Source organism: Lissotriton helveticus, chromosome 2_1, assembly GCF_964261635.1.
Source record: "Lissotriton helveticus chromosome 2_1, aLisHel1.1, whole genome shotgun sequence".
NCBI classification, from domain to species: Eukaryota; Metazoa; Chordata; class Amphibia; order Caudata; family Salamandridae; genus Lissotriton; species Lissotriton helveticus.
Window position 1 is genome coordinate 1945521869 of NC_136059.1, and position 72089 is coordinate 1945593957.

The 72089-nt window shown below is 44.4% G+C and overlaps 1 protein-coding gene across 1 annotated transcript; it reads right to left on the reverse strand.

The window, feature by feature from the left end:
* Positions 1 to 20968: 20968 nt before the first annotated feature.
* On the reverse strand, positions 20969 to 54536 carry LOC144820348 (uncharacterized). Its single transcript, XM_078677913.1, has 3 exons — positions 54338 to 54536; positions 22186 to 22434; positions 20969 to 21897 (listed from the first exon to the last, which is right to left on the reverse strand). The coding sequence occupies exons 1-3, from the start codon at positions 54534 to 54536 to the stop codon at positions 20969 to 20971; spliced, it is 1377 nt and encodes a 458-aa protein (XP_078534039.1).
* Positions 54537 to 72089: the final 17553 nt, after the last annotated feature.

Sequence of the window (72089 nt, forward strand, 5' to 3'; positions counted from 1 at the left end):
TTCTGAGATACTATCAAAAGCCGAGGTAACTAAAACACAATCATTATTTTCTGAGAGGCAAGTCATAAAATCCTTGTACTTATTTTTTAATAAGTTTTTAAAGAAGGCAGTGGGCTCTACTTTATTCCATTTTATGGAGTAACCATTCAATTTTGCTAATGTTATCCTGGGACTATATAGGTTGTCAATTACATCGTTGTTCTTCCTGCTTCGTACAGTAAAAATTAAGGAAAAACTATTGGGGAAGTGGTCACTTATTGCAATGTCACATGTTTTAAAATTAAGAACGTTGCAAGAGTGACTGTTCGAGACCAAAGCAAAATCTATCAATGAGTTGCATCCCCTACCATTAAATGTAGGTACAAAACCAGCCTGTGGGCTACAAAGTTCATTTACAAATCCCAGATCCAGCTGGAATAATAAGTTATTAAAAGAGTTCCCAATAGTAGTGTGTGCAAAATGAGTACAAGGGTCCCCTTTAAGGTTATCCAACCCACAAGCGCTTGTGTGACTATTTGGGCATAGATAGCAATTGAAGTCCCCCAGCCATACAACACATTTCCCCACAGAACAATTTTCATCAGGATTCTGCATACTTTGTGAGAGTTCCTCAAGGGCATTGGTTAATTCTGCCTTTGGGATATTATTGTAAAAATTGATCAAGTTAACAACTTGGGGCCAGATGTAGGTAGAATTGATTTACCGATTCTTAATTACCGAATTTTACCGATTCGGTAATTAAGAATCGGTAAATCTGAGGGGTGGGTATGTAGGTATTCCAGATGTGCTGGAATACCGAATCGGAGAAAATCTGTATTTACCGATTCGGTAAATACCGATCGGTAATGCCCATTCATTCCTATGGGCTTTGAAGCCCATAGGAATGAATGGGCATTACCGATTTGGTATTTACCGAATCGGTAAATACCGAATTTCACAAGGGTGCAGGGGGTGTCACTTTGACACCCTCTGGCCCCCCCAAAACAGGCTCGGGTGCCATGTGGCAGGCATACATGCCCCAAGTGCAGGTCTGCCTGTCATATGGCAGAGGTGTGCATGCACACATGTGCATGCACACCGGAATCGGTATTTTACCATCAAATTGGATTTGGTGGTAAAATACCGATTCGGTAAGGCTTGTGGGACTCAGAAGAGTCCCACCTACATCTCGAATTTACTGAATCGGTAAAAATACCGATTCGGTATTTTACAGAATCGGTAAATTTACCGATCGGTAAATTTACCGATTCTGTAAAATTAAGGGCCCTACATCTCAAAATCCAATTACCGGTCGGTAACGGCCGAATTCGGCCGTTACCGACCGGTAATTGGCCACCTACATCTGGCCCTTGATTTCCTCCCACTTCAAGTACTAGAGACTGATAGTAGTTTGATCTCATGTTAGGTTTTTTGACCGTAACATTTACAGTGTTTGATATATAGGTACAGAGACCCCCTGCATTTCTGCCCCTTATTGACAACTTAGCAGGAGTGTGAAAGGTACGGTAACCATTAATATGGATATCTTCCCGCTCCCAACACTCCTAAAGACAAATAATGGAAAATGTTGTATTAAGGGTAAGAACGCTGGGTCCTTAAGCTTATTAGATAGAACCGCTACGTTCCAAGAAAGGAATGTAATAATATCTCCCTTATCTGAGATCTTACTTGGGGCCTTATCCACCTTGGAATCGACTAGGCTATTGCCATAAAACGTGGGGTCTAAACGGTCTCCTATGTCCTGTTGGTGGTCTAATAGGACAACGGTTTACAAGGGATACCTACGTTGTGCTCATGGATGTTAAGGTCACTCCTCGATCCCCCTTTGCCTATTACAATGTATATATTTTGAGGGCCCTTACCTATGTTACCCGAACTAGTTTCAATGTGATAGTCCACTAAGTCGCTTTTCTTTGTTATGCTGTGCGTCTTAAAAGGATTTTGATTTTGGTTTCCTCCCCCCTGTTCATTACTTGGTATGTTTTCCTTGGCCAACTGTAGTCAGGCCACCATTTCTGGACAGCTAAACCTGTTTTAGATGGGAATGTCTATCTGGCCATTTAATGGACCATGCCATCCATTTTCCACCCTGCCCTGTGTGTGGTGCGTAACCCGTATCCAATCGCCTCCACAGTCAGGTGAGTTAGTTAATGGATAAAAGTATGAGAGTGGTCGAGGTTCTATGGATGGCCTTGCATTATGATTTCTCCAAGTGCAGATATAATCCACCGTACGTGGATCCCTAAAGTTTACCAGCACGCAGTCACCTAAAATGGTTTTTGGACTGTTTCCCACCCATGCGGTTCTACGTACCATCAGTATTTCACTCATAATATGTGGGGGTAAGGGTCGATTTATATTAAGCCATTGTGTCACTTTATTCTTTAAGGACATAACGGATTCCTGGCTGGGGTTACTTAGTTCTGGGTCTCCAGTCAGTACTACCAGGTATGGGCTAGTTTCTGGTGGTAAATTAATTCTACGAACCGCATCAGGTACCCCTACAGACAAGACCCCTCCAGACTCTTTATGGTTAATTTTAGAGGATAAAGGTCCTCTTCCAGATAGGTGGGTGAGTCTAGATGATTCTAGCGAGTGTTTTATTGTTGGTAGATTGGGGATATTTAAATTGGGTTGCTGAACAGAGGGCGGGGATTTGTAAGTTACTTGTGCATCGGATACAGTGCTTAACTGGGCAGTGCCCGAGTATGGCATCTTTGCCTTCGTAATGTCCGTCAAACCCCTGTGGCTAATTCTAACAAGGATAGCTGTTGCTCAATACATAGAAGTCTAGTTTCCAGTGGTTGAAGGGAAGATCTCAACAATGCCCCCAGTTTTTGCAACAAGGGATCATCGTCCATCTCAGTTCTGCCCGAGCTGCTTGCACCACTTCCGGAAACTAAGTCTTGACTCAGTACATCCGGAGGCGAAAGGGCATGCCTAATCGGGGTGTTCCAGGCATTATCCCCCTTGTGCTTAAATGATATATCACTTTTACCTATGCCTTTAGCTACTTTGGGTTTTCTACCTCCAGGAACAGTCGTATTAGCCCGCTTCCTCTTCGGTATTGCTCCCTCGCGTCTCTCCCGTAGTTGCCTTGTGTTCATTATCTCTGGCGGACTAACCCTTATTTTTGCTGAGGCGGCTTCTGTGGCTGCTGATAATTGGAGGTTAGTTGCAGGCAAGATGTAAGACTGTTCCTGGGAGCTGGGCGGGCTATATATAAGTACTTGGGCTTTGGTGGTATTAGTTCTTGTAGCGGGCTCAGGTGTACAAGCTGTCTCAAAATGGCCCATGGAAGATCTTTTAGCTATGGCCAAATCTTGCGACACCCTACTTTCCTTTAAGGTTATCCCTTGATCTATTACAGAGTTAGCTCTCGTTATGAAGCTATCCAATGTACTTGTTAAGAGAGTCCCTGCAGTTGTGACCTTACTCCTACTCTTGCGTACCGACATATTATTGTATAGGTCTCCGGACGAACTTACTACTAGGCCAAGATATACGCAATTTACCTAAAGCGAGCGAAAGGGGAATGGCCCGGCCCGCTCTTTCTCGGTCTAGAACGGGCTAAAACGGGCCCGCCCTTGGCCCAGGCTTAGACCGGCGCACACCCGCGCGCGTCCCGCGTTACGCGGAAATGGGTGTGGCTAAATAGAGACAAGGAGTTTGCGGGAAGAGTCCCCAGTTCCGGCCGGTGTAGATTCGCTACGGCTGCTGGTCCTCGCAGTCCCGCACCGTGGCTCTAAAGAGCGGCAGTAGTCCCAAAAAACAGGCAAAGACGAGCAAATAAAGTGCAGTGCAGAATCCACAGGGCAGAGTCAAACCCCACAGCAAACTGCTACGAGCGGCTCCCGCGAAGCGGGGGCCGCGAGCAGTGATGTGGGGACAGGCAGGGAGTGGGCAGGAAGAGTCCCCAGCTGCGGCCGGTGTTGTTTCGTTACGGCTGCTGGTCCTCGCAGTCCCGCACCGTGGCTCTAAAGAGCAGCAGTAGTCCCAAAAAACAGGCAAAGACGAGCAAATAAAGTGCAGTGCAGAATCCACGGGGCAGAGTCAAACCCTACAGCAAACTGCTACGAGCGACACAAATTGGTTTACTTAAAACTTGCCTCATCTATTATGCATGAGGATTCTTAGAAAAGTCCCCTGCACATGACGTACATAACAGGATTAACATACTCTGTATAAAAGTCATGGTCATCTTCATCCTAGGGTGACATAACTACTGGGCATAATTGCAGGTATTGATTTAGGCTCATTTACATAATCATACTCACAGCATAGCTATTGTGGTAGGAACCCAGAGGCTATCTTTATGGTATAAAAGAACCATACCTTCACTAGATAAGTAGAGGAGATGCTTCCAGGCTGACACAAGATGCTGAGGTCCCGGCCTGCTAAAGCTTCACCCTGCAGGGTGGTCAACTCGTCACAACGACAGCTCCTTCATTCTCTCCCATCGGTAATGAGGTTGGCCGTTTCCTAGGGAATGCTTTGCTTTACACCCATATACATGCTAGGTACACTTAGGTAGGGTCTGCATCATAGAAGTACGCTTGATTACTGTCATACCTGCATATATCCACTGTTTTAGCACCATGGTAGAATTCTACCTTCTATTTACTCTGTTGGTGCTTGTAATCTTTTACATTTGCTTCTTTCTAATGATTATCGCAGCAAACATGTTTTATACTAGAATCCAGCTGGTTCAATTAATGCTTATTGAAAATGTCCCCAAAGTTTATTCTGTGTATCTCTCTGAGACTAAGGGGTCTATTACCATGGCGGGAGAACAAAGACCGATCGCCACATTAACGGCAAAAGGGACCGCCCGCCATATGTGAGACAGTCCTGTGATGCAGATTAGGATGCACCCGCCACACTGGTGGGTGAATCCCGCATTTTTTACATTGCGCGGGCGATGCTTTCAGCAGCACCCGCCGCAATGTAAAAAAGGGAAAACAGAAAAAGTTGGCTGGACAGGAAGAATTCACAAAGAAATTCTACAGCCACGCAGTCTATACGTACCACGTGACCACTGGATTAGTATTCCAAACACATTTATTTTATCGTTTTTTTTAAGGTTTCTTAAAGTTCCAACAAAACAAGCATTGTACAAGTATTGTACATTTGTAAAATTGTATTTTTGTAGATACTGTGTACATGAACCCACTGTTCTGATGGACACTCCCACCCTGTGGCAATCTCAAAGGGTGCCGCTAGGATACAACTAATCTCAGTATTCCGGACCCTAGCAGTGTAACCCTCTATAAATACTTGACCACAGGCTTTGGTAGACAGGCAGGCACCCATTTCCATCTCAATCCCGCCTGTCCCTTGGTTTTATAGTTCTAAGGACTGGTTCTCCTCTCTGTTTCATGCATCATTATTGCACTGTATATAACTGCAATTTAATTGAATCATTATATGCTTTATTGTTTTGGTGTGTTATCATTTGTTTCGTTTGACTCGATTGTTGTAAGTATTGTACATTTGTAAAATTGTATTTTTTTAGATACTGTGTACATGAACCCACTGTTCTGATGGTCATTTTGTTTGTGCTTGTTTTGTTGGAACTTTAAGAAACCTTAAAAAAAACGATAAAATAAATGTGTTTGGAATACTAATCCAGTGGTCACGTGGTAGTTATAGACTGCGTGGCTGTAGAATTTCTTTGTGAATTCTTCCTGTCCAGCCAACTTTTTCTGTTTTCCCTGTTGTTGAGATCCGGGCTGGGTAGATGTAGGATCCAAAACCTTCATTGTTTCACTGCAATGTAAAAAAGGCATGTTGTGCATTTGCATTCACAACATGGTAGACACCGCGCGGTGCCTGCCACGTTGTGCATGCAAATGCAGTGGGGCACCTATGGTACCCCATGTGTACCCACCAGCCCCCCAACACTCCGGGGGCCTGCAACGGGCCCCCACATGCCGACACCACATGCCTTTCCATGGCGGTAACGCCGCCATGGAAGTCACATCTCCGCCTGTATATTAATATGGATGACGGTGTCTTGCGGACACCGCCACCATATTCAGCCTCTTTTCCACCCGGTCGACTCGCCGACGGGCAGAAAACCGACGGACGGTCTTTCCATCCGCTGGGTTCCCCCCGCCATCGTAATATGGCGGGGGATATGAGAGGCGGGCGGTGGGTAATGGTGGGAGGATTGCCACCACCCTGCAGACGTTGGCGATCTTCCCGTTGTACTAATAGACCCCTAAGTGAGCTCATTTGACTGAGCGAAATGTACTGTACTGTTTCCACGATCCCTTAAGGGTCAAGGATTGTCAAGTTCAATGGTTAGTACAAAATCAAAAAGAGGGGAGAGAATGGGCCGCTTGTCCTGTGTACCAGGGTCAAAATCTTGATTGTTCCATCTAAAAAACTCTCATTCACGTACAAAGGATTAGGGCAGTATATCTTGATTCTCCACCTTTCAGTAACGTGACAGCATCATCATAGGGTTTATTCTGAGAATATGCTGACCTCCAACTGGAGGAAGACCAAGTGGTATTACAGTAGTGTCCAGAGATCAAAAGTGAAGTGCCCTTGTGAAGTGAGTTAAAATTCTCTACATCACCATAATGGTAAGTACTTTAATAAATGTAATACATTTAACTCATTTCATGATGATGTTAAAGCCTCTTTTTGATTTTGTACGAACATTTGGAAGCCGAATGGACCACAGCTACTCCTTCCCCCTACCTTGATTAAACCATGGTCAATGGTTTCCAGAAACTATTCATTTCTTGGTAAGGTTAGGGGGCTTATTGTTAGACTGTGAGCTAGCTGGTCTATAGGCTGATATATCCTTTGGGGGGGTGACCGGATTCAGCCTAGACACCAATCCCTTAGTTTATGTTACCTAGAAATGTGCAGATCCTATGTATTTTTAGGAACTACATGACAGCATCCACCTGCTCTGCTTTTGTGTAAGTGTGGGGTGTGTGCTAGTGATAGACTGACAGAGCAGAGATGCCTGGAAGGTTGGTGTAAGTGGATGTGGCTGTTCTAGTTCTAGTAGACAGTCCTGGGTTTCTGGAGAGCTTTGTAGGTGTGGGTGAGAAGTTTAAAGCATGCATGTTTGTGTATCGGATCCAGGGGAGTCCCCCAGGGTATGGTGTGATGGGGGCTCGCGTGGGAGGTTGAAGACCAGCCGCGGCCTGTGGAGGGAGTTGCGGTGGGGCAGAGAGGCGGGGTGGAGGAGGAGTAGGGTAGGGGGTGCTAAAAACTGGCATATGGATAATTGGAGGTAAGTAAACAATTTAATTAATAAAACGAATTTCGTAGCGTGCCCTGCATCGCAAAATGCGATGCAGCGCGCGCTACAAAATTCGTTTTATTAATGAGATTGTTTACTTACCTCCAATTATCCATATGCCGGTTTTTAGCACCCCCCCCCACCCTGCCCTTACCCCGCCTCGCCTCTCTGCCCCACGCAACTCCCTCCACGGGTTGCGGCTGTTGAGGACTAGTCTGGCAGCTGCGTTTTGGATGGTTTGCAGGCTTCTTTTGAGCTGGTTGGTAACACCTGTGTAAGATCTGGGGGTCTCTAGTTGGCAATGATATTCACCTTTGTCCAAATAGGGACCCTTACTTCTAAGTCAGGATAAGGGGATTACACTCCTTAATAACCCCTGCTCACCCCCTTGGTAACTTGGTACGAGCAGACAGGCTTATCTCAGAGGCAGTGTGGTAAGCATTTGTGAATATACACAGTAGTACAGTTAAAACACTACAGATGGACACAACACAGGTTTTATAAAAAAATAAGTATTCTTTATATAGACTTAAACACAAGACCACAAACGACAAAAATCCACAATACTACACTTAAGATTGCTTAAAAGATGATTAACCCCTTCAGTGCTAATGACAAGGGTAACTCGTCATGGAGTTTCCATTGATTTCAATGGAAAGTCAATGGAAGTGCATCATGTGCCTTAGCAGCCAAGTGGTTAAAGTTGCTTAGTTCAAGTTGTTGGTAAATGCGACAAAGTTCTCAACAAAGTACCTGGATGCGTAACGCAAAGTAAACAAAAGGCTTGCAAAAGGGGAGATGCGTTGGTTCCATGATCCGGGGGAGATGATGCGTCGTGCATCAATGCTTGCGCAGAGTAGGGGATGCGTCGTGATCCTTACCGGTGCGGAGGGGATGCGTAGATTCTCAGCCTGCGGGCCCGTTGCGGTGTGCAAGATGGCACCTTGATGCAATGATCCGGTTGCGATGTGAGAAGATGGCACCCTTGATGCGGCGATGCGATGACGCCCTGGCAGCCTTGCGATGACTCTGTACTTTGGAGCCGCAACAGGCCCTGCAACACGCTTCTCCAGTAATGTGATGGCGACCCTCACGATGGCGTCACGCTTCTCCGGTGATGAGACAGCAGGCAGCTTTGATGAACACACGCGTCCAGGGAGATGCAGCGAAGGCTCGCTTCTCCGGTGATGCGACGATTTCAGCTGCGGCGGCGACACTCTTCTTCTCGATGCGTCGCGCTTCCAGCGCCCGGCGGCAAACAAGTGTCTGGAGTCAGAATTCCAAGCAAGGAAATTAGGTAGGGAGTGGCAGGTGAAGTATTTTGTCCCTGAGACTTCAGCAGGAGGCAAGCACAGCTCTGTAGATGAAATCCTTACAAAGTTCCTTCTCCTTTCCCTTGGCAATGAAGCAACCACTGCAGGCCAACCCAGCAAACAGCACACTGGCAGAGGGGCAGTACAAACTCCTGCAGCTTCCTTGGTTCTTCTCCTTGGCAGAAAGGTTTCTTGTTCCAGAAGTGATCTAATCTCTTGGGATCAGGGTCCCAATATTTATACCCCAAATCCTTTGTTCTCTGAAGGCAAGAGAGGCCTCTGCCTAGTCCAAACCAGTTCCTGAGCACTTTATTTCCATGACTCTCTTCTTCCTTTCACTGTGCAGGGCAGGGACATCAGCCGCCCCACTGGAGGTGGAGCCAGCACAGGGGAGGGCAGATACAGCTCTGGAGCACTCTGTTGACATGATTCCTCCTCTTCTTTCACAGTGCAAGGCAGAGACATCAGACATGCCACAGGGGGTGGAGCCAGCATTGTAGAGGGAAGGCTCAGTCCTAAATGAGGTCCCAGGTGCAACTCTTCCCTCCGATCTAGATGCCGATCTCTCTATTCACCACCAAGCTGCCCCAGCCTGTCTCCTGGAATTCCCCAGCCCTGTCACTCACAAACCCAGACAAGGAATACACAACCTAGCAGAGGCAGGCCTGGGTAGTTAGGCAAGAAAATACCTACTTTCTAAAAGTGGTATTTGCAAACACAGAATATTAAAACCAACTTGACTAAAAGATTTATTTTATTATTCTGAGTTCAGGCATACTAAATTCGAACTTCTACCATGTTCCCTGGGTCAGTTAGCATTATAAGAATGTAATATTCTAACTGCCCATTCTGGCTTATGGTGAACAGGTAGCCTTCAATAGTGAAAAACGAAAATGGCTGTAATTCACTACTAGAACATGCTAGACACATCAGAGCATGTCCAACCTTATACTTACAATGCACCCTGCCCGTTGGTCTACCATAGGGGTGTCTAATATGAAGCAAAGGGAAGGTTTGGGACTGGCAAGTGGGTGCACTTGGCCAAGTCAACATGTCAGTGCTAGACTGCACATAGGCCTTGCAATGACAGACCTGATACACACTTTACAAGCTGCTTCGGTGGGTGGCACAACCAGTGCTGCAAGCCCACCAGCAGCATTTGATTTACAAGCCGTGGGTACACATGGTGCACTGTACTAGGGGCTGACAGATAAATCAAATAACCCAATCATGGAATAACCTATTAGTACATACATTTAACATAGGGAGCACTTGCACTGTGGCACTGATTAGCAGTGGCACAGAGCCCAAAGCATAAAACCAGCAAAAACATATTAAAACAGAGGAGGCAATCCGTCAAAAATGGAAGGGAGACTCTCACCAATGATGCCAGGTCTAACACGTGTCCCCTCCAGCTGAAATGTGGGGAGAAATACCCTTAACCTTGGGATTTCTCTTCACTAAGGCGGAAAAATCTGGACAGACCATCAGTGTTGGTGTGTTCTGTACCAGGGCGGTGTCCCACCATAAAGTTCATACCCTGTAGGGAAATGGACCACCTCAACAACTTTGGTTCTCACCCCTCATCTGCATCAGCCATCTGAGGGGCCTGTGGTCGGTCTGAACCCGGAAATGAGTCCCAAACAAGTATGGTCTCGGTAAACATCACTTACAACGAAACTTTTACAACGCACTACCATTACAACGCGGTCATTACAACGCAAACTATTACAACGCATTTCGCTGGGGGGCGCTCTAGGATAGGGAATACGTTTAATTTACTATCCAACACCTTCCCTAGTGTCCACGGGGACTGGAGTTGGAATAGTAAATTAAACTATTCACTATCCAGCACCCAAAAGCGCTATGCGTTGTTATGGTATGCGATGTAAAAACCGCGTTGTAATAGCAGGCGTTGTAATAGCCTGCGTTGTAACGTCATCCATCCATGGTCTCAACTTCTTCAGTGCCCAGACCACAGCAAATGCCTCACACTTAATTGCACTCCACCTCTTTTCCTGTGGAAGTAACCTCCTACTGATGAAGGCTACAGGTTGGTCTAGGCCCTCTTCATTAATCTGTGATAGAAGAGCCCCCACACCATGCTCTGAAGCCTCTGTCTGTACAATGAATTCCTTTGAGAAGTTGGGTGCCTGAAGCACGGGTGCTGTGCACATGGCAGTCTTCAGGGCGTCAAAAGCCTTCTGACAGGTGTCAGTCCAGTTCACTTTCTTGGGCTGCTTCCTGGAAGTCAGCTCAGTCAAGGGTGCAACAATGTTGCCATACCCCTTGACAAACCTCCTGTAGTACCCCATGAGTCCCAAAAAGGCTGTCACCTGTGACTGAGTCTTCCGGGGTTCTCATGGCAGGATGGTATCAATCTTGGGTTGTAGGGGCGCCACCTGGCCGCTTCCTTCCTGGTGACCCAAGTACACCACGGAATCCTGCCCGATCTGGCACTTACTCGCCTTGATCGTGAGGGCTGCCTTGCGCAGTGCCATCAACACTTCCCAGAGGTGCTGCAGGTGTTCTTCCCAAGTGCAGCTGTACACTGCAATGTCATCCAGGTAGGCGGCACTGAAATCCTCCAACCCCACCAACACCTGGTTGACCAACCTCTGAAAGGTGGCAGGTGCATCCTTCATCCCAAAGGGCATAACCCGGAATTGGTAGTGCCCATCTGGTGTGGATTATGCTGACCTCTCCTTAGCTCCATCAGTCAAGGTGATCTGCCAGTACCCAGACGTTAAATCAAACGTGCTGAGGTACCGTGCAGCCCCTATCCGATCAATCAGCTCATCAGCACTGGGGATGGGGTGTGCATCAGTCCTGGTGACTAAATTGAGTCCTCTGTAGTCCACACAGAAACGGAGTTCAGGTGTGGCACCTGGCGAGGCAGCCTTTGCGACCAACACCACTGGGCTGGCCCAAGGACTGTTTGAGGACTCAATGGCCCCTAAAGCAACCATCTTAGAGATTTCCTCCTTAATGTAGGCCCTAACCTTGTCAGTCACTCTGTAAGCCTTGTGCTTCACAGGAGGACTGTCTCCAGTGTCCACATCATGGACGCACCACTCTGTGATACCGGGAACCAAGGAAAATAGATCAGAGAATGGCCCCAACAGCTGGCGACAATCTTGCTGCTGATCAGGGGTCAATGTGGCAGAGAGGCTGATACCATCCACTGACCCATCTTGCTCTGTTGCAGACAGGAGGTTAGGAAGAGGCTCGGTCTCTTCCTCCATTCCATCATCTGTCGCTAGGAGCATGCACACTTTGGACCTTTCTAAGTGGGGCTACAGGCGGTTAACATGCAGGAGACGCAAGGGGTTCCTGGGAGACCGCAAGTTCACCAGGTAAGTGACATCACTCTTGCGCTCCACCACCTCATATGGACCGGACGACCTGTCCTGGAGCGCACAAGGCTCCACAAGGGCCATGACCCAAACTTTCTGCCCAGACTGAAGCTCAATCAGAGTGGCATTCTGATTGCACCACCGCTTCATTTCCTTCTGGCTGGCTTCCAGATTTGCCTGAACAAGATCTCTGAAATTCCGAGTCTGGTTCCTGAAGGCCAGCATGTAGCTATATACATCCTGGGGAGGTTTCCTGGGAGATTGCTCCCTGCCTTCCTTGACCAAACTCGAAGGTCCTCTTACGGGGTGACCATACAAAAGCTCAAAGGGGCTGAACCCTAGAGACTTTTGTGGCACCTCACGGTAGGCAACAGTAGGCATGTCAAGAGGACATCCCACTTATGCCTCATTGGCTCCTCAAGACCCATGATCATGCCTTTGAGGGTCCGGTTGAATCTTTCAACCAGCCCATTAACTTGTGGGTGTTAACGAGTGGTGAACTTGTAGGCAACACCACACTCCTTCCACAGAGACTTCAAATAATTAGAAATGAAGTGTGTACCATGGTCAGACACCACCTCTCTGGGAACCCCACATGGGAGAAGATCCCCATCAGTGCACGTCCCACCACGGGGGCCGTCACTGTCCTGAGCGAAATGGCTACCGGGCAGCATGGTCCACCAAGACCAGGATAAACCTGTTGCCCATGGCTGTCTTGGGGTCCAGTGGCCCCACAATGTCAATCCCCACCCGTTCAAAGGGGGTACTGACTACAGGGAAAGGTTGGAGAGTGGCCTTGTGCCTCCTTCCACTTTTCCCACTTGCCTGGCAAGTTTGACAGGTCCTACTATGAGTATCTGAACTCTTCCGTATCTGGGGCCAATTAAAGTGAGAGACAAGCCTTTCTTAAAGGTCTTGTTCTGCCCCAGATGACCAGCTAAAGGAACATCATGAGACAAACCCAGTAGGAAGGCTCTGAAGGGCTGGGGTACCACCAGCACACGGGCTGACCGAGGCTCAGCAACCTTAGGCTCGCTATACAGGAGACCATTCTCCCAGTAGGTCCAATGTGATCCAGACTCATCACCTGCTTTCTGGTGTGTGGCCTGTTGCCTCAAACTCACAAGAGAAAGGCACTTCTGCTGCTCTTCACAAAATTCCTCCCTGGAGGGACCCCCTTCTTGCTGCCAATGGGTCAGCTCAGGTAGGTTCCCCAGTTCAGAAACTTGATCCCCTGTAGGTTCCAGGGCATCCCCCTCAAGGTCTGCCTCCTCCTGGACTGTGGGAACATTGGGGGCTGGTTTCCCGATCCCCCTACCTCTTCTCTTTAAGACAGGTCCCTGGGCCACACTTTCAGGCTCCAGGGTCTCTTGAACACCCTTAGCTGCCATAGACCGAGTGGTCACACATGCCCACTCAGGCAGACCCAACATCTCTAAAAGTGCCTTCCTCTCTATCTTAACCCAAGGGGAGCTTTCTAAATCATTGCCTAACAGACAATCAACAGGCATGGATGGCCTCACAGCTACTTGAGGAGTACCATAGACCCCCCCCACTCAAAGGGAACTTGAGCCACCTTGCAATGGCTCTCTGTGTTGTCAGCGGCAACAACTGGGAAGAATGCATGAGGGACTACCTGCTCTTTAGACACCAAGTGTCACTTTGCAGCTGTCACACTTGCTGCTGTGTCTCTCAGAACCTTCACTCTATGGCCATTGATGTTCACCCACTGCCTGTATTTTTTAGTGTTATCAGGCAGCTGAGTTCTAGGGACCATCTCAAAGTCTCATAATGAGACAAGGGACATTTCTGCGGGACCCCACCCACCTGGGGCACCCATCTCCTCCCCACCCAGGGCTACACTGGCCATCTGACGGGGTGGTGCACCGGGTGGCACATACTGACCCTTTTGGGGACACTGGGGATCATACCAACGGTGTCCCACCTGCTTACACTGAAAGCAGGTAACAGGTTCCCTATGAACAGGTTTACCTGTCGGGGTTCTGACTTCTTCTCAGGGGGGGCTGGGAACCCTTACCTTGGTTCCCTTGGGAATTACTTTGGGGACCATTTTATTGGAACTCCCTCTGTTTATCCTTGTCCCCCCACTCTTCTGCTGGGGTCCCTGCCCACCTTTGGCGAGGTCTCCCACAAGACCCTTGTGGACCCTGGTGCTGACCCAGCGGTCCGCCTCTTCAGCAAGCTTTCTAGGGTTAGTCAACTTGCTATCAATAAGGTGCTGGCGTAGTTCTGGAAAACAATTAGCAGACAAGTGCTCCCTAGCAATCAAATCATAGAGCGCTTGAAAATGATCAACAATGCTACCACTCACCCAACCATCCATAGCTCTGCAAAAGAAAGACACATATTCTACCCAAGTGATTCCCTCCAGTTTCTTACAATTTCAGAACCTCTGTCTATAGAGCTCTGGAGTAAACCCATACCTTGTCATCAGTGCTCCTTTCATGTGGGTGTAAGACATCCTATGAGTACTGGGCAAGTCTAACAAAGTATCCCTACCTTTGGTTAAAAAGTGGCCCCACAACCCCACTCCCCAATCCTTCTCAGGGACCCGGTGGGCCAACATTGCTATCTCATAGGCTGCAAACCACTGCCTAATATCTTCACCTTTGTGGAAATCCTTGATGACATCCTTGGGAATATGTACCATGCCTTGTGAAGGCACAGGTGTTGCGCTGCCACCAGAGGGATTGATTTCTAAGCCCTTGGCCTTGATCTCTAACTTCCTCAGCATCCTCTCATGCTCCGTTCACATTCTCTCTCCTTCCAAAGACAACCTGTTATTCTCTGTTTCCCTCTGACTCTCCATCTTAGGCTCAGCCAACTCCAGCTTGAGTGCCCTATTTCTCTCCCTGTCTTCCAACTCTCTGGGGGAGAGGTCTTTGGAAGATATACTGCTGTCAGGTGAGGACGGTACCCCTCCCCTCGCTGGAAACACTGGCCTATCAATTTGCCCATCTGTATCCCCAACTGGCTCCACCACAAGGTCAGGGACATTTCCAGGTCCTCAGCGCCTTTCGGTAGTCTTCCTTTTTAGAAATGCCCTGGTGTAGCAACTTTCAGTTTCCTGCAGAGATACTTTAGCTGTTTCACAGTGTAGGTTTCCATCCTCTCTTCCTCAAAATCAAGCTCCATAGATGCATCAGTTGCTGGTTTACTCATGGTAGTTAAAATTGGCAGTTTTCAGGAAAAACTAACATTCCAAGGAAAAAGATCCAAAAAAAAAGTATGTGGTCGCATTTGGTCTGCACTCACTAGTAGTGTACACCAATCACTGTATATGAAACACAAATGCAAAGTCCAAATCCCACCGCTGCCACCAATGTTAGATCTGTTGGCAATGGTATTCACCTTTGTCCAAATAGAGACCCTTACTTCTAAATCAGGATAAGGGGATTTACTGTCCTTAATAACACTTGCTCACCCCCTTGGTAGCTTGGTACGAGCAGACAGGCTTATCTCAGAGGCAGTGTGTTAAGCATTTGTGAATATACACAGTAATCCAGTGAAAACACTACAGATGGACACAACACAGGTTTTTAAAAAATAAGTATTCTTTATATAGACTTAAACACAAGACCACAAACGACAAAAATCCACAATACTACACTTAAGATTGCTTAAAAGATGATTAAAGTTGCTTAGTTCAAGTTGTTGGTAAATGCGACAAAGTTCTCAACAAAGTACCTGGATGCGTAATGCAAAGTAAACAAAAGGCTCGCAAAAGGGGAGATGCGTCGGTTCCGTGATACAGGGGAGATAATGCGTCGTGCCTCAATGCTTGCGCAGAGTAGGGGATGCGTCGTGATCCTTACCGGTGCGGAGGGGATGCGTAGATTCTCGGCCTGCGGGCCCGTTGCGGTACGCAAGATGGCACCTTGATGCGATGCGATGATCCGATTGCGATGCCAGAAGATGGCGCCCTTAATGCGGCGAGGCGATGACGATGCGATGACGACCTGGCAGCCTTGCCACGACTCTGTACTTTGGAGCAGGGACAGGCCCTGCAACACGCTTCTCCGGTGATGCGATGGCGACTCTCACGATGGCGTCACGCTTCTCCGGTGATGCAACAGCAGGCTGCTTCCATGAACACACGCTTCCAGGGAGATGCGGCGAAGGCGCGCTTCTCCAGCGATGCGACGATTCCAGCTGTGGCAGGGACACGCTTCTTTTCGATGCATCGCGCTTTCCAGCTCCCAGCAGCACGCAAGTGTCTGGCGTCAGAATTCCCAGCAAGGAAATTCAGTGGGGAGCTGGAGGTGAAGTCTTTTGTCCCTGAGACTTCAGCAGGAGGCAAGCACAGTTCAAGCCCTTGGAGAATATTCTGTAGATGAAAGTCCTTACAAAGTTCCTTCTCCTTTCCCTTGGCAATGAAGCAACCATGGCAGGCCAACCCAGCAAACAGCACACTTGCAGAGAGGCATTACAACTCCTGCAGCTTCCTTGGTTCTTCTCTTGGGATCAGGGTCCCAATATTTATACCCCAAAATCCTTTGTTCTCTGAAGGCAGAGAGGCCTCTGCCTAGTCCAAACCAGTTCCTGAGCACTTTGTTTATATGACTCTCTTCTTCCTTTCACTGTGTAGGGCAGGGACATCAACCGCCCCACAGGAGGCGGAGCCAGCACAGGGGAGGGAAGATACAGCTCTGGAGCACTCTGTTGACATGATTCCTCCTCTTCTTTCACAGTGCAGGGCAGAGACATCAGACAAGCCACTGGGGGTGGAGCCAGCTTTGTAGAGGGAAGGCCCAGCCCTATTCAGGTCCCAGATGCAACTCCTCCCTCCCATCTAGATGCAGATCTCTCTATTCACCAATGGGCTACCCCAGCCTGTCTCCTGGAATTCCCCAGCCCTGTCACTCACAAACCCAGACAAGGAATACACAACCTAGCAGGGGCAGGTCTGTAAAGTTAGGCAAGAAAATACATACTTTCTAAAAGTGGTATTTTCAAACACAGAATATTAAAACCAACTTTACTAAAAGATGTATTTTATTATTCTGAGTTCAGGCATACTAAATTCGTATTTCTACCATGTTCCCTGAGTCAGTTAGGATTATAAGAATGTAATAATCTAACTGCCCATTCTGGCCTATGGAGAAAAGGTAGCCTTCAATAGTGAAAAACGAAAATGGTCGTAATTCACTACTAGAACATGCTACACACATCAGAGCATGTCCTACCTTATACTTACAATGCACCCTGCCCTTGGGCCTACCATAGGGGTGTCCAATATGAAGCAAAGGGAAGGTTTAGGGACTGGCAAGTGGGTGCACTTGGCCAAATCAACATGGCAGTGCTAGACTGCACATAGGCCTTGCAATGGCAGACCTGCAACACACTTTAAAAGCTGCATCTGTGGGCGGCACAACCAGTGCTGCAAGCCCACCAGCAGCATTTGATTTACAAGTCCTGGGCACACATGGTATACTGTACTAGGGGCTGATAGATAAATCAAATAACCCAGTCATGGACTAACCAATTAGTACATAAATTTAACATAGGGAGCACTTGCACTGTGACGCTGATTAGCAATGGCACAGTGCCCAAAGCATAAAACCAGCAAAAACATATTAAAACAGAGGAGGCAATCCATCAAAAATGGAAGGGAGACTCGCGCCAATGATGCCAGGTCTAACAACCTGCATAGAGGGTGTTTCCATTGTCTAGTCTGCTGGTGATGAGGGCTTGGGTGATTGTTTGCCTGGTGTTGTCTGGTTGCTACTTGAAGATTTTCTTCTGTATCCTTAATGTGTTGAAACAGGCCAGGACCACTGCATTGAATTGGGCGATCATGTCTAGTTTGTTGTCTATGATGATTCTGAGGTTTCTTGCATGTGAGCAGGGCATGATGGCAGGTCCAAGGTCTCTGGGCCACCAGATGGAGTCCCATGGCGAGGCATTCTTCTCATAGTTTATAACCTCGGTCCTATCCGAGTTCTATTTGAGGCATTGTATTTCATCCAGGTGGCTACTTCTGTGTTGCATGAGGTGAACTTTTTCTTGGTGGTGTTTGTTTTGTACAAGAGGGACAATATCAGTTGCATGTCGTCCTCGTAAGTGTGAATGTTTTTGTTGTGAGCTAGTATGATATCATCCAGTGGGGTCATATAGATGCTGAAGAGCACTGGGCTGAGAAAAGAGTCTTCGGGTCTCTGCAAATAAAATCTTGTGCTTCAGTAAGGGGGATGTTGATGGTTTGGGTTCTTTCGGTGAGGAAGGAGCATATCCATTAGAGGGTAAGTCCTTGGATGCCTGGTTCATGGAGTCGTAGGATAAGGATGCAATGGCAAACAGTGTTGATGTATGCTGATAGGTCTTGAAGGATGAGTGCTAAGGTGTCCTCCTGTCGAGGATTGTCCGGATGTCATCTGTTGATGGTATAAGGGTGGTTTCCAAGCTGTGGTTGGGTCTGAAACCTGATTGTGTGGTGTAAAGTAGCTGGTGTTTGGTTAGGTGGTTGGAGAGGTGCTTGTTAATGGCTTTTCCCAGGACTTTGGCTGGGTAGAGAAGGAGGGATATCAATCAGTAATAGGTGAGTTTGGTTGGGTCAGCCATTGATTTCTTGAGGAGGGCATTGACGGCTGTGAGTTTTCCTGGTTCCGGGAAGGTTGTTATCCTGATGGAGGTGTTGAGGATAGGGGTGAGGGCCTCTATGATAGAGATTGCTCCTTTGACAAAGGCATAGTGGGTACAGGGGTCCGCTGGTCCCTCTGAATAAATGGTCATCATGATTGTTAAGGTTTGCTCTGTGCTAATGGTGCCCCATGTTGTGATTGTGTTGACTTCCTTCTTCCCCGGGAGACTTCTGGAGTGGATCAGGGGGTCCGGTTATGTGGGGAAGTTCCTGTATATGGTTGTGATTTTGCTATAGAAGAATTTTGAGAGGTGTTGCACAGATCTTGTGATGGGTTGATGTTTCTGGTGACAGCTGTGGGCATGCCAACAAATTGCCTGTATATAGGCTTTGGCCATGAGCGGTGCTCTTTGGGCATAAGGCCTGCTCTACAGTCTGCCTTGTACCAGTTCCCTTGGCTTCTAGCCCAGAGTGCACAGGCTATGGAGGTGTGCTATGGGCACTGGGTACGGGACCAGGGGCCAGATGTAGGTAGCCAAATACCGGTCGGAAACGGCCGAATTCGGCCGTTACCGACCGGTATTTGGAGATCGGCATGTAGGTGACAGAAAATAGGCCGAATCGGTAAATTTCCCGAATCGGTAAAGTTACCGATCGGTAAAGTTCCCGATCGGTAAAGTTACCGATCGGTAAAGTTACCGATCGGTAAAGTTACCGATCGGCAAAGTTACCGATCGGTAACTTTACCGATCGGTAAAATACCGATTCGGTAATTAAGAATAGGTAAAATTGAAGTTTGAGATGTAGGGAGGCTCTGAAATACCGATTTTGGGCCCAAATCGGTATTTAAGAGTCGGTATTTACCATGGATTCAAATCAGGTGTTAACCAGGTACAGCCTATAAAAAAGGACCCAAAATGCAATTCTGTTTGCAAAATGGCGGCATTCTATGTAATTGCAAGACGGCTACGGCTACAGGAGGAAGGAGAGAGGGAATGGCTGAGACAGGAGCAGGTCTACAGGCAGAGGGTGAACCTGTTCATGCTCACAGAGGAAGAGATTGTGCAAAGGTACAGGTTGGCTCCAGACACCATCATGGAGCTCATCAGGGACCTCAAACCTCTGTTGGAGCACCCCACCCCAAGGGCACATGCAATACCAGCACATGTACAGGTGCTGTGCAGCATCCACCTGCTGGCGTCAGGGAGCTACCAGAGCGTGGTTGCTGCGGTGGGAGGGGTGACCCAGAGCAGCCTCTCAAGGTTTTTTCACAGATTCCTTGACGCCATGTTGCACAGGATGGACCATTACATTTCTTTTCCATCCACCCATGCTGAACTGGTTCAAACCAAATCGGACTTCTACCAGATGGCAGGATTTCCCCATATCATCGGATGCATTGATGGCACACACATCCCCATTTGTCCCCCTGCTGCCACAGAATACATTTACCGCAATAGGAAATCAACCCACACCATCAACGTGCAGGTGATTTGCAATGCTAAGCACTACATCACAGACCTTGTAGCAAAATTCCCGGGAAGTACCCATGATTCATATATATTTCAGAACAGTGGCATCTATGAACGGCTGACTGCAGGGGAATTTGGTGAAGGCTACCTCCTAGGTAAGACACAGTGTGCAACACCTATTAGACCTATTGCAATTAGCAGTACATGTATGCATGTGAGTAAATTATTCCCTTTTCTTTCCAGGAGACAGTGCATATGCCCTTCGCTCATTCATACTAACCCCCTACCTCAACCCCTCAACACCCAGCCAAAGGAGGTACAACCGGGCACACAAGCGCACACGCAATGTTGTTGAGAGAACATTTGGAATTTGGAAGAGCAGGTTTAGATGCCTGCACAAGAGTGGAGGTGCAAGGCAGTATACCCCCATCACATGCTGTAAGATCATTGCTGCCTGTGCCATGTTGCACAATCTGGCTGTTAAGAAGGGGACTGAGGTGGAGTTAAGTGACTATGAGGATCACGACGACGACAATGCTGTGCCTGAAAGACATCCTGCAGGAGTGTCAACACCAAGTGATGGCAGATACAGACGTGAGGAGATTACACGCAACTATTTCTGAGTAAGTGAAGACACTGAGCTATAGTCAAAGCACAAGCTTCTGTTTATTTAGGTTTCATACACAGATGGTAAAGAAAAAAAGAGCAACAGTAAGCATTTGACATCAATGCTCACAGTGAGCAAACACACTCAGACAGGTCTTGAAGCCACCCACCATAGTTGCATATTGTCACTAGGCTTGTTTAAATGGCACAAATGTGCAAATGTAACTTTAACAACTAAATAAACAAATGTCCACAGGCAGTAGGCCATAGTAAAAAATGTTCATTTTCGGCCACGCTTTGCACTGCCAGGTGTTTGTGGCTCAGCCTGTACACTGGGCGTTTGGCCTGTAGCCTCACCCTGTCGCCCTCCTTGGCTCAACACCATGTGGGCTAGCTGTGCTGCTCCTACTGGTGCTAGGTTCACTGTCCGGCACGTCAAGAGCAGAACTTCGTGCACTTTGTGCATTGAGTAGGGCCTCCAGCGCACCAGTCATTCCAGCTATGCCCCTTGTTAACTGGTTGGTATTATTAGTCAGGACTTCCTGGCTATTGATGCTACGCCTGCATAGCAGGGATGTGGCTGTTGCCAGGCGGTGTAAGGATTTCTCTGCTCTCTGTGCTCGCTGCTTGTCCCTGCGCCTTGCAGCAATTTCAGAGTCAAGTTTAGTGCACAGTTGCTGTATGCCTGTTGCCATGCACTTGTTCACCTCCACAAGCTCTTGTATGCCCTTGCCAATGTCCTGAATGTTAATGTTCATGTTTCTCATTTGTCTCTGACAGGCCATGATGCCCTTGCCCTGCATCCTCTGTATCCTGACCATCGATCCCTCCAGGCCTTGGAAGACACTGGACCCCTCCCCACGTGCACCTGCACCCCTTCCTTGGACTGTGCGCCTTCTAGTGGTAGGTGGTACAGGCTCTGTGCCGGGCTGCAGTGTGGCAGTGATGTCAGCCTCAGACAAGTCATGTGACTCTACACCCACCATTTCCTCAGCACCTATCTCCATTTGCAGCAGTGGGGAAACAACATGCCTCCTGCTAGGGTGTGCAACAGGTGTTACCAATTCAAGGGATGCAGGCATTTCTGGTGATGACACCAATAGTGGTGACTGTGAGGGAATTGGGGATCCATGCATTTCCTCACTGATGTCTGTTGCTTGGGAGGGTGGCTGCCCACTCGGAACCCCTGTGTCCTGGGATGCACTGGGCCCTGGATCCTGACTGTCATCCCTCTGGGGTGCCGTGCCTTCTGCCTCCTCGGACTGCCTTCTGGATGTGTGACCTGTGGACATATGGGCACATATCAGCTAGGTGCTAATGTGTCACAGCCACTACAATTAAACATATCAATTTGCACTTTGAACATGCTGCCTGCCCTTCATTTTGTCTGCAAACATTTAAATTACTTGTTGGTTACAGTGCTATGTCACATGTTCTGTCAAAGACTGACTACATGTACCATAATGCATTGCTACAGTTTTGCACACACACCATGGGACTGGGGTAACTGAGCTGCAAGGGGTGAGGGATGGATGGGGGTGGGAGGGGGATTGCTGTGCATGCATCTTACCTTTTGTTTTTGCAGATTTAGCCGAGCTGTCCACTTCTCCCAGTCCATGGACACTTTCAGACTCCAGGGTTGTGGCTACCAGCTCCTCAAGCTCGGTGAGTGGGGGTGCTGTGTTCTTTCCTCCACCTGTTTTCTGTGACTGTTTGTGGCGATCAGCCAATTTTTTCTTTGTGAGGCTCCTTAGGTCATAGAACCTCTTCTTTAAGTCTTCTGTCACTCTGGTGGTCACTCCCACAGCATTCACTTTATCTAGGATGTCCAGCCATATTTTCCTTTTTGTGGATTCTGCCACAGTGAGGGACAGTATTCCAAAAAGTCTGTGGTGTACCTTGACCACCTCCTCAACAAGCACCTGTAATTCAGTACTACTGAACTTAAGTTTCCTTTTCCTTTCTGCCTGCTCACTTTCCCTGCTGCTTTCCATTTTAAGGTGTTCTCAATTCACAAGCTCTGCCTGCTGCTGCTGCTGCTCCCAGTCTCTCTGCTCCAACTGCCTTTCCAGAACCTTCTAATTAGTTGCAGCTGCCTGTGTGCACACTTCCTGCCAGGAAGGGGGAGGGTGGTTGCACCTGATTGGCTGTTGTGTTGAGTTTCACTTTTGGTTGCTGGCCGACGCGGGAAATACCGATCGGTATTTACCGATCGGTAATTACAGATTCAAAATTTACCGATTCTTACCGAATCGGTAATTGGAACATCTGGATGTTCCTACATACCCCCCCTTCTTATTTACCGATTCTTATTTACCGAATCGGTAAAATTCGGTAATTAAGGATCAGTAAATATTTTTTACCTACATCTGGCCCCAGGTCTGCAGCAAGACCCTTCACCAATCCTGTGACTCCAAGACGACTGTGGTAGTCCTTTGGCTGTGTGCAGCTGGCTCTGACTGCAGGGACATATATCCCCCTCATTATTGACAGGTGACTTCTTTTTATAGGCCTTTGTTTTTGTTCCTATTGGTTTGAGTAGTCTCCCTTGGTGAGTAATATGAGTTATCTGCAGAGCAGGATGTTGGAGTAATGACATGTTTGCACCCAGAAGATGGACCAATAAAACACTGATTGGCCAACACATGGTTAAATTCACATTTAAAACAGCTAAAAAAACTACTTAGGAATGTCTACATAGGCAAGAGGCAATCCATGACCCCATTCTGAAAATGTAACTCACCAAAATTAGGCTGGACCATTATAAGCTAATCAGTATGGCCGGCATCAACTATCTTCAACTTTAACTGACAAAAGCATGGCTTCCAGTGATGTATTTAGTTTTCGGCGACAGCTGAACCATTGCTTGTTAACCTTCAGAGGAGAGTGGATTAGTTTTGTGACAACATATTTTATTCATCATAATGCAGTTGGTAACAAAGCAAATAATGAGATAATCCCTTTCTATTAAAGTGTCTACAGACTCCTCAGTAAAATGTCTCTTTGTTATAATACAAGGTACAGGAAAATCCAACTATTCTATTGTTCAATAAGAGGGGTCCAGACTTGTATGCCCCTTTTCTTCGATTTGCTACGATATCGATTGCTTGTTTCTGGCTTACTGTATTTTATGCTTTCCTGAGAAGAAATTAAAAAAAAAGAAAATTCTCTTTGTTGATGTCTCAATTGAAGAAATTGCTATGTTGAACAATATATTATGTTATGTTATGAGTATTTGTAACGTGCACTATTACCTGCAAGAATATCTTGACGCTGAGCAGGTGTGAATGCCCAGCCTTTCCTAGGAAAGTTTGGTTAATTGAAGAGAGAGGACTTTAGCTTCTTTGCAGAGTTCAAGAAGAGACAAAGAGCCTCTGACGTGTATTCCAAATTAAAATTACCCATGAATGTGTAAAGTTAAGTTTTTAGGAGCAAAACTGATCTAACTCCAACCCTAGCTAATTGCCTTTTTGGTGGTTAGTTTACCTGCTTATTGCTTGAGGCATGTCAAGTGAATTTTTATGTTCGTGGCTACGTAACATTTCTTTGTGGTGGCCTCTATCAGCGTATGGACCAGTATGAATTAATCAAATGCATTATGTGTGGGTTTGCTCATCCGTTCCGACTGATGCTGAATCAGGCTGTTCTTATTGCTTGTGTTCATGTCTGCAGGGGTCTGGCTTGACTGTTTCTCCTGGAACAGCACCAACTCTCAATTGCATACGGCATATATCTGTCTAGAGAGACATAGCGAGCAAAACTGTGATGGCAGAGATTATTTTAGACATTCTACCCATCACATTTAGTGTTTGGTTTCCATATATTAGCATGCGAACCTGGAAAGAGACCAGGCATGATTTGGGTGCCACAGAAACTAAATTATCTTTCTGTCAGAGTACGGATTTGGATCAAAATACTTACCTTGGCCCATATAGCTGTACATTGTAAATGTCTAATCTTCATAGGAAAAATGGTTGACTTACAAACCTTTCCACAAATTTGTGTTGGCAAGAAGCCGCACTTTAATTGCGCCTAACTTCATTTGTTTGAAACCTAGAAGTACTTGATCACAGCGACAAGTTAGAATAAACTCCTAGTGAAACTATGCAAAAGTAAAATGATTGTTTAAAACTCTTTTCTCACAAATTCTCTGAAATTCTCAGTTGCCGCCAGTGGCTGGAGTTCTTTATAAATCTTAATTGAATGCACACAGTGTGATATGTGTCAGGGGGTGACATACTAACCTGTATGATGCCATCTCCGGTCTTGCAGGCATGACTTAGATCCATCACTTTTTCACTCACTTGCAAATACCACCACAAAGTACCACAAGTGAGCAGGAGGTAAAAGGAATGAGAGGGACGGAAAGCAAAAATGCCTCTTATGCTGCTCGGTCCAAATCGGTCTTGTTGATGTTATGAGTTTACAGTTTGGTCACATACTGTGTACTGGATATGATGCTTAGGTTGTAAGATAGCTACATAGTGTAAGGCAACATGTGATTCAGCAATCATTACCTCACTGAAGATCGTTCTACATTTATACAATTTACCTTGGAATTCCCTCTCTGGTATACCTGCTAAAAAAGCAACTTCAGTCTTCTCTGTAAAGCACAGTCCTCAGTACAAGTTGTCTATGAACATTTGATTGCTCTGTAAACATAATACAAGCAAGGTTAACACAGGTCTGGTAAAACTACTACTGAAATAATATGAATAAAACGTTACACAGATACATTGACCTATACTTGTACACACGGAGGTAGGTTTTGGCATTTCCTTTTCATCTATATGCATTATACAACACACAGAGGCAAAAAACTCAATGCTGGAGTTCTGAAGCGCTTCTTGGTGCAATGCAATAACGTTGGTAGTGCTGGAATCTTCACTAAACATAAGATCAAAGTCTAAAAATAATATGATTTAAAACAAGTGTCTACAGCAGTTTTAAATGCTGCAACAAAAGACTTAGGGGTATATTATCAAGGGGCTTTATCTCCGCTCTTTTGGCTTTAAAAGCCAAGAAAGCGGAGATAAAATTATCTCCCTATTACAAAGCTGTCGCTAACACCCGTTAGCGACAGCTAATAGGAGATAGCGACCATCTTGGGCCCCGCTTTGCATGTCAGTGATATTTATCACTAATGACATGCAAAGTGGGCGTGCCAAGATGTTAGCGACTGGAAACAGTCGCTAACATCGCTATCTCCTATTACCAACTTTTGGAGATATTCGCGCTAAGCGCGAATATCTCCAAAAGCTAACACCTGCCCTGAGCAGTTCTTAGCCATGTTAACCAATGGGAGGTGGATAACATGGCTAAGAGCATTTGCTCGATGATGCATGAATATCGCTGACTTTTCAGCGAAATTCATGCATTGCGGCCGTTTTTTATCGCATTTGCGATAAACCTTGCTAATTGCAAGGTTTATCTGCGATAAAAATCGCCGATGTGCGGCGATAAATTTTGTCTCTAAACAAGTTAGAGACAAAAATTATCTCTATTGGTTGGTAATATGCCCCTTAGATCTTAGCGTTGTAACACTTCATAAAAGTTGGTGCACTGCACTCAAATGTAGTCTTTAGGTGTGTGAAAGTAAATGCCTCTTTTCACGTGATCACACCCAAAGGTTAGGACTGATGCTGCTGTTTTTTTTACTCTCAGAGTGCACTGAGGCCTGCCAACCACACATCAGTGACAGTGCTCTTATTCTCATGTTTGATTGGGTTATATACAATTAGTATATGGGTACCCATTGCCTGTAAGTTAAAGTGTCCCACCAAGACGGCAGCACCTATTGTGCCACCCTGGATGTGACAACGTGAAAACATGTCTCCCAGCCTGCTATTGCAGACTGGTAAAGCAGTTTTAACTCCTAACCCAACTTTTCTGTTTAATGGCAAAGGCCAAACCGCCCTTTGTAATATTTATAAGTCACCCATTCAGCAAGCCTATCGAGTCCTAAGGCACGGCGCTGTATATTAAAAGTCCAACATGTATTTTGATTGTGAAAAGTCCACTAAGTTTGGTAAAAAGGGGTTGGGAGCTCAAGCAAGATATTGTGGATTGTGTAATAGAGGGGCATATTATCAAGAAGGGCATTAAAATTATCGCCGCTTTAGCGGCAGGAAACTGCTGCTAAAGCGGCAATAATGGGCTTGATAATATGCCCTTGAGAATTCCCGTAGAAGCCCATGTTCACACCAGTACATGAGCTTCTATGGGAATTCACAAGGGCATATTATCAAGCCCATTATTGCCGCTTTAGCAGCAGTTTCCTGCCGCTAAAGCGGCGAGAATTTTAACGCCGTTTCTTGATAATATGCCTTTGAGAATTCCCATAGAAGCCCATGTTCACACCAGAACATGAGCTTCTATGGGAATTCACAAGGGCATATTATCAAGCCCATTATCGCCGCTTTAGCAGCAGTTTCCTAAAGCGGCGATCATTTTAATGCTGTTTCTTGATGATATGCCCCAGAGTTCTTTCAAGCTTTGAAGGTTTCAGTTCAGCATATCTAGATGATCTTGCTGTATTTAGTTCCACCTGGAAGGGTCACCTGGTCCACCTCAAGGAAGTGCTTCAAGGTATGTAGGTGCCAGATAGAGCATGGTTAGTTGTGTACTTCGGCCACCAAGTAGGTGGAGGCCATATACAACCTCTCCAACCCAAAATTCAGACAATTCTGGCTTGGAGGGCTCCTAAGATCCAAACCCAAGTCAGAGACTTTCTTGGCCTGACTGGTTACTATGAACAGTTTGTCAAAGGCTGTGCTACCATAGTGCCATCACTTACAGAACTTAAAGCAACCCAGAAAAGTTATCTGGACTGACCAGTGTCAAAAAGTCTTTGACACCCTCAATGGTCCAGGAGAGTTATCGAAGTGCAGTTTGGTCACCTGAGATACATATTAACCTTCCCCAAAGGGAAACACTGGTTGTGTGTCCCTTTGGGGAAGGTTAATATGTATCTCAGGTGACCAAACTGCACTATATATGTATTTTGCTGGACCCATGAAGACTTCGAGGGACAGCACCCCTTAGGCCAAAGTCGACCCACCAAGACTCTGAACCAAGATGTAGCCCCAAGAAGTCCCTCCCCCCCCCGTCGACCAGACAGCACTCACAGCATCTTATGCATCTTCAGCATCCTGCATCTCTTTCATCAGGATCACTCCATTGAAGACTATGGCGGTTCGCCCATAGAGCCTGAAACTGGACTTGATATTGCTTTTGGTGACAAAGTAACTGTATTACAAATCCTTACTAGCCCCCTTGACCTCCTCCCTGCTGGATTTGGCCTCTAAAAACAGCTTTATAAAAGTTTTACAAAGTTACCAAAGTTTCCACTAACTGTGGCAATTACCGATGCTTGTTTGCATTTGGGAGTGGAAAGCTATGATTTACATTTTACTTAAAAATCTATATCTCTGAAGCTGTCCAGTCGATTTTGTACATTTAGATGTCTGAAAATTCGTAAAAATAAGATCTATTTGTGTAAATAGGTGTTAGATTCTTTTTGTTTAGTGTGACTTTCTTATTTAATTGGTTTGGTAATCCTAAAAGCTTTTCACTTTTTTTTTGTTTAAGCCTGCCTGTTCGAAGCCACAGCTACCCAGGATTGAGATAAGGCTTCGCAAACGAGCTTGATTGGACTCAAGATGGTGTCATAAGTGTATTATACGGCAAGGTCTCACAAGCACATCATGTAACACACTCATTTCCTTACAGTGTGACACTGCAAAATCTTTGAGAAGCATGCAGACTGAATCCATAACTAACTAATCTGATTTGGATCTTGATCTTCCACCAGATACTGCAGAAAGAATTGTAAGGTAAGTCCAGGAACTGGAGCACTAGATCCGATGGTCCCTATTGCCTTATCACTGGAGACCCCGAAGGAGTACTAGGAAAATATAGATGAAGCACTGAGATCTGTGGCCTGGAGCAGGGGTCCCCAATAGGTACCTTGGGAATTACTAATGCCTATAGGTAGCTTTTTGATATGGAGCATAGCCTAACACATAATTTAGTGAAACTGAAACATGCCTTGCTGCTGTCTGTTAGGTGCAGGAGTCAGCCGCTCTAAGATGTAGACCTAGAAGTGGCAGCCAGTCTAATCAAACCCAAAGTACTATGCTCAAGCACACTCACAATGGGGCTGATTCACAGAACCAATCTGAGCTAAAATCCCAAACTTACTACTTTTGCTATTTACACAGAAGGCATTTAGTAGTATTAAAGTTAGGACTCCTAACTTTACTACTACTAAACTGAGACAAAATCCTAACTTTACGACTTTCGGTATTCACAAAAGGCATTTAGTAGTAGTAAAGTTAGGAGTCCTAACTTTACTACTACTAAATGCCTTCTGTGAAAACCAAAAGTAGTAAGTTTAGGATTTTATCTCAGATTAGTTCTGTGAATTGGCCCCTATGTGATCAACAGAATGAAGCTTGCATCTTAACTAGTGCTCCCAGTTTTATGATACCTATTTGTTTTACATTTACATCTGTATTTATCAATTTCTACATTTTGCCAATTGTACTGGTATTTTTCCATCTTTTATTTTTGGTTTTGTGAAAAAATTAAAGCTGAAACCAGCATTTTACCATATTTATTTATCTAATAAATGTACACACTTTCTTGCATTCCAGACAGATTTCAATGATGTGAACACCCACAGCTTATACATGAATACACTCACACGAAAATATTGAAATATTAGTATCAACCTTGAGCGCATCTAATGCTTTTTAAGGCTCATTCCTAAAATGTATTTCTTTTTTTAACATCCTTACATGTCAATCCGCACAGCTATTAGCCTGGCAGTCGGGGTAGTTTAATTTTGGTTCCACCCTTACACATCACAAATACACAATATATATGCACACTTAGCCCTACATATTTTGTGTGTCCTAACGTTATTAATTTAAAGTGTTGGACTTAAATTTAGTACTGAAGTGAATTCACAGTACAACTATAAATTCATATACACTGTATGCCTTAACCTTATTAAAATGAAATGTAGTCTTTAGAGGGATAAAATTATCCTCACACTATTAAAATGCCTTTACTTCAGAAATGAAAAAGGTGTATATAAACGTGTGCACTAATGTTTTTTCATTTCAACGTTTTGAGACCCCTAGATTTCATCACCCTTGGTGGTTTAGACTCTAAAATAAATGACTGTGACCATTACTCATATTTAAGAGAGAGGATCCGAGACTCTTCTCTGAGAACCAGATTCTACTGATAATTTTATGTATTACTGTTACAGAACTTCTTGTTTGTCTCATGCTGATGGCTTGAAATCCTTCAGGAGGTTTGGTTATTCCGTTGTTGTTCTGTCTCTCTACAGCATGGTATTGAGATTAATTTACATTATCCTGACTGTTAACTTGCAATAAAGCCTTTTAACTTTATTCTCGGATTCCTAGTTCTCATTGTGTAGCCAGATGGATTACGCTGGTAATTAGATGTGTTTGACTATTGCAAACTCCCTTTACCTCTCAGTCGACAAAGAAAAGACCCATTGGATAATCAATGGTAAGAGGTTGGCCCAGCACTGGATCACAGTCATGACTGACAAAAACATACAATCACTCAAAAACCAACCTACTTTCTGTTTTTACCCACATTTAAACAAAAATACAATCGGGAAAATACATGGTTTTCTGCCTGTTTTTATATGTAGAAATCAGTAAAAACAGAAATCAGGGAGTCTTAATCATAACAAATCACCATGCAGCAAAGGCCTTACAGAAGTGGGACCCGGCACTGCAAATCACACTCTTTCTGGGTAGGAAGAGCAGAGTACCTCCAGTTGGGCTGCAAGATTCGTAGTTGAAGTGTGCACACTTATAAACATAATTTGGTGACCATGTGTGAGGTGGTGACACTGTAAAAGTTATATTTGGTGCTCAAGATGATTTCTATTGATCAAAAGTAGCTCTCATTACGGAAGAGGTTGGAGACCCCTGGCCTGGAGTCAGCAGAACTAGAACCTGAAGAGATGCTGCTTCATACTTTTCAAAAGTCACAAAGGCAATTAGGGATTTGCAGACTATGGGCCTGATTTACAAAGGTAAACTTATACTTTTCTGTAAGTTTACAACTTTTTGCAATTCACTTTTTGCAATTCACAGTGCAATTTTATGAATAGTATCTTTACCACTGTGGTGTGAAGATTACGCACAGAAAAAGTTAGGTTGTCACAAAGATACTACTCGTAAAATTGATTTGTGAATTGCAAAATATTGTAAACTTGCACAAAAGTGTAAGTTTACCTTTGTGAATCAGGGCCAGAATGTGGCTTTTTCATACTGAGTTACACCCAAGAGCTGGAGCTTCGCCCAACACCAAAGAGCTGGAGCCATTAAAATGATAATATTCAAGTTTATGATTGTTAGTATGCATATAAAGATACCTTAATTATCTTCAATTGTTTTACATGCTGATTTGTGACAAATTAGCACTGGATGCTAGTTGATGTCAAGTACTAGGTTATGCAATGACCAAAGCTGTTGTTCTTTCGGGTTTTATAAGTGATTTTCAGATGATCTTTAGTTAGAGCTGAAATACACTCAGTGGCAGCCGCGGTCGGTAGGGGAGTACCGAGGGGGAGGGGGAGGAACAGGGTGGGGGTTAGTAATGTATGGATAATGGAGGTTTGCAGGTAAGTAAACATTTAAATAAATCAAACGAATTTCGTTGCGCGCACTGCATTGCATTTGGAGATGCAGTGCGCGCAACGAAATTCGTTTGATTTATTTAAATGTTTACTTACCTGCAAACCTCCATAATCCATACATTACTAACCCCCACCCTGCCCCTCCCCCTCCCCACGTCACCGCTCCGGCAGGTACTCCCTTACCGTCCACGGCTGCTCAGTGGAACCCTGCCCCTTTATTTAGAGGGGAAAGTTGTTGCAATGGTTTTGTCGTTGTTACCAAAGGCTTCATTGAAGAAGATGGTTTTCAGCTTTTCTCAAATGCAGGCAAATTTGGTTGATTATCCTCATCTGGGGACAAAGCGTTCTGGTGCTCGCCTCCCAAAATGGCGACAGATCTACCTCCTTGAAGCTTGAGACTCAGTCTGACGTGTGTAAGCAGGTTTACATTACTAGGCCTCAAGGTACAAGGAAGGTGTAGTATAGAAACAGAGACTAAGGCCATTAGTGGAAAAGTGTGGCTCACTGGTTAGAGGAGGCAGACCCTGAAGCAGAGGTCAGACCCGGTACCAGGGTTCAATTCCCGACGCGGCAGGGTCTTGAGCCCAATTATCTACGGACTCGATAATTCTCGTTTCGGTGCCTACTCGAATCACGGGTTCACACTCTGCAGCTCTGGGCATTAGCCTGCTTAATCTCCACTACGGCTTTCACCTTGGGGATGCCCAGTACGGGTATCTCACAGGGAAAAGCAAGGACGGGTTCCCAAGGCAAGCGCTGAGATGCCTACGGGCAATGGAGCGCTATATAAGAACGCATAATAATAATAATAATCTTGGTCTTTGACCAGCCTGAGTTTTCATGAATGTTACAGAGAATTGTGGCTTTAATTCTCTGAGCCGCTGCAAGCTGACAATGGACAGCAGACTCTAGGTTAGACACTCACGTCCTTTGTCTCCTCATTATTTCTGTTACACTACATCTGATATCTCACACCTCATCTCTTTCTTCTTCAACACAATCTTTTCAGTCTCTCCTGCAAGTACTTCCCTGCATTTCATTCACTTCGCCACGCCCGCACGCATATCCACTCATCTCTGCACACTACATTTTCTTTAACTTTCACTGTCAAAATGTTGACCGCTGTGTGCGTTCCTCACACACTTCTGCATCGAATCACAATTACACTTGGCACATCTGACCATTGCCCTGTGTACTCTCCAGAGAGCCACGTATTCGATGAGCATATAAATGCCGCTTTATAATCCACTAACAGGCACCATAAGAAATTCACACTGCCTTCGAACAGAACTCCACAGCTCACAATCGTGGACAGTTATAAACACCCACCAACAACCTGAACTCGCACAGATACATTGAGGCAACTCTTTTTACTGTACGGACTATGCATGAATAATGTGTTGCATGAAAAAAAACTACGTAAAAACAACATCTATGAAAAAGCAAACACTCTTAGGAAATGCAATAGTACATAAAACGAGAAATATAAAGAGGAACAACATCGCTGTTGCCAGGCTGAGAAGGCAGTATTTGTTTTTGCTGGCTGCTGCTGACACCCTGGAGTGGGGCACAGGGAAAGGGGGTCCAAGAAATTTACAGATGGGGCACTAGCCCCACCCGAAATCCCCCCTCACCCCTCCAGTGATCAGCCGATTTCAGTTTTTAAGCCCTGTGCAATATGAGAAGATTTCTTTAGGGTAAAACACATTTTGGCTGCTTGGTTCTGCAGTTAGAATATTTCTTTCTTTTGTGCTGTGGCGTCGACAATGTTGCTGTTATGTAGTTTTAACAATACCAATACCCTGCTAAATTTGATGTGTTGAATAAATAAGAGTTGCAGTAGAATCCTTCTAAGTAAAAAGAGATGGAAACGTGTATGTTTTGTCACTGCTTGTGTGATATGATGTCTCAAAGATAGTATCAAACCACACTGAGTTTTTTTTACTGCTTCCGGAGGAATTAGTGTGGTTCCTATTTCATACGGCCATATGATAGAACAAGCATTAAAAATGCAATAGGTCTCGGCTTTGATTAAGTTAAAGCCATTTGCTTTGCTATACAATACCATTAGCAAAGCAAATGACTTTCACGTAATCAAAGTGGGGAGGATCACACATGGGTGAGCACATCACAGAGGAAAGTGGGGAGGAAGCAAACAAGGGTGAGCAAATCACAGAGGGAAGTGGGTAGAAAGCACACAGGGTGAGCACATGACGGAGGAAAGTAGGGAGGGAGCACACAGGGAGAGCACATCACAGAGGGAAGTGGAAAGAAGCACAGAGGGTGAGCACATGGAGGTGATGGAGCAAGGATTCGCACATAAAGCGACTTGCTCGAATTCAAGAACCTCGAATAACAGTATTAATACATAACCAACATGTATGTCCTACTAAAACATCCCTTTTCCCTACATACTGGGTGTCCGAGTGAAGCAGTAAATCGATACACCTCCAAAAACTCCTGAGCCAGAAGAGGGACAGATAGAAACTAGGGCAGAAGTTCAAGCGGAAGAAAATCAAAAGTTCGAAGAGCTTGAACAGGACCATGTAGGAATAGAAAATTGTGTTCAGGAAGAAGAAAAAGAAACAGACCAAAGTTAAATCCAGCATATACCTGAACAAGGCCAGTTTAGTGACCAGGCAGAATAAACTGAAATAAGACCTGGACCTAGTCAGATAGGGAGGAAAACAGAAGAAGATCCTGAAATCAATGTGCCACAACAGAATGAAAATAAAAGAACATTTGAAGAGGGCCAAGACACAGTGCCAGTTAAAAGACTCAGAAAAGGAGACAAGGTGCCTAGATTTGTCAAAAGACTAAGACCGCGACTAAAAACAATCAACGAAGAACCTGAACAGGTGAATGAAGTCTCAAGTCAAGTAGACCTACCTGTGATACAAACCAGAAGAAGGAGTTCACGAATAAAAAGACTGAATAATAAATATCAAAGCCCTGAATGAACTTATTTTGTGTTGGAAGATTTTGAAAATTTGGAAATAAGTGACGGAAGTGATGAAGAATTGATTACTGATCAGACTGACGAAGAAGTGAGACCGACCTGAAATCCACACAGGGTAAAAGAGGCTGTGTAAAAGATACAAAGAGGGGTCGAATCTCCTTTAAGTCAAAATGGCTGATTCTTCTGTTAATGGAAGACCAAAACGAGGTTGTTTAAAAACATGCTGTAAAGTTTGTTTATGTAGTATAGCAATAGTACTTATACTTTAGATAGGACTAACAATAACTATTCCTTACATGATGAGTAAAGACACAAACCTGTACAATACTAATCAATTGCCAAAAGATACTGAAGAGCTACAAATTAGAGACACACCACAAAGAGTAGATATACAAGAGAGAGCTTAGACAAACAAAATTAGACTTAGAAGCACCAGATGAGGAAGGACTACATTATAATAAAATCAAGAACAGAACTAATTTAAATGTTTTTGCAAACCTGTTAGTACATTATGTAGAAGCTATGGAAATAGACGACTGTTATGTCTGTATGAAGCTGCCTACCTCGGTAGCTGAGGGTGTGACGTACCACCATTTGCCCTAACTTATGGAATTTCCTGCAGTGTTTTAGCTAGCCTATTTTACAAAAGAGGACCATTACAGTATTACTATTCTAATCTAGATGTGATATTTTCTGAACTTCCTGTGTGAAGAAACCTGAACCCTGTATATACAACTAGAGATGTAGCAAAATACATAAGTGAATATTTTCTAACTATAGGTAAAATAAATATACATGACGCACACAAGAATAATTTAACCTGTTCATTACACGAAAAGGAGAAAATGTTTCTGAACATGGTAGAGAAAAGAAGAAAACTTTTACAAAGGAAAGCAAATGACAAAAATCAGAAAACTTCTAAATAGGCTGAAAGCATAGGGAGCACCTCAAATGGTGGGGCTAATGCTGCTATGTTGCTGGATTTCGAAAAGAAGGGGAAACTTTGTCTTCAAAGAGAAAGAACCAGTTATTATAACAATATATTCATTGGTTCCAGTGAGTGCGAGCACAATTACAAGGTAATTGGGGGTTGGGGTTTCAAAGATGGGTCAGAGCCTGTGTTTCCTGGAATCTATTATATATGTGGGAACAAGGCTTATTTCAAATTGCCCGACCATTGGTATGGGAGTAAAAGGGAAAGTGTTGGTGAAATAGTAGGTGATATTTTTAGTACATTGATACCTACAGTGGGAGTGGCTTTGAATACACACAGAATCTGCAAATTGTCTACAGTAGTAGATCGGTTATCAACTGACACTGCTGGAGGTTTCCTGATGGTCAATACCGAATTGGTTGCGATTAGATCAACGGTTTTACAAAATCGACTTGCTCTTGACACGTTATTGGCAAAAGAGGGCGGAGTCTGCAGAATGTTGAAAGCGCAACATTGTTGCACTTACATACCAGACGGAAGTGTGGAAATTAAAGGGTATGTGAGAAATATTACAAATTTGGAAAAAGAGCTTGGAAGAGACTTACTGATGGGGTCTCCGCCGTAGGTAGTTGGTTTTCTAATTTAGGTAAGAGTTTTGTGAGCAAAATACTGATGCCAATAGCGGGAATAGGTCTACTAGTGTTCATAATAATAATTTGCTGCAAGTGTCGAAAACACAAAAAGAAATATTCTATGAATATATTCTATGAATAAGCGAGGAGTAAAAAGGAATATTGAGGAGCTCGAATTAGAAGAATTGAATAACCAGATTTATGAGAAAATGAAAAATTCTCATCCTGATAAAAATGCTGAGAAAAAGCAAAATAGAAAGTTCGAAGAGATTGAGATGGGTGAAATGTGAGAAGTTGGCATCTGGTTCCATTAATTGTGATGATATAAAATATCATCAAAGAGGGAATTGATGGAGCAAGGATTCGCACATAAAGCGACTTGCTCGTATTCAAGAACCTCGCATAACAGTATTAATACATAACCAACATGTTTGTCCTTCTAAAACTTCCCTTTTCCCTACATACTGGGTGTCCGAGTGAAGCTTGCTTATGTGTTTTCTAATCCTAATACACTTTCAAATAAAATGGCTACTGCTACGCGGAAATTTCTACTGCACATGCGTCAGTCATACCCATGTGACGTGACGTACTCGCAGTTTTGGAGGGAAGCTGTTCGCATCTGCGCATTAGAATTAAGATGGCTGCTTTGTGTTCTCACATGCGAGAAGCTTGCATTGCTGCTTTTGCTAAGCTGTTCCTTCTGCTGAATCCTTATACTATAGTTTATTATAAAGTAATGGGTATAGAGTAGAAGTTCATGGTATACAGTAAAATCATTTATTCCGTGCTCTAAAACTGTTTCCTTTTACTTTTCATGTATCATAATCTTTGGGCCGGAGGGACGGGAATACCCCATTTTGAAAATCCTTTTGCACACGGCACTCTACAAGAGGAGGGCTGAAGTCATCTGTCATTGAAACCAAGCCAAGACAAGAGACAGCCAAGATGCGCCTGGGAAGCTGACCTCTCCCCTCAGTCGAAGAAGCCAGAGTGTACCTGTTGAATTACAATGTATTTATTAATAAAGCGACCATTGTGAAGTGAAATGCAGATGTAATGTGAACCTGAAAATGATGGACGGGAACGTAAAAATTAATATTCATTGCTGAAGTAACAAAATGTAGGTGGTGTGTCGACCTCTCCTCCTCTCTTGTCAAATCGAAATTGGGGATCCTTACACTTGCAACATTGGGAGGTGGTACACTGACCTGGAAAATAGTATAATTAGCAGAGGTTTAGCTAGAGAAATTGTCCGACTTGTCCGAATAGCTGACCTGTCACTGACCCAAAGCACTCAATAGCTGATCGAGAACAGAGGTGCTGCCGAGCACTCTGTCAGAAGATTCGTTGACCCAATCGGCGTTCTGGGACCTTAAGTGCTTGGCGAAGCACTTTGCTGGGGAAATCGATAACCCAATCGGGGTTCTGACTGATAGCTGCAGAGAGGGGGTAGCGCAGGCGTTGCAACTGAACTGCGGGTGCTGGTCTCAACTTTCGGTGGTCCGGTTCTGATCCAAATCTGGTCTACCCTGTCCTGAATTTCTATACTGCACCGGCTGGCCTACTGGCAACTTCATTCCTTGGGGTTTCTTCTGTCCTCTTAACTGACCCGTGGCCATGGTTGGTCTTCGCACCGTTCTAGGTAAATATAAACCTGTGTGGGAAACAAATAGTACATTTGCGTCCTTTTCTTACCCTCCCTGAATCTTGCTAAAGTCATATTTGCATATGATCCTTTTTCTCTCCCCCTCCTGTGAGATATTATTAAATCGTGATTCTTGTTAATCTAGCATGACCCAATTTTCTCCTATCCTTTAGAAGTGAAGATAAAGAACAGTTCATAAAATATAGATGTACCTTTTCTTTACCCTCCTTTAGATGAACTAAAGTGGTTGCTCTGAATTATTAGCGTGTTCCACTTTATTACCTTCACTATAGCTTCATGGTTAAATCAGTGTCGTCATATTAATTTGTGTTCTCATCTTTTACCCACCCGTTATTAGCGATTAAACTGTGACTTCTAGCATGTCCCTTATTTACCCCGTCCTTTAGAAAACACCATTTCAAGTCTGATTTCTGTGAGCTCATTACAGTATGCTCCCTTTCCTTTAGAAATCTAAATGGTTGGCATAATATATCTTTTGCATAGTTACACGCTATTCATGATTCTGATTATTGATAGCTTGCTTGCTGTAAACCTTTGGCTTACGACTTTGGAAGAGAATTAGATAAAGGTTTTTGAAACTTCTCGAGTCTGTGGTTATTATATGAGTGCATATTATTGTATTGCTACCATACCCTATGTATGCTAACTCCCTGATCCCACAGGTCTACGGATACCAGTGACCAGGAGTGTAAGTCAAGGTATAGGACCTAGTAAAATATCAATATCTGATAGTCAGTGCCCAGGTTACCTGTTCTAAATAGTTGGGATTAAAATTGTTTATGGGCCTAGGTGAATATCTTGGTTAATTATAGACGGGTGACCTGCGCGCTCTATCAGAGGGAAATGGAGAAGAAGCACACAGGGTGAGCACATCACGGAGGGAAGTGAGAAGAAGCACACAGGGTGAGCACATCACAGCGGGAAGTGGGAAGAAGCACACAGGGTAAGCACATCACAGAGGGAAGTGAGAAGAAGCACACAGGGTGAGCACATCACAGAGGGAAGTGGGAAGAAGCACACAGGGTGAGCACATCACAGAGGGAAATGGTAAGAAGCCTGCAGTTGCTCCTTAAGGTGCTGCACTTCCCGGCGAGCGGCCGCAGTGGGCACCTTAGTCCTCAACACCTGCTTGGAGCGGCGCGAGGCAACACCACACTGAACATAAACATGTTTTGAGCTGTTCAACAAAGAGGACACTAAAACCTCAGGGGGGAGGTGGGGGACTTAAAATTCACCGTGTGGCACAGAAACGTATGGATTCTTAACTCAGGACTAACAAACAAAAAAAACTCTTGCCACAAAATGATTCAACCTAGCATCAGGATGCGCACCATTTTGTGCTGATGCATTTTCACTGTCTCTAAATTCGCTATCGGACCAGTGTAAAAGAATACGTTCAACGTCGCCATCACTTAAACTAAACACAAATATGCATGTTTAGGTATATAGTAAACAGAGCTCACTGAAAACCAGAATGTTCATCAAAACAGCCGAGTACACCAACCTTTCTTTGGGCACTAATATTTGCCATGACAACCAGTGTTATTTTTGTAGGCCTGGACCCCACAAATAACCAAGGGCTTTCTTGGTTTCTTTCCTCGTTCTAATAAAAACGGTCCTACTTTCATACAGGAACTATAAAGATGCCTGCCACAAAGGACACTGAATGTATTCACTGCATTTAATTGTAGCATAGAGTACCTGAGTTCAAGTTCCTCTACAAGCACTTGGAGTAAACCTCGGAAGCTAGAGGACCTTGGAGTTAAATGCACAAAAGAGGTAAATTGGTCATCCCGTCAATACAAAAGACCATCCCAAATCAGAGCTCTGCGCTACCGTGCCTTCACAGCCGCCCTCATCCTCCTGGACCTATCAGCAGCCTTTGACAAAGTCTGCCACCGAACCCTATCAGCACGCCTCCATGACGCCGGAATCAAAGGGAAGGCCCTGGCCTGGACCACATCCTCTCCGGCAGAACCCAGAGCGTCCGCCTCCCACCCTTCCGCTCAAAAAGCGGCGTCCCACAAGGATCCTCCCTCAGCCCGACGCTGTTCAATATCTACATGGCACCGCTCGCCCACGTCTCACGACAACACAACCTCAACAACATCTCCTACGCCGAAGACACCCAGCTGATCATATCATCATATCCCTCACCGAAGACCCCCACACCGCCAAAGCCAACCTCCACAAAGGAATGAAGGCCGTAGCCGACTGGATGAAGGACAGCAGACTAAAGCTGAATTCAGACAAGACGGAGGTACTCATTCTCAGACCCACCCCATCGGCCTGGGCCCACATCGCTAGGCACAGCCCCGGAACCCCCAGACCACGCACGCAACCTGGGAGTCATCCTCGACTTCACCTTCTCCATGACCAGGCAAGTCAACGCCGTTTCTGCGTCCTGCTTCAACACCCTCCGAATGCGCCGCAGGATCTTCAAATTGATCCCCCCGACGCAAGAAAAAACGTCACCGAGGCCCTCGTCACCAGCAGACTCGACTACGGGAACACTCTCTACTCAGGAACAACAACCAAGCTCCTGAGACGACTACAACGAATCCAGAACGCCTCAGCACGACTGATCCTCGACGTCCCCCGACGCAGCCACATCACACCCCACCTGAGAGGCCTACACTGGCTCCCCTTCAGCAAGAGGATCACCTTCAAACTCCTCATCCACGCACACAAAGCCCTACACAACACTGGACCCACATACCTCAACAACCGACTCAGCTTCTACACCCCCACCCGAAGCCTCCGCTCAGCCAACCGCACGCCCTCGCCACAGTTCCTCGTATCCGGAAAGCCACAGCCGGTGGCAGAACCTTCTCCTACCTCGCCGCCAAGACCTGGAAAACTCTTCCCACCAGCTACGACAGACCCAGGACCTGCTGGCCTTCAGAAGACTTCTCAAGACCTGGCTCTTCGATCAGTAGCACACTCCCCCCCCCCCCCGCGCCTTGAGATCCTCACGGGTATGTAGCACGCTCTAGAAATGGATTGATTCATTGATTGATTGATTGCTGTGGGCATGAGAGTTGAGGGCAGAGGCATCTGGCCACATTGAAACCTAGAAAGTTGCGGGTTCGATCTGTGCAGATGAGGTCGTTGGTGCGGGGTGTCGCAGGAGGGCCAAATTCGAAAGGCCTGCTAGTCCTATTTGCTGTGCGACAGAAATATTTGCTTCCTTTTTTAAGAACGGAAGGTGCTTGCCCCTATGGAGAATGTTACCGAAAAGGAAGTTCTGGGTATATTTGCAGAGGGGTGACTAGAGGGGTTTTAGACCTAAATAATTGCAAGGTGTAGTGGTATGGGGGAGCTGCTAAGGCGGGTGAAACAGAGATATTTACAATATGAAGGGGAGTGTAATAGTGACAGCTATCACTAATTGCGTCAAATGGATACGTGGGAACTGCTAGCAGCATCTGCAGCGGCAGAATGTGTGGGGACTGCTAACATAATTTTATTCAGTGGGGTATGTATGAGCTGCTAGCACCATTTACAGCTGCGGTATGTGCAGGAGTTGTTGCCATTTACAGCGTCGGGGTATACAGGGTCGGCTGGCATCATTTGAAAATTAGGCTACTAGGGCCGTCTGCAACGGTGAGCTGTTTAGCAGGTATCTTTTGCAACAGTGGGCGGTGTAGTGGCTACTGGCACCATCTGAAGTGGGGGTTACTAATAGGCTGCTGGTGCCGTGCACAGCGGGGGTATTTTCAGATGGAGATGTTATTGCTTGTAATGGTGTACGATTCAGAAAAGGGGGTGGTGATGAACAGAGTGTCTGAATTAAGCAGACCACTCTTACCCAGTCCAAAGATCAGGGCTTGATCCATCACCGTTATTTAGCTCACTGCCCCTTCCCAGCTCAGAACCTGGCTATATGCAAATTAGTCTGTCCCTGGCCCAGTGCATCATGGGAACAGGGCAGACCAAACTACCAAGCCAATTCTTCACCAGAAAGGAGACAAGCTACCGGGACCGGTTTCTGGCATTGCAGCCTCGTCGGCCCGGCTTGCTTGAATCCTGATGGAGCAGTGAGCAAGGGACTCATGTCTGAGTATACCCTGCCACACCTATAGTGGCCAAAAACGATTCAGAAAAGGGGGTGGTGATGAACAGAGTGTCTGAATTAAGCAGACCACTCTTACCCAGTCCAAAGATCAGGGCTTGATCCATCACCGTTATTTAGCTCACTGCCCCATCCCAGCTCAGAACCTGGCTATATGCAAATTAGTCTGTCCCTGGCCCAGTGCATCATGGGAACAGGGCAGACCAAACTACCAAGCCAATTCTTCACCAGAAAGGAGACAAGCTACCGGGGACCGGTTTCTGGCATTGCAGCCTCGTCGGCCCGGCTTGCTTGAATCCTGATGGAGCACTGAGCAAGGGACTCATGTCTGAGTATACCCTGCCACACCTATAGTGGCCAAAAACGATTCAGAAAAGGGGGTGGTGATGAACAGAGTGTCTGAATTAAGCAGACCACTCTTACCCAGTCCAAAGATCAGGGCTTGATCCGTCACCATTATTTAGCTCACTGCCCCATCCCAGCTCAGAACCTGGCTATATGCAAATTAGTCTGTCCCTGGCCCAGTGCATCATGGGAACAGGGCAGACCATACTACCAAGCCAATTCTTCACCAGAAAGGAGACAAGCTACCGGGGACCGGTTTCTGGCATTGCAGCCTCGTCGGCCCGGCTTGCTTGAATCCTGATGGAGCAGTGAGCAAGGGACTCATGTCTGAGTATACCCTGCCACACCTATAGTGGCCAAAAACGATTCAGAAAAGGGGGTGGTGATGAACAGAGTGTCTGAATTAAGCAGACCACTCTTACCCAGTCCAAAGATCAGGGCTTGATCCATCACCGTTATTTAGCTCACTGCCCCATCCCAGCTCAGAACCTGGCTATATGCAAATTAGTCTGTCCCTGGCCCAGTGCATCATGGGAACAGGGCAGACCAAACTACCAAGCCAATTCTTCACCAGAAAGGAGACAAGCTACCGGGGACCGGTTTCTGGCATTGCAGCCTCGTCGGCCCGGCTTGCTTGAATCCTGATGGAGCAGTGAGCAAGGGACTCATGTCTGAGTATACCCTGCCACACCTATAGTGGCCAAAAACGTTTCAGAAAAGGGGGTGGTGATGAACAGAGTGTCTGAATTAAGCAGACCACTCTTACCCAGTCCAAAGATCAGGGCTTGATCCATCACCCCCTTTTCTGAATCATTTTGTCCACCATAAGCGTGGAAGGGTATACTCAGATGTGAGTCCCTTGCTCATTGCACCATCAGGATTCAAGCAAGCCGGGCCGACGACGCCTGAAATGGCAGAAACCGGTCCCCGGAAGCTTGTTTCATTCCCAGTATAAAAATTGGCTTGGTAGTTTGGTTTGCCCTGTTCCCATCATTCACTGGGACAGGAACAGACTAATTTGCATATAGCCAAGTTCTGAGCTGGGATGGTGCAGTGAGCTAAAAAACGGTGATGGATCAAGCCCTGATCTTTGGACTGGGTAAGAGTGGTCTGCTTAATTCAGGCACTCTGTTCATCACCACCCCCTTTTCTGTAATGGTGTACAGCAGTGGTTCCCAAACTTTTGACTCCGGAGGACCCCCATTGAGTCACCACTGGAAGCCAGGGACCCCCAAGAAATTTGTATGAGTTAAATGTCAAATTTTAAAACAGTAATTTGAAAAAAATACACACGTGTGCACACAAAACAAATACTCAAAGTTCTAAGGATATTGGGGCCAGATATACGACCATTTCATTTAGCACCTCGCAATTGGCGACACATTGCGAGTGGCAAATTGCGAGTCGCTAAATGAAATGTACAACAGTGTGTTTAACACTGTTTGGGATTCCCAATGGGTTCGCAAATTGCGACGTTCGTTAATATTTGCGAGCCCATTGGGAATGGCAGCCCTCAAAGGTATGGTGGCCTGCTGGGCTCTGCAGGCCACCATGTCTGGGACTGCTTTTAAATAAAGCAGTTTTTAAAAAATGCAGCCCGTTTACCATGCATTTAAAAAAAAAAAAGAAAATTACGTTTTCCTTTAATTTTCTAAGGGCAGGCAGAGGTCCCTGGGCCACTGCCTGCCCTTAAAACATTCTTTTGCATGCATTTGCAAAAGGGAAGGGGTCCCCTGCGAATCCATTACCATCTACTTGAAGTAGGTGGTAATTGCGAGTGTTTTGGGACCGCAAAACATTTGTACATGGTTTTGAGACTCGCTATTTGGAAGGGAATGCCCCTTCCAAATAGCAAGTTGCAAAACCTACTTAGCAAGTCACAAACAAATTGCGTCTCACGAAATAGGCAATGTACATGGCTCAATAGGTTTCTGCAAGCGCAAACGGGTTCGCGAACCCGTTCGCGCATATAAAAACGGATTTTACATCTGGCCCTTAGTATTTTATATTGAAGTAATAGCCCCTCTGTCACAAGTATTTCATTTGTTTTATAGCATCTCTCATACCATTGTAGTATGTCAGAGCACTTTACATCACACACATATAGAGACATTGAATCATACATGTAAATCAGTGTGTATATAAAATGTTTAAAGAGTGCTTGGTCTGGAAAAGCACAAACTCAGGATCCAGAACATAACACAGTGGTTAGCTCTGACTTTAACATTAAAAATGTATTCCCACCCAAATAAATCTTTTTAGCAGCATCAGGATAATGAATAACTGGGAAAAAAACATAAGTTACTAACTGGTACCATGCAGTTTGCAAGCAGCTCTTTGATGACAGTTTATAGGTCCCTCTGCTACATTACGACTGTCACTTATACAGTGCACAGTAACAAAATAATCTCTGTGACAAAAGCAGTAACCACGAACCTATGCACATAAAATACTGCTTTTTAAAATGCATGTTACACATTCTTTGCAGTAGGCACATTAACCCTCTGCACTACACTAGTTAAGTCAAAGCTGCCACTGAACAAAACTCTCCTCACGCTCCAGCAGGTACATTAATCACTGGCATTATCTTGACACTTTTATTGTTGCTGGAAAGCTGCTAATTATACAAGAAACTTTTCTGTCCTTTTAAGAGTATAAAACTGTTGCCTACGGACCCCCTGGAAATGTGTCACGGACCCCTGGGGGCCCGCGGACCCCAGTTTGGGAATCACTGGTGTACAGTATACGGGGCTGTTCGAAATAAGTGCAGTGAGAGAGATGTAGTGGCCCGCCTGTATGATTAGCAGCAAGGGTGGTAGCACTATTTCCAGGGGTGTTGTATTTGCAGGCTAGCATCGCGTGGCCCCTTAGTTTGAGAAGAACTCCTGTCTTGCGATGCTGGCTTCTAACTGCGGGGTTGGACTGACGGGCCTCTGATTGACTGAGCTCTCTGTCAGTCTGCACGCACTGGAGAGACCCCCAAGAGCCGGGAACAAAGGACTGACCCAATCGATATCACCCCCTTCCAGGAACCCTGTCCGAGGCTCACAACGACGCACTCCCTGGAGACCCCTCTATTAAATAAACCTCCCTCCATCTCCGGCCTTAACACCGCCAGTCACAGGTCCCTCGGCAACCCACCCTCGTCTCAGGCTGCACCTGATAATCACGGCGCTCACCCTCTGCATCAAACTCTTTCCCTGAACACTTCGCTAAACGACCACCGGGGCTGTCACTCACCCGCACGCCCACTACAGCCCTGCGGGTAGAGGCTCGGAATGCCGTGCTGGGGGTGGACGGGGGAAGACGCCCGCGGGCAGCCAACTCCCTTGGAGCGCTACACGCCATATCCGGGCACAGCCTTCGCGGGCGGTGAATGGTAAGTGTAGGGCCGAAGAGGAGGGGCAAAGGCAGCGTCACCCAGACATCCGCTACAGGGGAATGGGGTGTGATCCACAGGGACACATGGAGCATGGAAAAAAACTCGGTTTAGGTTTTGAAGAGTGTGGTGAGGTGCTACGTCGCTGAAATAATCCACCAAGGCTGCATGAAGTGGCTAAAGAATACTGTTACTTTTCCAAAACACCAGCACTTTTACCCAAGAGCTGACTTAAACACGCTCCTGCCCAACCCCGCTGGTTCATGAGTTTAATCCTGGCACTCTTGGGTATGGATAAGGTTCTACATCTCACGAGTTTTCTGAAAGGTGTTTGAGGAGCCCCATGATTGATTGGAAGGGAGGGGGAGGGACAGCAGAGAGAGTGGGGTTGAGGAGCTACGAGAGGGAAAACAAAACAAGCCTCGATCTCTTGTCATTATGGGGACATGTGTTTAAACACATGGCCCCATAAAGATAAGAAACCTTTAACGGCAGAAGGAAAGCAGGTGAGCCCGTCCAAGTGGGCCGTCTGAAAAAGCCAAAAGTAGACGTCAGAAAAAGCTCTTTTCCAATGGCTGGCCACTGTTTAGCATAAACGGTGACGCCAGCCAATGGAAAAGAGGGGCGGGGCTCAAATTGCTTTACCAAAACTCCTCAAAATCATGAAATCTCGCTGAGCGAGCTGCGCATGTGTGCAGCAACGCTAGCCGAGACCTAAAAATGTAGCATGATGTTGTAAAAGTTGATCTCTATCTCATAAAAATGTGTGCTTAACAATATGAACATTAATGCACAAAATCATTGTACATGAACTGTATTTTCTGTGCCTGACTAAACTAGTTCCAAATTAGGCCTAACTCTCAACTTGAGTTTTTCAGTGCAGCCATGATGTTTATTTTTATTTCTCCAAAATGTGCACTATGTAATGCTTTTTATTGGCATACTGTTTTCGAGGCAGCTTTTAGCAACAGTGAACATCCTTCCTTTCAATAATGAAGTGAATCCATTTATGAATGAGCCTTCCATTATCAGTGTGAATGCCACATCCGATGATATTACTTTAGAATAGAACACATCCATATCCATATTAGGGGATAGTGATAGTATGGTGGTATTTGGTGAGGTATAATTCTGTACTGTGATTTGTTTAACTTTACTCACCTTTTGCTGACAGTGTGATTTCTATTGACTTCTATTGTGAATTTCCCTTATAAAACATGGCATTTTTTTGGGAGGTGAGCCAGTTGTCTTTGCCCTGTCTCCAGTGACTGAACCCTTGTTGGTTTGTCTCATACTTTGGACTTTTTGCCCTGACTTAATGTCACTCTCTTTCTGCATTTGCGTGTGCCTTAGGCCAAATCCGTACTTCATTTATTTGCATTTTGACTTCTGTACTGCTCATTGAATCATTAAATAAACCTTCATGGTTTATGTGAGAAAGTCGATTATTAATTGAAGTGGATGGTAGTCCTTTTCACGTAATAATGACACTATTCATTACTAGGTCCATTTAGATCTCAATAATTTAATCATGAGCACAGCCCTTGATAGCTGCAGCACGCAGGCTTAACTTAGGAGAAATGTGTAAAACATTTATCAGTATCAAAACAGTTAAAAAGTAGAAAACAAAAAACAATAAAAATCTCACTCTAATTTATAAATATAGAGAAATGTTTAATGAGCAAAGAAACACCAAAAGGACAAAAATCAGATGTGGGGAACCAAAGATTTGTTTTTTAGAACTTTTAGTTGTTGAAAAAGTAGCCACATCCTAGCTCTTGGGTTTAGGCAGGGGAAATACACTCTGACACTTATTCAAGGACCCCAGACCTAAGGGACACCACTTGAGGCTCAGGACTCACTCCAGGGGAAGCCAGCAGCGTTCATCAGGACGGTGGTCTTTTTGCGGCTTTTGTGTCCCTGTATCTTAACAGGAGGTCAGTTAACTGGCCATTGCAGTTCACTTCTCAGTCCCTGGGCACAAGTAAGAGCAGGCCCAGCCCTTGGGGTCTCTCTGCTCACGTTCAACAGCAAGTACAGTCCTTCTTCTGTCTTTACAGGGCCCAGAGGTGTTCTTAAGATGGTATTCCGCGGTGCCACTTTCATTCCTGGAACTAGCTTGTGGGTGGCGGAAACCGCCTGGCCAATGGGTTAAACATTCCTAGGGTCAACCGTGCCCACATTTACATACTTTTCTGGGGTATGACCCTAAAAAATACCACAGTGCCCTGCTCTGCAAAAATACAACATGACAGAATCTTTTATCCCCTAGGCAAAGCTCTGTGCAAACCTATGAGGTGTGTCTGGGAATATGAGGAACTCTCCCTGCAAACCAATTCTGGCTGCCACTGCCACTATGGCTTCTGGGACAATGTCTGTGGCAGGTCAAGGTGTGAGTTACATCTGCCTATAACAAGTGGTGCTCCTTGGATCTTGTGCAGTTGGTGGGTACATCCTCCTGGCTATCCTTTCAAGAGGTGGCCACCCCTTCTCCCAGCCAAGGCCATTGTGTTTCCTTCTCTGGAGCCATTCATACATCCCAGCAGGCTGCCAGATGAGAGTTTGGGATTAACTTTAAAAAGGTTACTAAATGTTTTAGGCAGTATAATGCAAACTTTCTAATATTCAACTTGACCATCAAATCAGATTTTAAATTCCTGTTATATTGAGTACAAGCCTTAGCAATTGTTACTATAGTTGGAGACAAATATTTTTTTTTATTCTGCTGATAAGGTATAGTTTACTTTTGATTGTATTGACTGAACATTCTGATAAAAAACAGTCAAACACTTCACAAAGAGCTCAATGTTCACAACTCTTCTCTCTTCTCTCTTCCTCAGATGAGGTGCACAAACACAGTAGTGAAGAAAGCTGTGGTTGTGTCACAAGCTGTGAGAAGATGTCTTGCTTCTTCCTCTGTGTCAGACCTGCAGCGTGTTTTTTGCATAGGTGAAGAAACTTCAGTAAAGGGCAATGGTTTTATAAATTTAGTAAAAGAAGTCAAAAACATCCAGGCCTCGATTTAGAGAGGTTGCATTGGTGCTCACTCATGCTATGCAAATTTGCACTGTGCACACAAGACTTTTTTTATTTTTAAATACATTGATGCAAGGCTTTGATGCTCTTTGCATTATGCCGCTTAGTATAATGCAAGCACCGTACAGACAGTTAATAAATTCCCCCTTTCTTCTCTTCACTCACTGCAGCACTGCATCTTTTTAAAACCGCTTCCCCCCCCCCCTTACTGTGGCAGAGCAGTAAGTGCTGCATTAGGGAAGATCAGTTTATCAGTTACAACTCATACAAACACTGATTGATAAGGTGACTCATTCATTTCAAGTATTTTTTAGTGATAACAAAGCATCATTTAGGCACAAAGGTTGTCAGTGTTCTGAGGAATATGCAGAACTACTAGTCTGAGCAATGTTTCTGGAATGCATGATACCCCCACCAATATGCAGCATATTGTTTACTACACCTTTTAGCTTCAAGTTTCTTGCAGTGCAGTTCAGATTTCCACTTTATGTTCAGAGATAGGGTGATCACTTTGTCACAACTACAAATCTAAATTGTTTTGAAGTTCTTGATTGGTACATGTAAACAAATTCAGATGTGGTAGGGATTATAGGTCTGGAATAGGAGTAGTTTCTGCAGATGTTAGTGCATTGAAAACAGGATTAGATTAGAGGCCGGAGAGGACAAACAGGGAGGGGTCACTACCAAAGGATTGGCATTCTGCCATTGGGTTTTTTCTATACTCACCTCAAGCTCAATGGTAAGAACAGTAGTACAAATATGAATACATCCCTCTTTACTCAGGTACCAAAGGAACACTTCTCCTTTCAAGCCAGGCTCTTTCCAGGTTGGATATCCCTGATTGACTAAAGTCAAGCAGTAGTAAAATGATGCCACCTGATGATGCGGCTGATGGAGCAAGGTTTCGCACGTAAAGTGCCTTGCTTGGACTCAATCCTTCCAAAAAAATAAGTAATCTACTAATAAACATGTTTTGTCTTAATAACAATGCAAAACACTGCATTTATAGTACGCTGGGGAAGCTTGCATATGTGCTTTTTACTAACCGTAACTCGAATGCATTAAAATGGCCGCCGCAACACAGGAATTTTTCTGCGCATGCGTCTGTCACACTCACGTGACATGACGTACTTACTGCTTGGTGGGAAATCTTTGCTTCTGCGCACTAGAAATAAAGATGGCTGCTCTATGTTCTCATGTGCTAAAAGCTTGCATTGTTGCTTTTACTAAGTTGTTCGTTCTACATAATCCCTAATGCTGTAGTTAGTCAGTCAAAATATCTTTATTCGATTTAGTTAAAAATCATACAAAGAGATAAAAACATTTCATATACTTTAAAATATATACAGTACAAACTATTTACAAATTATTTACAATGGCAAACAAATCAGAGCATACGTACGCTTAATAAAAGAAGGAAGACAAATGTTTAGTTCATTCAATATTACACCAGGATTTCGCGTCTTAATTAACACAGTTTCATGGGGGGCCATTGGTCTGATGTATATGTTTTTTGGTTCTAGCTGCCGCCACCAAGAAGTTAGCCATACAAAAAGTAGTACGTATGTTAGTCAATGATTGTAGGTAGAGCAAGGCTGGTCTCACTTGTGTGAAGCCCGCCTCCTTTAGAACCGGTAGCAGATGTTTTTTTCTTGGCTTTAGATAAAACCCACAAAACATAACAAAGTGCATGGTATCTTGGGTGGAAAAATAATCACAACTACAGGGGGGGGCTAGTTCAGGTTTTTCCCATGTTTTAAAATTGCCCAAATAAAAATGTAACAAATTAAACCTGAATTTAATTAGAAGGAACCTGTGAAATGGGGTCGTGACAAAAACAAGATAAGGTGCTAGTGCAAATGAGTTTACGAGTAAATAATGTCTCCTCACTGCTGGTTTTGCTAATTCCTTTTCCTCACGATATGCTCTTGCCCTCCTCAAGAATTGCTTTTTAACAATATCAATATCCTGAATCTTGATGTCATGAGGGGAAGTAAAGAGCTCTGGTCGACCCAGATCTGAAAACGCCTTCATCAAATAGGCCAACCATGGAATCCTTTTAAAGTGGTCTAGAGACAGTACATCAGCCATGATCTTATGGTTGAGTGGCAGATCTTCATTAAGCCAAGTCTTCAACCAAAAGATCAATGGCGCCATGTTCAGCCCATCAATGAGGAAGTCTAAGCCCACCTCCATGTGTATGGAGTAAGTCGGTGTGGACTGAGGGACAGACAGGAAAGTTCGTATAAATCTGTTCTGAATTGGTTCCAAGTTTACATAACCCCAAAGGGGTGAACCATATGAGGCCAGGGCGACTGATTTACTTTTATAGATTTTCAGAAGCGCTTCCATGGGCCTAGCGCCTAACCTGCCCGCAAAGCCCATGAGGGCTGCCGATGATCTAATCACCGCCAACCTCTTTGCCCTCACCTGAGGTCCCCAGGAACCTCTCTGATCGAAGAGAACCCCAAGGTAGGGGAAAGTAGCGACTCTGGAAACAACCTCGCCCTTACACTCAAAAATTTTGGTTTTCCTCTTGCTGCTTTGTCGCCCCACTACCATGGTATGGGATTTATTTGTATTTATTTTTAGGTCAAGCTGGTCCATAAATGTACCAAAAGCGTCCAATAAGCGTTGAAGGCAGACGCCAGTGCGGGCAATCAGCACGGCGGCGTCCGCATACAGTAGCGCGGGGATCTTAACTGCTCCTGCACGCGTAACGTCACCCTCAACCTCCTCCAGGTAGGTGCCCAGTCCATTGATATAAATGGTAAAAAGCAACGGGGCCAATATACAGCCCTGCCTGACCCCCCGCAAGGACTTAAAGCGGGACGTACACCTTCCTTCATTAGTAACCCGCACCGCAGCAAAGAGCTCTTGGTGTAGAGACGCCATGAATTTAACCAATGCCTCATCAATCCCCATCTTCAGCAGGATCGTCCATAACTTAGACCTGTTCACCAGGTCGAAGGCCGAGGAGAGGTCCATGAATGCTAGAAACAAGGACCCCTCCTGGCCACCGTATATTTTGAGATCAACAGGTGTAAGTTAGAGCACTGCTCGCTCGTCCGTTTCTTCTCTCTAAACCCATACTGGATCTCAGCCAGCCCGCCACAACTCTCTACTTTATCCCTCAATTTGGTTAAGAGGACTCTGCCTAAGATCTTTACTGCAGAGTCCAAGAGGGATATGGGCCTATAACACCCAGGATCATCCCGCTGGCCCTTCTTGAAAATAGGGACGATAGTAGAGATGGCCCAAGAGGAGGGTGTGGGGTTGCCATTAACGGCAGAGAAGACATTGGCCAAGACCCCCGCCCATAGCTTAGGGGAGTGTATGAAGAAATCAGCCGGCACCCCATCCGGGCCCGGTGCCTTATGTTTAGTTGTGGCGAGAATAGCTTTCTCCACCTCTGAGCTAAGAAAATAGATGGGGGTGGCGTCCAAAGTCACCAAGGGCCCAGCTTGACCTGCCAGATCATTATCCCCATACACCTTTTTAAAATGGTCCAGCCATTTATCGTCTGGGATGACGCAGTCCATAACCTCATTATTTTGGTCAGAGAAGAATGGCTGTTTAATTATTTCCCAGAATTTCTGGCTATCCTTCAGGACGGCCACGGAAAGGAGACTCTCCCAAGCTTCCTGTTTGATGTTATCTTGTCTGGTTTTTATAGCTAATTTGTAGTTTTTCCTCAATCTGACAATATCGTCCCTTATCCTAGGTGTTTTCCTCAGGGCTGACATCAGGGACCTATGTGCATTTGAGCAGGAGGCGTCAAACCAACGCTGTTTATTAGGCACTCCCTTCTTAGGTTTAACCAGAAGCTCCAGCGAAACCTGCCCACATATCGTCTCAAAGGCCCCTATGATTTCGCGATCCTGTGCATGTGGATTTTGGCACACCGCCACCTGTGCCTCAATTTTCGGGAAAACTTCCGCGTAGAAGTTCTCCGGGACCACCTTAGCCCATTTGACTCTTCTGCCCTGGTCAGAGATGCGCATGGTGCGCTCCGACCTGACTGGACCCGGGATTGGCCCCATATAGTCTCCCCAGGCTACCTTGAGTAAAACAGGATTGTGGTTGCTGTAGTGAGAGGGCACTGTGCAGTAGGTGATGGCCCTATTTAGGATGCCTGGTGTAACAAAAATATAATCGATTATAGATCCGGGATTGGTACCCGTGAAGGTAACTATTCTTGGACCCCCCTCTGGTTCAAATAAGTTAAAATTTGCCAAAAAGTCTTCCAACTCCTCCCCTCGGTTGGTGTGCTCAAAGTGGGGACCTTCGGGGCCTTCACCCCCTTCCTTGTTGCTTGTACCGCACACAAGCTTGCAGGGGTGGATATTAAAATCACCTAACAGTATGTACTCTGCATCGAAATGTGTATTCTGACTGACTAACGTTAAAACAGCATCTAAGCTAGCAACATTGCTATCACTATTATCCCTATTCCCTGAATTATAAAAGTTGATATATAAGGCCCTCCTAGTGGGACTAATTTACCTTTCCACAATAAGAATATTAGGCGAGGCAGTGCTAATCTGCCTTAGGGAACCCTTCAGTTCTAGGGAAAATAAAGTTAAAAGACCCCCCTTGGCTCTACCAGCACAGCTTGGGGTAGCCGCTTTGGCGAAACTGGCGAACCCATCCATCCAGAAATTAGCAGACGTTTCCCAAGTTTCCTGAAGGGCGATAACGTTATGCCCAAGACGAAACTCATCCACCCCTTGTCATTAAGTTTGGAGTTAAGTCCTGCCACATTCCAGCTTAGTAGCTTACATGCGTCAATCATTCTGCCCCCTACCTCATCGGTCGCACAAGTAGGGTCACCACATAGTCAGTCTATATCCTCCAAACCTGACAGGGGAGCGTAGCTGTTAGCAGTAGCCAACGCAGGACCCTCCCGAGCGTTCTGGTGGACACGGGGTTGACTAGTCTATGTGGTATTGGGGCACCTCAGGGGTTGTGGGAGTGTATGAGAGTTGAACCTGCCCTCACCTAGGGGTACGCGTCCTCCTCCCCTGCTAACCCCAGGGCCTCTACGATGCAACACGCGCTCTGGTGGGGGGTAGAAAAAACCTAGCGGGACTGGTCTTAATCGGTCCGATAGGGATATATCAGAACCGTCCCAGAAAAGTCTATCCGCTAGGTTAGCCCTGCTGAAATTAACAACCACACAGTCTCCTTGAGTGGATTTCTGATGTTTGCCAATCCAACCCACCCTCCTTGTAAATATAATCTCATCTGCGATGTTCATGCCACAACATTTATCCGTGCACCACTTTTTAGATCTAGTCCTCAAGTCCATAGGGGATTCTACCTCCCCTTCCCTTAAAGGAGGCACCCCAATAAAAACAGCTACCAAAGGGGATGCTTCAGGTGGCAAGTTAAGTTTGTATTTACTATGACAGGGTCTCAATCGGTCGGTATTGCGTGGTGGGAGCTGCGTGCATGGCAGCCCCTCCATGGTTGGAGGCAATGCTTCCAAGCCTAGGGGTAGTGTGTTGGTAACCCCTCCGTTATTATTGGTTTGTAGAACCACGCATGGTACCTGTTCCAACTCCACCCTCCCAACCTCCATCCTCTGGACCTCACCCTCGGGGCGATTCACATTTACATGAGGGACCATATTGGGTGGCGGATAATTGATAAGTCTGTCAATTAATGCACATTTCCTAAGCAGACCTTCTAGGCAAGTGTTCAGAGTGTCCACGATGTCTTTTGCTATCCCAACAAGTAGTGGTTCGATTCTGGAAACAAAAAGGTCCTCCATTTTATTACCCAATAAGTCATTTAGTGTGTTTAGTGGGCATGCGCTGGCAGCATTGTTATCCAGTGGTCCCCTACTCATAGGAGTAGTGGTCTGCTGTCTCGAATCAGGCTGACTAGCTGGAAGGGTTGGGATAGGTTCCTCAGTTACAGGGCATGTGGGCGGGAGAGTGGAAATAGTCACAATGGGGTACAGTGGTGCCGGGGGGGTGCATTTCGCGGGTGACTTACCCAGAGCTGGAGGGGAAGGGGCTACGGTGGATGATGGGGGAGTAGCTGTCAAGCCCAGTTCAGATTCAGCGTTAGCAATTTCCTTAGTTACTTCTCCCACCACTGTTGTTAAGTACGTCATTATAGAGTTGGAGTGTCTTGGAACCTTGGCTGTATTCCCAGCCTCCTCCATAATTGTGGCCTTCTTTCGCTTACCCATTTTCGATGACGGGTGTTAATGGGGTGGCCCAACCCAGCCTCCTTCTGCCCCTGACGGCCACAGACGGCCCGCCCTCTGCCCGGGCTCAGCCCGGCGTCGCCCGCGCGCGTCCCGTGACGCGGGGGCTGCGCTGGTGTTTTCTAGCGCCTCCAGGCGCGTGATTGGCGGCAGGCGGCTGTGGCAAGTGCCGCTAGGACCTCTGGGTGATGTAGTTCTCTCCTCCGCTCGGCGGCCGCTGGATGTGGTTGCGGCGGCGGGAGGGAGAGCCCAGGTACAGTGTCAGCAAGCAGGTTGCAGCGTTATGCCCCCCAGACATGAGATTGCAGCCCCCGCTCCACCGGGGCTGCGCTGGTGTTTTCTAGCGCCTCCAAGCGCGTGATTGGCGGCAGGCGGCTGTGGCAAGTGCCGCTAGGACCTCTGGGTGATGTAGTTCTCTCCTCCGCTCGGCGGCCGCTGGATGTGATTGCGGCGGCGGGAGGGAGAGCCCAGGTACAGTGTCAGAAAGCAGGTTGCAGCGTTATGCCCCCCAGACGTGAGATTGCAGCCCCCCTAATGCTGTAGTTAAAAGAAAGTAATGGGAGTAGAGTAGAGATAAGTGATGTACAGTGCATTCATTTATAAAAGTTACTAAAACTGTTTCTCTTTGACTTTGCTATTAGCTCGAGTTCTGACCAATCGAGTATAATGATGTTCCATCTTGGGTCCTGAAACTGGGCATGCGCCGAATTCACCTGAGTCTACAAGTCATGGCATTGAAATCCTGCCAACTCCTGACTTGCTCGAAAATGTTCCTGGGAACTCAACCTCCTGAACCTCCAAGAGGATGTCAAATTATACATTGTATTTACTATTGGAACATTCATTGCCGGGTGGAATAAAAGTGCATGGGAAAATAAAATATTGGGTGGGAACCTTAATCTGAATATTGAAGAGCATGACCTCATAACTGGTATGGTGTGATGACCTCTCCTCGTCTTTTGACCAATCGAATTGAGGGAATACACACATTTGCAAAATTGTGGGGTGGTACACTGCCCTGGAACATGGTATATCTAAGGTAGGCTAAGCAATTAGATTGTCCGACTTGTCCGAATAGCTGACCTGTCACTGACCCAACGCACTTGTAGTGTGTTTATCTAGGGACCTGTATCGATACTCCTATTTCTGACCCTTGCCCAGTTATAAATCACTAATATCCATACAACGGCACAGAAACCCGTTTCATAAATTAGTCATAGCGCATGCTGTCACATTAAGCAAGCACTATTCCTCCAGCCCCCTAGAAAGCACACCGAGTTCTTAAACAAATCCAAGCCTCGAGCAAACCTGGGAAATCCCCGCCTGCCATGTTTTTATTTAGTCCAAGAACTCCTGTAAAGCACTGCAAGAACGCTCAGTTCTTAGTGACATCCTTATTGACGTCTTATGTCCATCCTTACGTCAAACCCAGCACCTCTCAGGTATAAATGTACCAACGCTGTCCTAAGCAGACACACGGTGGTGATGAACCTGGAGCAGTGACTACTTGCCGGAGAGCCCAGCTGATGCGAGAGCCCACGGACGCTGCCCCTCCCCTTTTGACGCGCTGAGGAAGACGCTGTCTTTTCTCTTGCCGAGAAATCCAGCCTCCAGCGTTTCCAGCCCACCTTCGCGGGTGACTGGGATACCGAGTCCTGAGAAAGAGATACCAGACCTCCAGCCTTCTAAATCCCAGGTACTGAACTGACTAAACCCTTATAGAGAATTCTTGAGTCAGATTCTTGGCAAAATAAACTTAACTTAAACTGCTACTTACTTACTCCCTCCCATGTATTAGGCTTAGGTCAGGTACACCGGGGTAGGCGTAGTTAGAAGCACCAGTTGAGTACGATTAGTCAATGTATATATGTATATATCTTTTATCCATTTTAAAGTATCATATGGCTAAGAAACCATATCAATGCTTTTACAGTATTATTTTATACTCCTGCTTTTACTATATGCATTCTACTTAACGCTAAGTATTGCAATTGTAGCGATTCATTTCTCTTGTATGAGAACAGAGACTGATCAATAAATAACACCTTTTATTGAACACGCCTGTCTCTTCTTTTCTCTACAAATCTGGTGAAACTAAGTATGCACGTATTGACTGAGTAAAATAGCTGTCTTTTGTTTTCACACGACTCTAGAGATATACTTTTGATCAGGGAGAGCAAAGTTGTCATGTTCTATGGTTGTCAGAAACTAAATCCCTTCTTGTCTATCCAGGGAGGTTAAACTCCTCCTCGCTTATTCGTGAAAGTTTCTAGTGAACTATGAGCTAGCAGGCACATAAAACTTAAGTCTAATATCGTCAGTAAAAGACCTAGTTAACCTCAGTCCTACGTCTACACTACTGAAGATATTATTCCAATGCGCAGAGCCTATTGGGAATATAGGAACTACACTACATGGCGCCCAACGTTTGGTAAGGCGATAAATCTAACGCAAGACATTAGAGTAACTCAGTCGTGCTTTTTCACACAGACCCTTTCTCCCGTAAATACTCCAAAGACGTCTGGAGTGGGTAAAAGGTTAAAATCCGCTGGAACTTAGTAGAAAGAGATTTCTATGTATAGTTTTTGGTTTATTCAACGTTGAAGGATACAGTGTTCCAAAATATTGTGCACCTAATCTTTGTTTCCTTGAAAACCTGATCTGCAACAAAAAAACCTTCTTGTCAGTAAAATGTCAGACAATGAAGAAGAAAGGGAGGCAGCTAGAATAGCAGCTCAACTCCTAGCGGATGACACAAGTCTCCTACAGCAGGACCCGGATGCAATACTCATCCCGGTCAGCATAAGAAAAACTATAACACTTAAACTTATAGAAAATGGACTAACACCAAGAGGTGGTACAGTCATATTCGTAATAGAGGCACACGAATATCGGCAGACAGAGGTATTCTATTCATGGATAAACTTTCCAACAGCAAACGCTGTCACAAAAGAGTTCCACTATTATAAAATAGAGGAACCTCCAGATGACTACACTCCTTTCGAGGAGGTGGAAATCCCATTAAAATACCAAGAGCACCTGCTTTGGTTTAAAGGCGCCCTAAAACATAATAATCACATCACCAGGCTCGGTCCACTAGGTAGACCAGGAGCAACATGGCCAGTTCTAGCCGGCTACACACCACATCCAGACATTAAAAAAATGTCAATACCAGAACTTTTAGCACAGCTAAAACAACTGATTAAAATACATAGGCAATTAGTCCAATATGTAATGCGGACTTCAACAGTCCAACCAGCTATTAACATTCCACAGCTGACCCCTCATCAGGGGAACACAAATAAAATCACACCACAGAACATACAATCATGTCTGGGTAAAGTACCCATAAAACGGGAACAAATTCCATTCTGGTTAGCACAGAAAATCACTCAAATATAGGCAGTATTCCCGGATACTACCCCTACCGAGAAACACAGAATTCTGACTATCTGCCTTCCAATGGGGATCGCACCACATGTGGAGGACTGTGAAACTTGGGGCACAGTCTTTGCTTCCATTTACACAAAAACACATGGTGTTCCGTCCATGGCGGTAATGCCTGATGTGCTAAGACAGATTCAAAATGAATATGGTCCAGAACCTGCTTTAACTCTGGGTATGAAATTACTGAAAGACTTCAAGCAGGTCTCAGCTTTATTATTATCTAACATAAAAGGGGAAGCAGCATCTGTAGCGATCCGCCAGAAGTTGAAAGAAACAGATATTGCAGAACAACCATTTGAACTTGCCAGAATCATAGAAAAATCCTATGAAGAACTAGGAAGAGATAGTTTGGGTGGGAAACCAGTGAAACCCCAACTAACTGAAAATCCTGAAAAGGTATTTATTAAAAATAATCTAACAGCTCCAAAAAAGAACTGGGATGGAAATAAACAATCCACTCCCAAAGAAAAAAGATTCCAGTCCAGAGGAAAGTCTCCTCGGCGGAGAGAAAGATCTCCAGACCAAGGACACAAGTCTCCCCAGAGGGAACCCACTGAGAAAAGATACAACCTTAGAAATAGGGATAATTTGAAGAAACCTGATAGATATCATGATATTGATATACGTCCATCTCGATCTTTTCAGACTTCCTCGCAGAAATCGGAAAGAAAAGGACGGTCAGAACAAAGGGAAGAGCACTTCAAGTCCAAAGACAAGGAACCTGCTCATCAAAGTAAAAAATTACAATTTCCAAAAAAGAAGGTAGCCGGTATTAAAGTAATCAAACATGCCGAGGATACTGAGGACACAGCTGAAAAACAGAGAGTGGGCTCAGACAATGCTAGACAGCGCAGCAGAAGTGAGCATAGCTCGCAAGATCCTGATGAATCATCTGGAGACAGTCGATGACATCTATCTAACAGATGATGACTTGGATACTCACTTGAAAAGAGTGAACACCATAATACTTGGGTTCGCAGCAGAGGGTTATAAATTCAACTTCAAAAAGTCAAGAATTGCCCATCTAACTGTCCTGTTTTTAGGATATGAATTATCAAGTGAAGGCAAAAGCCTGGCAGACAATTTCCTAGAGAAATGTGCCGTAATCCAAGCACCAAGAACGCTGAAAAACTTACAATCAATTCTAGGTTTCCTGAATTTCGGTAGAACGTACATTATAAATTATGCAGAGAGGGTTAAACCACTCTATGACCTAATAAATCCAGATTTTAAAACAATCAATTGGACTCAAAAACACACAGAAATTTTGAGGTCATTGCAAACAGACATGTTAGCTAAAACAAAATTGCAAACACGCGATAACACACGCAACCTTGTGATTCGGGTCATCCCAGGAAGATGCGGATTCACATACCTAACCTCTAATGAGGGAGAAACAGTACCAATAGCATACAAATCTCACTTGTACACAGAAGCTGAAAAAACATTCAGCATTAAGAAAAACATTGTTCATGCGGTTCAAACAGCTGTAGCAAGAGAAAGAGACCAAGCTGACGGCAGACGGATTACAGTCAGAACAGCAGAATCAGCCTTTGAGGCATTAACAAGCCCATGTAATTTACCTACTGTGGCATTAAATCCAAAATGGACACAATGGGAAAATTCTCTTGCTACAGACAAAGTGAAATACTATTTTGACCCGGAAATGAAAAAATTAAAAAATCTAGAATATGAAAGAGAATATCCTCTGCCTAGCGACATTCTGCCCATACAACTTTACGCCTGCGTAATATACACAAACAGTCATGCAGAACCCTAAGTTTGGGGAAACCAAGCCTACAACGCTACATGCGAGGTTATCAAATGCCGGTGGCGCGGACGTAAATTAATGCCACTAGTAACGATGTCACAATCTGTAAAAGACAATTCAGGTCATCAAACTGAATTAATAGCTTTAAAAATGGAGGTCGATATTGCCGATCGGGAATTCCCGACACTAATAGTGTGCGATTCATATTACTGCATCAAATCATACAATAACAATTTACAGAAATGGATTCTAAACTGTTACAAAGATGACACAGGTGCCACAATAAAGCAAAAATCGCTTTGGGAACAAGTAGTTCGTTTACAAAAGGAACTACAAAAGACTCACGTGATACATACACTGAGTCATCAGCGTGATGGCGTTCACGTTTCAGGGAATTCATTGGCTGAGACAGACACAGCAGAAGCAACTAAATCGGCTTCCGTAGCGACAAAAAAGCGTTCAGGAAAATACATAGACGGGGAAACAATGCTGGCGGTAAAAACGTCATCAAAAGGCGACTGTTCAGCGTTACCTGTCAACTATCCACTCAATTATACATACATAAACGATGCAAACTCCGTTCCTTTTGCTTGAATCCCTGGAGTGGGGGATAGGGTAATTCCAAACAGGAACAGGAGAGGCTTCTTAATACAAGAGGCACATATGGGATTAGTTTTAAGGCATCAGATGATCAAAGAATCTTTGACAGAATTAAAAATCAGAATACTGGTGGCCGGGGATGAGCGTGGATAATCACAAATTTGCAAAAAATTGTGAAAACTGCAACAGAGATCGCAGTGGCGAACCGGCCGAGGTAGTGTCAGAACACATAATAGAAAACATAAAGCGATCTATTCGCATGATTAAACAAGAAACATGCGTCCCAATGTATATTATTTAAGACTATCATCACTTAAAATATAGACCCCAGCTCTCGGCTGTCGTCTGAACTGTTATAAAAAGATTTGCGAGTCTATAATGGCATATACGCAATTGGCATGCTACATTCTGACCATTGTCCTGCTTTTAGCTCTCGAGCTTATGGGGGGGGCATGGCCAGCATGGGCATTGCATTGCGGGACTCTTATCACTTCCTTCCTGAGGGAAACGGGATGGTGTAAAGAAAAAACCAAGGCATAGAGCAATCTATAACGGCAAAGGTATTAGGTTCGGGGGCTGGGTGGGTCAAACATTTAATAAGTGTCCAACGTAATCTTAATAATCTGCCAAGAAATTCTCTGAGAGGTCTCAGTCCGTACGAACTATTGTTTGGGACTAGAATGTTGATCCAGGACCTCGATAGTCAAACTTCAGTGGTTAAAGAAAAATGCTTTGATATCAAAGATCGTTTGGCTATTTTACAGGACTTAAACGAAAAAAGAAAAGACCTGAGCAACATAAAATTAAAACAACAGCCAACAACCACTGAAGAAAAATCACCTGTCCCAGCAAGGCCTGTCTGGATTCCAAAAATCGGGGATCTGGTCAGAGAGAAGATCGCGGTAAAGAAGGAATTTGGGCCTTCTTGCAGAAAAGCAGTACCTGTCTTGGCTATCAACGGAACAAGATCAGTTGTACTACCGCCCCTTGCTGGTAAAAAGGAGAACCGAGTTGTATCAATCGACCTGGTTAAACCACAATCATGTGGCCGATAATAAGTAGTAGGCCAAGTGGACTCCCAAGAAATAGCAGAACACCAAAGTTTGCTACAAACATAGAGGTTCAAACTGAGAGACTAATCACATTTGATAAACCTACAGTGAATCAACAAGGACTATGCAACAAAGCCATGGAACTTAAACCTCTTGAAACCCAAATCCAAATCTTACATCAAGAAACACCAGTCTACAATGATGTAACCACTGACTATGCTAATGCAACAAAGAGAATTCCAAAAACAAAAAGGAATCCAGAAGCAATTGAAACAATTGACAGAACTGCATCAGGCTATTTCATCAACTTCGATGACTTTTCTGAGGATCCGAGCGAACCTGAGAAACAGCCGACAACATCAAAGACTTTTAAAGACAAAGCAAAAGAACTCTTTCATCAACTACAAGAAACCTATCTGATTTCTCCATGGATTTAATTTTGGGTGGCACAAGGTGTATTTGTCCTCATACTTTGGCTCATCATGGTACTATACTTGGGACATTTCATTGAGGGAAAATATGTTACAATGGACACAGCAAGTCAGAAAATCAACTTGGTCCTGAAACCACACAAGTCTTCATACATCGAGAAAACAGAACTTTCTTCAGTAAACTTCACAGCCAATCCTATACCCGGTGGGGTAGCATGGGACAAAACTGATTACGAAATCTATGGCCCGGTCGAGCTCTTGAAGTATCCTAATCAATTTAAGGTTTCATTAAGTGACTTTGTAAAACCGAGCACATTCGCTGATGATTGGGACTTTGAAAGTATTATTGATATGATGTCAGATCTAGTGATGTCAGCTAAATTTACAGAACATGATTATTTACAGGGTTCATCTAATTATGACCAGATGTACTGTTACAACCACTATGGTAACCATTATCTGCATAAATCTGCTCAACCTAGAAATGTTTTTAATTATAACCAATGGGAACATTGTGCAACTCCACCAAAAGGCAGTTCGAAAACATTTTATGAAAAATTTCCATATTTTTCAGGGTTTAACACAAGTAATGCGGAAACGTTTTATTTCAAATTGTTAAATAAGACAGGAATGAAAACCATGCTTACAAATACGAAATTAATCTATTCAGAATCATTTTTTGACAAAATGAATACTTTCGGTTTTGATTTCTGGAACAATAATATTGAAACGAAAACAATCTGGGGTACGAAAGATTGGCAAGTGCAAGGTACAAATTCCTTATTTAGAGCCTGCATGATCCCAGAACAAATTATATTTTTGAATGACACAATTCAACAGACAACCTTTCTTGGCCTAGCCAAAATTAAAGACTTGAACAAACCGTCTATTCCAAAGCCAACACCTGACAATAATAGCACTAGAGATGTTGAGATAGACGTAACCCATATTTTTAACCAAAACAGAGCACATCCTGATTGGAAGAAATGGTTGATCTGGCCCACAGACACAAATAACTGTCAAGATAGATTCCTGAACAAAATACAGGGGTTCAAATTGACCAGGCCAGACCCTAGATAATCCCAGCGACAACATCCAGGGATTGTAACAACATACAGTGTGGGGAAACTCTGCCTCGAATGGCTACAAACATCCACACTGGCAGAAATTAAGCAACACTTGACTTTACTTAAAGAAGGTGCTGACTTGCGTGATTTCATTATGGGACCACGCAAACAGCGTCAAAAACGTTTCATAGCGGCCTCTCTATATGCAGCTTATAACGAAGCTTGGAAAGTAACTCAAATTAAGACAGCAGAGAAAATACGGGAAATTGACCGTGTTAATTTGGAAAAATCACTTTCTGTTGTGGACAATGGGTTAATGACTCTGTCTTCCAGAATATATTCACTGGACAGCACTGTATCATCTGCAATCGATATAATAGAGCAAGACTTACTGATGTTGCAACACGGTCAGTCCCAATTACGTTCTATTGTACAGCTTGGCTGGACGTTACAAAATCTGCGTTCAGGCTATGTGCCTTGGCGTTTAATCAACACAACGTCATTATTCAATATCTTTAACCTTACTGATACACAAATCAGCTTGGCACAAAAGGGTGCAGAATATACAATTCTGAGCATTGAGAAACTTGAGAGATTACCATTGACAATGTCAGAACGACCTGTCATTGAATGGATAATACATGGGATAATAACTATTCCGATAACGACTTTCCAATTTCGATACTGCCAAAAATATATACAGGCAGGCCAGTATGAAAGGTTGGGTAAAGGATACATTAAGTCAACATGGAACCTACCTTATACACACACATGTTATAGTGAAAAAGGACAGAGTGTTTTTCTCAGTGGTAACAATTGTGAAAAATCACTAAGTGGTATACTTCTGTGTCAGGGTATAAGTTTACATGGGGCCTGTGAGGGGACTTCAAATAACCTTTCATGTCACCAGCTCGGCACACCTGCAACGCGAATATAGCCATTCTTTAGACGGCTTTCTAACGGGAGCTACATTCTAATTGTGGATCACAGATGTTGTGGCTTGCTGCCAGGAAAACCTTATCTGGTAAGCGTGAGTTCCATGGTCACTTGCTGTGAGCGAGTATTGTTTCCAAACGACACTCCAGACAGGGAGGGAAAAATTTGGCCCAGTTTGAAAATCTCTTCTATTCGAATTGATACTTTAAGCAGAATGAAGACTGTGCTCCTACAGACACCAGTTCATTTGACGTCATCAAAAGAAACGTATGATCTCCAAGTTGCAAGGACAACGGAAGAGATACATGCATTGTTATCGACAAATTGCCCCCTACACTTCGCAGAAATGCTAAACAAAATATTAAACATTTCGGATACGAATGGTATCGCGAGTGTATTTAAGACCGTTTTTTCAGGACTGTTAACCCCATTCAAAGCAGTCCTGGGTATATTTCCCAATTTTGTCCATTCGGTTTTTGGCGGACTTCCACTCCTGTTGGGACTCGTAGCAGGCATCTTATTTTTGCTTCTCCTGCTTCGTTATGGCAAGCCATGTCACAGACAAAACTCCAGCAACAATGGAAGAAACGATCCTAGCTATACGCTATCGGGACCGCATAACTAAAGTCCTTGGATTAGCCCGGCTAAGAGATCTGAATATGACCTGGTTTCTTTCGTTCAGACCCATATGGCAGAATTGTGTCTTACCTGTATTGAGATGCATGCTATGCGGCGAAGAATGCGTGTTGGACATCTGTCTCACACTACAATCAGAAGTACCATTGGATACAGATACTTTGTTGGGTCCAGTAAAGGCTCATGCATCGTGCTGTCCCCAGCGGCTACCTATCCTGATGACGGCATTCGTGGAGACTTCACCACTACGATTGAAGGGTAGTGAAGTACAAGATTAGAGCAGCATCAACCAGGTACGACCTTCAGTAAGCAATACTGATCGAAACATCACTGAAAGCGAACATGCGCACGACTGCATGGTAGCGACATTCTCCAACTTGGTCGAACTTTCACCTGAAACGGTAAACTGCTTTTTTGAAAATCTGTCTGACATGATGTTTTCCCCCGAACAGAAAGAATAACTTTAAGCAATCGAGCACACAGCGTTCCCCGAACTCTGAATTTGGCCTTCAGCTTTAATAAACAGAGCTACTTAGACAATTTGGAACTATTTTTCTTCTTCCCCTGAAAACGAAAACTTTTTTGGAATTCCTAAATATTTACCTTTTTTTTTGGCACTCGTCCTCTGCTTAAAGTAGAACTATTCTTAGAGAACAGAGCTTCTATTTTTAGGAACTCTAGAGACAATATTTTACCTCAGCCTCCAGCATATTTACAAGTAATTGTATTTATATGTGATGAAGTGGTCTCGCACTTTTTCTTCTGTATTAAGAGCCATTTCATGTGTTATTTTCGCAAATCATTCATGCTGATATAAAATGTGCATCCTTTTTTGAATGATTACACTGCTTGAATGCATACAGTACCTATACTAATTTTCGTGTATTTCAGATATACCATTTTCAACTGCAAAAAATGTATTTTGGGGTGGTTCGGTATACACATGCACTATTAGTTATGTTTACTATTTTCTTAGGTTAGTAAATATGGACATGAATTCGTGGAGTGGGTGTAGTGTGTTTATCTAGGGACCTGTATCGATACTCCTATTTCTGACCCTTGCCCAGTTATAAATCACTAATATCCATACAACGGCACAGAAACCCGTTTCATAAATTAGTCATAGCGCATGCTGTCACATTAAGCAAGCACTATTCCTCGAGCCCCCTAGAAAGCACACCGATTTCTTAAACAAATCCAAGCCTCGAGCAAACCTGGGAAATCCCCGCCTGCCATGTTTTGATTTAGTCCAAGAACTCCTGTAAAGCACTGCAAGAACGCTCAGTTCTTAGTGACATCCTTATTGACGTCTTATGTCCATCCTTACGTGAAACCCAGCACCTCTCAGGTATAAATATACCAACGCTGTCCTAAGCAGACACACGGTGGTGATGAACCTGGAGCAGTGACTACTTGCCGGAGAGCCCAGCTGATGTGAGAGCCCACGGACGCTGCCCCTCCCCTTTTGATGCGTTGAGGAAGACGCTGTCTTTTCTCTTGCCGAGAAATCCAGCCTCCAGCGTTTCCAGCCCACCTTCGCGGGTGACTGGGATACCGAGTCCTGAGAAAGAGATACCAGACCTCCAGCCTTCTAAATCCCAGGTACTGAACTGACTAAACCCTTATAGAGAATTCTTGAGTCAGATTCTTGGCAACACAAACTTAACTTAAACTGCTACTTACTTACTCCCTCCCATGTATTAGGCTTAGGTCAGGTACACTGGGGTAGGCGTAGTTAGAAGCACCAGTTGAGTACGATGAGTCAATGTATATATGTATATATCTTTTATCCATTTTAAAGTATCATATGGCTAAGAAACCATATCAATGCTTTTACAGTATTATTTTATACTCCTGCTTTTACTATATGCATTCTACTTAACCCTAAGTATTGCAATTGTAGCAATTCATTTCTCTTGTATGATAACAGAGACTGATCAATAAATAACACCTTTTATTGAACACGCCCGTCTCTTCTTTTCTCTACAAATCTGGTGAAACTAAGTATGCACGTATTGACTGAGTAAAATAGCTGTCTTTTGTTTTCACACGACTCTAGAGATATACTCTTGATCAGGGAGAGCAAAGTTGTCATGTTCTATGGTTGTCAGAAACTAAATCCCTTCTTGTCTATCTAGGGAGGTTAAACTCCTCCTCGCTTATTCGAGAAAGTTTCTAGTGAACTCTGAGCTAGCTGGCACATAAAACTTAAGTCTAATATCGTCAGTAAAAGACCTAGTTAACCTGAGTCCTACGTCTACACTACTGAAGATATTATTCCAATGCGCAGAGCCTATTGGGAATATAGGAACTACACTACACACTCAATAGGCGATCAAGAGCAGAGGTGCTGGCGGAGCACTCTGTCAGAAGATTCGAGAGCAGAGGTGCTGGCGGAGCACTCTGTCAGAAGATTCAATAACTCAATCGGGGTTCTGGGAAGGACATCGATAACCCAATTGGGGTTTCTAAAGGATAAGATTCGCTAACCCAATCGGTGTCCGACTGTTAGATGCAGAGAGGGGTGTGACACTGGAGTTGCACTTTAGCTGTGGGTTCCAGTCCTGACCTGCGGTGGTCTTGTCCTGATCTAATTTGGTCCGTACTTATCCTGATTCTGGTCTGCACCTGTTCCATCCTGTTGGCACCTGCACTATTGGGGGTCCTGTCTTTTATCCCAGCCCATGGCCAGGATTGGTCTTCACACCATTCTAGGTAACTATAAAGCTGAGCGGGATATGTCATTGTGCTGTTTCCCTCTTCTTACCCTTCCTATGTTTTAATGCTTAAAGAATATTTCATGGTAATTTCACATCATCTTGCTTTGATTTTATTCTTTCTAATTGATCAAACTCTGATTAATCTAGTATGGACATTGACAGTTAAAGAAAATATTTAGATAAAGCATTAAAATCTTTTTTCCGAGTCTGTGGTTATTTATGAGTCCAAATGTTTATTTACTACCTATTTTCTTGCTAACTCCCTTGATCCCTTAGGACTTTAGGTACCGGTGACTAGAATTGGTAAGTCAAAGGTATAGGTCATAAAACGTTAAAATTAATCACTGGTTAAGCGTAGGTTTACCTGTTTAAAGTGTATATGTGTTTATGGGCCCAGGTGAGTATGGTAAATTTCTGGGCAGGTGAACCGCGCTCTATCAGTATTTCTTTTGGTGGCAGTATGATGGTTAGGGTTTAGTTAAGATAGGTAGTTAGTCGTGTATTGAATATTTTTTAAAATTGCATTGATTTTATGTATTAACCAAAACCCGTTTGTATTGTTCTATGTTTGTTTTGGAATCCCACGGGGGCAGAATAGCGGGTGGTAAATGGAAGCCACGTTGCAATGAGGTCACTTGCCTAAGGAAGTAAGTGCATGGTTAGGTAAACCTGGAGGAACTGATTAGGGATTTTCTGTATAAATGTGTGAATAAATGATAGCAAAGGAGTTTGTTTGGTGAAACTTTGGCCTTATATCACCTAGAAAGGGTAAGCCTGAGGGAGTAACAGGTTCTCTAATGCTTGTATGAAGAGTAGGCAGAAGGGATCTACTCGCAGTGTATGAAGAGTAAGCGGAAAGGATTTACTCGCAGTAAAAGAAATCATCTTTTTCTTTGAATTTAGTCACTTAGGCACAGTGGCAAATGTTTTTACGTTGTTAATTAATGAATAATGCATTTAAAAGTGAAAAGAAATAAGTTCTCATATTACCTTGCAAAGGAGGGCGCCAGTTGCAGAGCTGCCCTGACGTCACCTAGAGCCGCGCTGGTATTGGTTAAGACAGCGGGTGTGTAGCTGAGGTAATAATTGTAAAGGAGGGGTGAGTGCAGGAGCGTGGGAACTTGTCTCACGAGAAAAGCAGCGCAATCATTGGTCAAAAATAATTTGAATTCAAAACACTGATTGGTTCTCGAAAATAAGAAACGCGCTGGTATTGGTGAAGCATTTAGTAAACAATTGAGTGTAGCTGCATATTAAATTTATTTGTGCAAATTATATGTGGCATTTAGATCCAACAGTTATAGGAAATAGACCCGACAGGAGGTACTTAGGTTTTGTGCACGAGCAATACATAAGGGGAATACCTTATATCATGTACGGAGGAGAGAGAAAAATTTTGCTATTTAAAAGAATTAAGAATTTCTTTAAAAAGGACAAAACGATTAAAACTAGCGAAGGGATTATTATTCCTCCACCAAATATGCCCGCATCATACATGATGGTAGAAAGGGGCTACCACACCTGTCTGTGGTTAGAGAATTGGACAGAGTACACAAAAGATGATGGTGTTTTGGCATTTTCAGAACATGGTACCTTTAATGGTAGAGTTTTGTACAACTTGAGAACACGCATGAGTTAATTAGATCCCAGACCTAGATTAACTCCTTACGAAGCATTAGAGTAATGGGAAACCGAGGCTTTTGAGCGGGATAGAACCAAAAGAGAGAGAAATTGGAGTAAATTTTATCCAAGATTTCCAAAAGAGACAAGAGATAAACAAATGAAGAAATGGAGACAGTCTATGTTAGTAGAAGGATTATATCCTGTATGGACTTTAGATGAAGCGTCAGGAAGCAAATACACAGAAAAAACGAAAAATTTAATGATTAGAGGTGAATCAGATGATGACTATTTGGAGGATTTTTAATGAAAAGTCCGCCACCTTAACATGAAGAAGCAAATAGAGTTAACCCTGGCACCCCGTTCTTAAAACCACCTTTGATTCTGCAAGTAGTGCATGAAACTTCGTTAGAAAAAGTGTTACAGGAAAGGGAACGAGAAGCCATAAATAAACAGAGAAGTGAATTCATTCAGAAAATTCACAGTTAAATATAAGTCCTGAAGCCTTGACCATTCCGGTAACCATAGGTCCCGTTGTTCCATTATATGGAGAAAAGCAGTCCTGTCCCAAACCTCCTGTTCTGACTACACCTGTAGTGCAATCTAGAAAAGAACCTTTGATAATTGATGACCAAGCAAGTGAATGCGAGTCAGTGATTTCCCTGATGGATTTACCTATAAGGGAACCGGTGGATGATTCAGTCAGGAAAAACACTCCTGGAACTTCTAAAGAGGTACGGATGGAAACATCCTCAGGTACAAGAAGTGCTACTACAGTAACCTCAGAAGAAATAGAGAGATGGTCCAGAGAAATAGAAAAACCAAAATCACAGCCAAAGGTATTGGATATTTTTAAATTAAGAGTTGAATTAGAAGAAATGATGGCTGGAAATGTGGGATTAGATAGGTTATACACTCTCAATGAAGACAAATTGTTGTTTATATGTCAAAGCCTCCCTCGCAGTACTAAAACATTTCATGAAAAATTAATGAGTTTGGCTTCTGAAATGGGAATTGATATTGGAAAATCTAAAGTTTTACAGAAACCTTACCGAGCTGAATTTTCTAACAAAGATTTAGAAAACATGAATATGTCAGGACGTAAAGTGCAGGTCAAGGAGTTACTGTCATTGTTACAGAAGTGGGGTGATTTAGACAAATGGAAAGCTAGATGGGCAAAGAAAAAGGAAGAGGCCCTAGCGAAAAGTTACTGCAAATGAATATTTATTAAAAGAACCAGAAAAAGTGAAAAGGTTGTGCCCGATGAGAGAAGTGCCTGGAACAGGTTATGTGCCAGTCCCATGGTCCCGACAAGATATTTTGTCATTTACGAACAATTTCCCGAAACTCAGAGAGAAACCTGTAGAGTGGTACAGACAGGTTGAAAGATTTGTAAAAGTCTCAAAAGTGCTGTTGAAAGATTTAGATGGGTTATTTGACATTGTTTTTCCTGTGGATCTATGGACAGAATGTAAGATAGCGTTTTTTTGGCCTAATGATGAGTACCCTAGAGACCCGAAGACAGGAGCCCCATCAGATGAGGTTATAAAGAAATATAATCAAGTAATACTATACTTGAAAGGGAAAGTACCCCCAAAGGAAACTGGACTGGACAATAATAGACAGAGCTACCCAAAATAAAGGTGAATAAGTACATGCATATTATGAACGCCTTTTACAGGTATTCAAGCAGTACAGTGGTTTGGAAAGCATTGACACGGAAGACATGACCCATTTTATTTATCGATTTGTGACATGGTTAAAGCATGAAATTTCACAAATGATTTAAGATCATAAAATCTTCTGGCAGGCCCAGCCGGTAGATGAAATACTTAAGTATGCAAAATATTGTGGGGATGAAATTGACAATAAACGAAAGAATTTCGAAGAAAAGGTAATGTGGGCACAAGTAAAATTAGCAGAGCAACAGGAACTTCAGTTGAAACAATTGAAAAATAATCAGAATCAAGGAGATGGAAATGGGGTAAACCAAGAGGTAGAATGAACAGAGAGGAGGCCAAGAAGAAATTTCTTTGTCATGGGTGCAGAAAAATGGGGCATTGGAGAAACAAGTGTAAAGCTGTATTGAGAAACCCCGTACAAAATGATAATTTAAATCCACAGACGCAGAATGGGGTGTAAAGGAAGCCACATCAACAGGTAATACAGAACCAGTTACCACTTGCACCTATGCCAGATTCTGGGAGCCAAGCAAATTACAAGGTGGATACCACACATTGGGAGGGAAGTGGAAGGAGAGACGCAGTGACATCACAATTTCTTTTGAGTGATGCATTTTTTGAGGAAGATAGGTACTGTCGGTGCCTGAGGGGGGAGGACGAGGAGTGCGTACTTGGTGCATCCTTGCCGGTAGATCAGTCAGGTCAATACATTGAGGGAAAAGTTGAGGGAAATGATGTTACCTTTTTGTTGGATACTGGCGCTACCCGTTCTACTGTGAGAACAGCAGATGTTCCAAACCTACCCCTCTCGGGAGAAGCGATCCAAGTAGTGGGCGTTTCTAATAAACAAATTAATACCCCTGTTACAGAACCCATGGAAATCAGAATAGGTAATTTCAAAGAAATGCACAAGTTTGTAGTGTGCGACTCCAGTCCAGTAAACCTATTAGGTGGGAATTAGCTGTGCAAAATGAATTGCTAATTTTTTTGCACCCCAGGTGGTGTTGAAATTCAATTCCCAGATGAAGATGGAGTTTATAAATTAATGTTGGCTAAACAAGAAACAGAAATTAAAAAGATGCTAGTGGAAGACCTTCCAAAAGAATTACAGCATAGGGTGAATGCTGAAGTGTGGGATTTCACTGGGAAAGATGTAGGTTTAATGGCAAATGTTGACCCAGTAAAAGTGACAGTGAAAGAAGGTGCAGTTTACCCAAACATTCGACAATACAAAATGAGCCCAGAAATAAAAGCAGGTGTTGCAGCAGAAATAAAGCGATTGGTTGAGCAAGGCATTTTACAAGAAATAATGAGCAGTCGATGTAATTCACCGATAATTGGCATAAAGAAACTGAGCGGGAAATACAGGATTGTACAAGACCTTCGCAAAATTAATAAAATTGTCATCCCATGTTGTCCAGTTGTGCCAAATCCTGCATGATTTTGTATCAGATACCGTGGGGAGCCGGATGGTTCACGGTAATAGATCCGTGCCATGCATTTTCCCCCATACCATTACATCCAGATAGCAAATATCTTTTCTCGTTCAAATTTGATGACCATGTCTACTTTT

What these genes read in the sequence shown, in the direction of transcription:
- LOC144820348 (XM_078677913.1), bottom strand. Translation starts at nt 54,536, where the DNA reads ATGGGTAAGCGAAAGAAGGCCACAATTATGGAGGAGGCTGGGAATACA. An exon ending in CCCTTCCCCTCCAGCTCTGG is followed by an intron (nt 22,435 to 54,337) that starts GTAAGTCACCCG and finishes TGGACATCCTAG; the next exon opens with ATAAAGTGAATGCTGTGGGA. An exon ending in TAAATCTGCAAAAACAAAAG is followed by an intron (nt 21,898 to 22,185) that starts GTAAGATGCATG and finishes ATATGTCCACAG; the next exon opens with GTCACACATCCAGAAGGCAG.